General features: G+C 36.9%; 2 protein-coding genes, 1 long non-coding RNA gene and 1 pseudogene across 4 annotated transcripts in view; all 4 read right to left on the bottom strand.

Moving 5' to 3' along the window:
• Positions 1-15174: 15174 nt before the first annotated feature.
• On the bottom strand, positions 15175-19684 carry LOC121244501 (annotated as a pseudogene).
• A 347-nt stretch (positions 19685-20031) lies between these two features.
• On the bottom strand, positions 20032-33803 carry LOC121244507. Of its 2 annotated transcripts, none has more exons than XR_005936444.1 (3): positions 33105-33803; positions 24573-24590; positions 20032-20391 (listed from the first exon to the last, which is right to left on the bottom strand). It is a non-coding gene; the product is annotated as an uncharacterized LOC121244507 (long non-coding RNA). The 2 variants fall into 2 exon arrangements; XR_005936443.1 differs by having other exon boundaries at positions 33111-33803.
• Positions 33804-34470: 667 nt separating this feature from the next.
• LOC121246062 (COP9 signalosome complex subunit 1-like) lies at positions 34471-56150 on the bottom strand. Its single transcript, XM_041144044.1, has 8 exons — positions 56138-56150; positions 54601-54607; positions 41563-42066; positions 40608-40928; positions 35799-35915; positions 35606-35691; positions 35213-35447; positions 34471-34869 (listed from the first exon to the last, which is right to left on the bottom strand). The coding sequence occupies exons 3-8, from the start codon at positions 41968-41970 to the stop codon at positions 34693-34695; spliced, it is 1344 nt and encodes a 447-aa protein (XP_040999978.1). The 5' UTR covers positions 41971-42066; positions 54601-54607; positions 56138-56150; the 3' UTR covers positions 34471-34692.
• A 12539-nt stretch (positions 56151-68689) lies between these two features.
• LOC121246063 (COP9 signalosome complex subunit 1-like) overlaps positions 68690-72089 on the bottom strand; it is a 4724-nt gene continuing 1324 nt past the window's right edge. The window contains exons 2-6 of the mRNA XM_041144045.1: positions 71352-71672; positions 70332-70448; positions 70157-70242; positions 69764-69998; positions 68690-69085 (exon numbers count right to left, since the gene is read on the bottom strand). Coding sequence (XP_040999979.1) covers positions 68909-69085; positions 69764-69998; positions 70157-70242; positions 70332-70448; positions 71352-71672 — 936 coding nt within the window. The 3' untranslated portion in view covers positions 68690-68908. The remainder of the gene's footprint in view (positions 69086-69763; positions 69999-70156; positions 70243-70331; positions 70449-71351; positions 71673-72089) is intronic.

The raw sequence follows: 72089 nt of genomic DNA, 5'->3' as shown, positions 1-72089 counted from the left end.
GAAATAAGATCAATTTATTATCCAAACAAAACTTAAGTTTCATCAATGATTGATTTGAAATGAATTAATTTATCTTTAATCAAAGTGGATAAAGTGGCTATTTGTCATTCCACAATGAACAACAAAATCAGAATTGAAATCTATACAAAGTTGAAACATGTCATAGATTTATATAAATTAAAATAAACCTAATATAAAATTAAGAGAAGTGATAGGTCCATACAAGTTTGGTGGATAAACAAATTACTTACCTTGTAACTCTGCTTCTAAAATCTCATTTCACAGTTTGTTATTTATACGAAACACTGAATTCATATCATGGAAATAAGAAGGTGTTTCTAAATTTATACAAAATACTAAATACAGTTTGTTACTTTCTAAAAAAGCGCTTTGTGGTATTCTAATTGATGACAATCATACTATAGAAATAATCGAATAAATATTTGATTATACTAAGATGAATAGATAGTAATATTATTTAAAGTTCATAACATATTCGTTGATTTTCTATTTAAGGTATAACATAATAATTTTATCAAAAATCTGAAAAAATAAACAATGGAATTAAACAGACTCCATAATACTATAGGCTAATCATAAATTTAATGCTTAGTACTATACTTTGAAATATACTTTAAATTACTTGCGTATTTTCTGTAAAAAAATAGATCTATAGGCTAAATATTTATTTAATTAACAAAGCTCCAGTAAACTATATCATAGCGATTTTATGAACATACATCCATGCCAAACCTAATTTAAAAACACAAGTCACATTTAAAATCTAAGCACAACCCATGAAAATGACCCAGGGTTAAAACAAACGACCTGCCATGTGCACATAAAGGCACAAACGTAATTACTCAAAATGATTCTTCAAGAGGCTTCTGCGAAATTCTAAGTGCCGTGGGTTGAAGGGTATTTTTGTAATAACAAAAAGCATGTATGAACCTTTTAGGAAAGTTAAAAATCAAATAGGAAAATCCGAAACATAAGGCACAAAAAACTAAAAGAACCAAAACACCTTCATTGGAGAAGGGAAAGTCATGCGACAACGAGATTTAAAGCTCACTAGGGGAAAATGGGGATGTGATGGCAGAAGTAGGTGGCTGGTTGAGAATGGGCATAGGACGGCGGATTCCTAGTGGCTGAGTCGAGATTGATGGCGATAGCAGTTTTTGATACAAAAATATCAATTTTGTTCATCATTTGGTTGAGGAAACACAATGAAGAAAAGATAGGGAGGAATTGGCAGGGTCTTATGAAGAAGAAGACGTCTTTCGTGGTGGATTTGATTGGCTAGAGTCAAAGTCGGCAATTTTTGAGTTGCCGAGTGGTGTTTCGACTTCTCCTTGGTGTCTTCGATGATTGATTTTGGCAAGGTGAAATGGTGGAAAGGGAAACTATGGTGGCTTTGTGGAGTGATTTCTGGAATTTTTTTGTTTTGTGCAAGTCTCTGTTGGGTGGTTAGAAATTATGAGAATTTGCTGTCTTGGAGAACATGACACATTTGATTGTGTGTGCCACACGATCTACCATTGGTTTGCTAACTTGAAATTTGAATAGTCAGATTCTCTCTCTTTCCTTCTTTACCTAATTCTTCTTCTTTTTAATTTGAATCTTTTCATGGTAGGGTTTTATTTATTAATCGTTAATATTGTAAATGGGCATTTCCATCACAGCCCAGTGAAGGAACATTGGAGAAGGGACAAAATGAGTATGATTTCCTTTCTGATTCTGTTTATTTCTATACAAATCTTGGTGGTATTTTTTGTAATGTTGTGAGAAAAATCTGAGTGATATTTTTTGTAATGTTTTTTTGTACAAATCCGAGTGGGTATGATTTATTTACTGAATTTATAGAAACTTGAAGGCATTTTGTTAGGATTTGCGGAATGAATTAATTTTTTTTAGATTTGAACATATTTTTTAAGATTGTTTTAAGTTTGGTTTAATTTAATGTATGTGTATGATTTGAGATATACCCTTTATGTATCTCCAATCCTCTAAATGAATTTTTTTTTTCTTTAGATCTGAACGGGAAGAAAAATGGTCGAGAAGCCACTATTACTAGAAATGAGAGGCAAAAACGTAAAATCACAAAAAAACAACAGACAAAAAGGATAAACAAACAAAAAAGAGTGGTAGAATCGTAAAAGCCTTAACATAATATAAAAAAGGTAGGGATAAAATGGAAAAGAGAAATGCTAGTATGCCGTTTGAATTTATACCTCATATTGACCGTTCATGTATTTTATTTAATGATAACAAAATAACTTTTAGTATATTGGTATATTTTTTTAAATATTTAAATATGTTAAAAAAATATAAAGATAAAAAAAATAATAAACGGAAAAAAAAAAAAAGAAAGTACAGTTGCTTTATGCTTTGCCCATTTTCTATATTAACAGTAGAAATACTAGCTAGGGTGTTAGAGCCTAGAGGAACGGCCACCAACCACACAGGCCAATGCTTTTGAAGCTGCTGCATTAATAAAGACCACCGAGTCGCCAACCCCAACTGCGTTTACATTTAACGCACGCCCTGTGCTCTGCGATCTATTTCCTAACGCTATATTTCCTGTGTTTTATCTTTTATCTGCACACGCCACCGCTACCATCACTCAAAAAGACACCCTTTCCATGCACGTGTTCAACGAATTCACATACTGCAACGACAATATGTTCACGAACTAGTTAATAACAAGATAAGTCATGTTATAATTAAATATACATATTATAAAAATAAATTTTTAAATTGACATAATTTTATATAATATATTATATTTAATAAAAATAATTTTATAATTTAACATACCATATCATATTATATTAATTTAAAAATTTATTTTTATAAAATTCATTTGTATTCAAAGCAGTTCTCTAATAATAATAATAATAATAATAATAATAATATGAGATGTACATGAATTTTATTTCTATCACTTCAAATTATAAAGAAATGGTAAAATTATAAAAAATCATCATCCATAAATCTCTCCCTCACACACACACACGACACACCACATAGATCGAAGTTTATCTGCAGAATAGGTGGGTAAGTTTCAGTAGAGAAAAAAGATAAGCAATACTGTGTGTGGTAGCTTGACCCCTAAATTTCGTTTATTTTTACAATTCTTTTTAATCTATTTTATTTTATTTTATTTAATTATTATAATTTTTTAAATTTTTATATAAAATAAAATAAAAAATTTAATTTTTTTAAATTTTAAAATAAAAATAATATTAAAAAATATATTTTAATAATATTTTATTTTATTTTTAACTTTAATTTCTTTTAAAATAAATAAGGAGTAAATATAGATCTCTTTTTATAATCATTTATTGTTGGATATAAAGTTTCTGGTGAAAACGTAGACTATGTATCATAGATGAGGCTACAAACCCCGGGGGCTGGGAGGTGGTGGTCACACCCATTGCGTCATCCTTAACCAAACGACTGCCCAACCGCATCTGCAGAAGTTATCACTCTTGACTTCCATCATCAAAGGCTCCATCTCCCATCTCCCATTCTCTTTCCTCAATGAATTCGATTTCATTGGTCAGGGCCCTTTGTTACTCTTTTTTCTTTCTTTTTTAAAGGTAAATTTACAGTAAATATAAGAGTAAAGGGTAGACACTAGACACAATAATCTTATTTTTTGAAGAATAATCATACATTATTTATGGATAAAATTTTAGACATATTTATAAAGAATGAACAATCATATCTTGTTGAATTAGTTTTATGAGATGAGTTAGGCCCATGAATTTTTTCATGATATCAGAGCCTGCCATAAGATGAATGGAGACTCACACTACTTCCCAAGTGACAAAGACTAGAAAAAAATACTAGTCTGCACGTGAGAGAGAGTGTTAAGGAATAATCACACATTGTCTATGGACAAGGTATTGGGCATGTTTATAAAAAATGAACAATCATCTCTTGTTGAATCGGTTTTATGAAATGAGTTAGACCTGAAAGAATTGGGATAACTCTGATTTTACTTACCAAAGACGTATGTAATTTCATTCATATATATAAGTGAGGTGGTTACAAGAGATAAGAGAGATATCTATCTATGTGTTGGTTACAAGAGATACGATTTACAAGATATTTAAAATATAAACAGCAGTGATAAGATTATGCCAAGCCACAATGTCCGCAATCGTAAAACGTAACAGTAGCGTCTTCAATGTCTTTTGCTGCTGTCTTCAACGTCTTCTGCATTTTATTCGGTTTGACTATTATGATCTTTATCCTTATCATTCCCCCGCAAACTAGCAGAGAGATTGAACATTGAGAGTTTGTCCCTGAGAAAACAGAAACGATCAGTCGTATGCCCCTTAGTAAAGATATCTGCAAGTTGCAAAGAAGAGGGGACGTGCTATAAGATGGTGTCTCGGTTTGCCACATTTTCTCGAAAAAAGTGGTAATCCACTTCAATATGCTCAGATCTTGCATGGAAAATTGGATTGGAGGCAAGAGCTAAAGCACTGACATTGTCACACCAAACAATAGGAGCAGAGTCAAGTGAAAATTTCAGCTCACACAAGAGCATGCGCAGCCAATATACCTCAGCCATGACAAGAGCTAAGCACGGGTATTCCGCCTCCGTACTGGATTTGGAAACTACAGGTTGTTTCTTGGCTGACCAAGAGATGAGATTAGGAACCACATAAACACCATAGCCACACATTGATTGTCTATCGTCAGGGTCACCAGCCCAATCGGAATCACAATAAGCATTAATAGAAAAGGAACCCAGTTTGTAGAAGACACCATAATCAAGCGTATGCTTCAAATATCGTAGCACTTGTTTAGATACTGTCCAATGAGTAGAAGTGGGAGCTTGCATATGTTGACAGAGCTGATTCACTGAGTATGCAATGTCGAGGCATGTGAGACTGACACACTGCAAGGCACCTACCGTTTGCCTATATTCAGATGGATCCGGAAGAAGATCTCCATCAAATTTAGACAATTTGGAACCTGAAACACAAGGAGCTCGATATGGTCGGATACCAAGGAGTTTGACACGATTTAATAAATCAATGATATACCTTGTTTGGCGAAGATGCAAACCAGAAGAGTTGTGTGTAGCTTCAATACCCAGAAAATATGTCAACTAGCCAAGATCCTTCATAGCAAACTCAAGTTGCAAGTTAGAAATAAGGGATGTAATGAAGTGTCGATCATTGGAGGTGACAAGGATATCATCCACATAGACTAATAAAAATACATGAACTGAGTCTTGGTGATATGTGAATAATGATGGATCAACTTGTGAACTATGAAAACCAAGAGATAACAGAGCAGTGGATAAGCAATTAAACCAAGCCCGAGGAGCTTGCTTTAAGCCATAGAGAGATTTATGAAGCTTACATACAAACTGGGGGTGCACAGGATCCTCAAAACCTCTCAACTGTGCCATATAAACCTCTTCTTCTAAAATACCATGAAGAAAGGCGGTGGAAACATCTAGTTGCCGAATATCCCAGTTGAAAGAGACCGCAATCGGAAGAACCATACGAACAGTAGAAGGTTTGATAACAGGGTTGAACGTGTCATGAAAATCAATACCACTTCTCTGGAGATAACCAACAGCAACTAATCTTGCCTTGTGACGGTCATTGCTGCCATCGGGTCTATGCTTGAGCTTAAATACCCATTTGCAAGGAACCACATTTTTACCAAGAGGGCGAGGGCATAACGACCATGTTTCATTCTTCAACAACTCCTGAAATTCACTGTCCATTGCCGCATGCCACTCAGGTATAGAAGCTGCTTGAGCATAGTTACGAGGCTCAGATATGACCACACCTGCATGCAAAGCTTGAAGAGGGTGACGAGTAGAGTAGTGGAGTTGAAAGTCGGGAAAGCTACGGGGCTTAGAATGTCCAGTCTGTGATCTAGTAAGCATACAAGAAGAAGGAATAGAAGGAGGGAGTGGTCTGTCTTGGTTATCGGAAGGTGCGATTTCGTGGGAAGTAGGAGAAAAATTAGCCGAAGGTGTAGTGGAAGGTACGATTGCATGGGAAGCAGGGGAAAATTAGGTCGAAGGCGTAATGGAAGAGGGAGAGTCTACGGAAGACTCGGGTTGACCAATAGTGAGACCAGGTGCAGGTGAGGTGGTATCGGGAGAAATAAAAGGAAGGGGCGAAACTGGGTTAGAGGAAGAAACATGGGAAAAATTAAAAATATGAGAATGAGGGGATAAAAGCAAAGTATTCGAAGTACCTGAGGAGTCCAAGCAATTGTCAAAGCCAGTGAAAATGGATTGTTCACGAGCGGGAAAAATTTCTTCGTCAAAGATCACATTCCGAGAAATGTATACACGCCTAGAGGATGGATCAAAACACCGAAATCCTTTGTGATTAGAGCAATAACCTATGAAAATACAAGGCATGCTACGGTAAGATAATTTATCAAGTGTGTAAGGACGAAGGTAGGGGAAATATTGACAACCAAAAGAGCGAAAATAGGAGAAGTCAGGAGAACGTTGAAAAAGACGTTCATAGGGTGATGAATATTCAAGAACCTTGGTAGGTAATCGATTAATGATGAAGATTGAAGTTAGAAAAGCATCGACCCAAAATTACTTAGGTAAGCCAGATTGGGCGAGAAGAGTGAGACCCATCTCCATAATACGACGATGTTTCCTTTCGGCGAGACCATTTTGTTGGGACGTATGAGGACAAGAAAGGCGATGGAAAATTTTATTGGTAGTTAAAAATTGCTTAAAAATGGTAGAACAATATTCACCACCATTATCACTTTGAAATTGTTTAATGGTGTAATTAAATTATTTTTTGACTAAAAGCTTGAATTTAACGAACGTAGAATAAATATCAGATTTATTAGAAATGGGAAAAAGCCAACAAAAACGAGTATAGTCGTCAATAAAAATTACATAATACCGACAACCACTTAAAGATGGAGTGGAAGTAGTCCAAACATCGGAATGAATTATTTCTAAGGGAGTTGTTGACTCTCTTGAAGAATTTGAAAATGATAATTGTTTAGATTTGCCAAGTTGACAAGACACACAAATGGCCTATTTATTTATGGAATCATTAACTGGAAGAGAAAATTTAGAAATGACACGATGTAGAACTTTCGTAGAAGGATGTCTCAAACGACAATGCCAAGTGGAACTAGAAGCCTTGACGCCAATAGTCATGGTGAGAGCATAAAATTTGGAGGAAGAGAGTTGACGAAGGTTGATCGGGTACAATCCATTATCACTTGGCCCCGTCAGAAGCGTGTCCTCCCGTCAGGATGTCCTTCACAAAAAATTAGAACAAGTGAGCTCAAAGAGAACATTATTATCTTTGCAAAATTTATTAATAGATAGGAGATGAGTCGAAGCTTGAGGACAATAAGCAACGTTATTTAAGGTGAGAATAGAAGAAGGAGTTTGAATGGAAGCAGTGCCAGTGCGAGATATGATCAAACCTGTTTCGTTACCTACGCCCACGGAATCATCACCTTCATAAGGTTGAGAGGTTGCAAGATTAGCAAGATCGGAGGTCACATGAACGTTAGTACCGCTGTCAGCATACCATTGATGTTGATTAAGATAAGTGGTATTAGCCTCAACAACCATAGCAGCTAAATCAGTTGGAGGATGACGTCCCTGAAATGAGTAGTTCATTCGATTAAAACAGTCCAGTGCTTGATGTCCATCTCGTTTGCAAATCTGACATGGAGAACGAGAACGAGAGGCAGATGTAGCTGGTGATGTTGAGGATGGCAAGTGAGGTAATGGTTGCCGAAATTGGGAAGGAGCAGGACCCGATCCTTTTGACGTCCCGAAAAAATGAGACTTGTTGGTGTTACTGCGAGAACTTGATTTTGAACCAGGTTTATGTGAATAGAGAGCATAGGACCTCGCCTCTGGTTGAATAGTTTGACTATGAAATTTTTGCATAAGATCATAGTTTAGCAATTCTGCATGAAAGTCCGAGAATGGCATAGACTTCTCCTTAGCAAGAAGCATATATGTTGTCACAAAAGAGTGAAAAGAGGAATTGAGACTGTTGAGAACAGAAAGAATTAAATCAGAGTCATCAATCAATTTCCCAACGGCAGATAAATCATCAGCAAGAGATTTAACTTCATCCAAAAAATTTTGGCAAGGTATGGAGCCTTGCTGTAAGGATTGTAACTTTCTCTTGATAAGAGAAATACGAGATGTGAAGGGCGCAGTAAAACGTGCACCAAGGGCTTGCCAAGCAAGCCGAGAGGTCTCAAGACCATAAATGGTGGAAACCACCGCAGGCGATAGAGAAGAGACAATCCAGCCAAGTACCGTTTGGTCCTTATACTGCCAAACTACATAAGCAGAATTAAGAATACCTTGGGCCTTGTGTTCAGCGCCGGCAAATTGGGGAAGGCTGGGTTCGGAACCATCAACTATTCCCATGAGACCATAGCTTCGAAACAGAGGAAGTAATTGAACACTCCATGCAAGAAAATTAGTTTCATCAAGTTTGATGGAAATAACTTGAGCTAGAAGATGAAATACAGCGGAAGAGGAGGAAGGATCTATAGAGGTAGCCATAGGATCGACAGAAGTGTTAGCTATCAAAATGTCTGATACCATGAAAGAATTGGGATAACTCTGGTTTTACTTACCAGAGACGTATGTAATTTCATTCATATATATAAGTGAGGTGGTTACAAGAGATAAGAGAGATATCTATGTGTTGGTTACAGGAGATACGATTTACAAGAGATTTAAAATATAAACAACAGTGATAAGATTATGCCAAGCCGCAACGTCCGCAATCGTAAAACGTAACAGCAGCGTCTTCAATGTCTTCTGCTGCTGTCTTCAACGTCTTCTGCATTTTATTCGGTTTGACTATTATGATCCTTATCCTTATCAAGACCTATCAATTTCTTCACTATTAAATACTTTAATATTATATAAAAACAAACTTATAAAATGACATTGTTTAATATGATACATCAAATTATAAAATTATTTTTATCATAAAAGAGAATTAATGAATAACATAAAATTATGTCAATTTATAAATTTATTTTTATATAATATCTTTATATTTGTAGCGAGAATTGAAGTCAATCTAGGCCCCGTTTGGATATTGAGATTAGATAAGATGTTTTTATATGAAAATTAAAAATTGAATAAAATATTGTTAGAAATTTTTTTTAATATTATTATTATTTTAAAATTTATAAAATTAAATTATTTATTATATTTTACATAAAAGTTTTTTAAAAGTTATAATGATGACATATATGTTCTGTATCGGGGCCTCAATGGAGTAATTTTCTTTGGCCAAGTTAAATTAGGTATCATGATAAGGCTTTTATCGATTTAAATGATTTAGAATGCAATGAAACTCATTATTTTTCTCGTGATTGGCCAATGAAAATTTATAATTTTAGGGCTCGTTTGTTTTCAGAGATGAGATGAGATGAGTTGAGATTAAAGTTAAAAAGTTAAATAAAATATTGTTAAAATATATTTTTTAATATTATTTTTATTTTGAGATTTGAAAAAGTTGAATTGTTTATTTTATTTTGTATAAGAATTTAAAAAAATTATAATGATGAAGTAAGATGAGATGAGATGTTTCTTAAAAACAAACGAGGCCTAATTAGAGAAAATAATAAGAGAGTAGAACGATGCAGAAAAGAAAAATGTGTCTTTAAAAGACTCAAATAATAATGATTGCACGGCTGTATCGATGCGAGGGCCCCTATAGCTTGAAGGTTTTGCTTGGAAGGCTGCGTGGCCGGGACTAGTCTGCTTTGGTCCTGACTCACCTCGACAACATTTTTTACACAGACCTAAGATTCGGCTTTTCGGAAACATGTCCCCTATTCACTTTTTATTTGATCATATACTTTGTGAGGTGCTGTGCATGGATCGACCTTGTTGCAAAAAAGACCTCATGACATTTTCTTCTTCTAGTCCAAAGTAAAAAGTATCTGAAACTATATACTTAACTGAATTATAGTAGAAGACTTCCTTGAGGGAAACTTTTGAATCGAGTTCTCTGGAAATTTGGAGGAAGAACTAAAGAGTATGAGCCTTGCTAGTTACAAACAATTTGACATATCGAACCGTGTATCGACGTTGATATGATTTTTTATATTGAAAAAAAAAAATAAAACAAAGAAAATTTTGAGAGAAGAATATGAATAAGAATGTCATTTGTCTCACGAAAATCATTTTCGTCTTAATTCGTACCGTTTCATTAAACAAGATACCTTACATGTCAGTATCGGTGCGTGATTTGATACACGAACTCGCTTACAAGCAGGAGCGTGTGAGAGGGGGTAAAATGACTCCATTTCCCTGTAATCTACCATCAATCCCTAAACAATTCAAATAGGAGCATGTGAGAGTGCATTTGGATGTTGAAGTAAGTTGAGTTGAGTTGAGTTGATAAAATATTATTAGAATATTATTTATTATTATTATTGTTTTGGGATTTGAAAAAATTGAATTGTTTATTATATTTTGTGTTGAGATTTAAAAAAGTTATAATGATGAGTTGTGTTTCTAAACGAAGCCTGAGAGGGGGTGCGGTACCACGTCCTCTCACATACATTTTCCCAAATTTTCTGCAATCTATGGACGAGATAGATTTTGATGGTATCAAGTTATTGTTATATATCAAATATTTTAGTTATTTCACGTCAATCTAATCTTTCTTGAAATATAATGATCAAAATATCACATGATTTATATCAATAGATACTATCAATTTAAGGTAAAATGGAGTTACATTTATACAAACACATGATGAGGGTTGGGCTAACAAAATCCTGGATTTATCTATCCTTCACCTATAGAAACAAACACTTTAAACAAATAACGCTTCTTTTTTACTTTCTAGTTGGTAAGAAAAAAAATTCCTTTTTCTCAACAGAAATAACCAACACATATGCTTGATACAGGTAAAGTTGGACGGCATACATGAGAGTCCGAGACATAGCATCCACTATTTTCTTGTTTACGAGAAAGACAACACCAACACTAGTTTGACCACCAAGTTCAAACTAACTTAGAAAAAAATTGCACAATTGAGGTTAGTCTTATTTTAATTCCATTTAGCTCCCTCTTTCAAAAAACATTAATGCATTATGGATAACATAAAGTAGGTCAACACTAGCACAAGATAATTTAAGCACATGGAAGGCAATCCTACCAAGGAGAGTAATGCAGAATCATTAAATCATTGACGATAAATAACTACATGAAATTACAATGAATGGGGACAACAAACTGGACATGTAATTTCCCAGCAGCATGTATATTCTCAAATCTGCATGCCTTCCCATCCTTGAACTTCCCTCCATTAACTCATACTTTATCCTAATATGATCTTATCAGATAAGGGAACAAGAAAGAAAACTGCATTCATTTGATGCGTTGAGATGACACCTTGGTTTCGAGTAAGGATAAGTGAAAAAACAGTAGTTGTACACCTAGAGAGGGGGGGGGGGGGGGGGGGGGGGGGGGGTGGTGTGATAGTTCAATTTTTTTTCTCTGGTCTAATAAAAATATTGACAACCATACAATTAATCAAATATACACATCACACAAATAATCAAAGCATAGATTTGTTCACAAAGTGGAAACTCGTTTGAAGAACTTCTTCAAAATATAAAATCACTCTGAGTGTAGGTCACCACCACAAATCCACTATAGAAATATGAGTTCGTTACAACCAATTTAGAAATACTCACAAAATCTTTGTAGTAGCTAAAATTTGGCTTGCAACTCCACGAGTGACCTACTCGATCTCTACACGCATGTAATGCCAGAACTCCGACCTTTCTATAGCATCTCACAAGAACCTCTCTATCTCTGCAGCTCCGTAAACATTTCGACTAATGAACACATCCGCTCCAATGGACTCAACGGTGTTTTTATCTTGAGTATGATTTGGTGGAGGTATATTTTTCAAGAGATTCAACTTTGAATGTGGGAAAAGTTTCTCTCAAATGCTCTTAGAAAGGAGTTGTGTTTTTGCTATGATCTTGCACACCAAGGGAAGAACAAAAAGTTCCCTTTTATACTTACCAAAAAAAAGACGCTCAAACCTAAAGAAAAATTAGGTTTCCAGAACATTGGCTCGAGCGAACTTTCTGACTTAAATTTCGCTCGAGCAAAGTGTTGATCCGAGTCAAGCGAACTCTCTGACTTGAATGTAGCTCGAGTGAAGTGTCGAACCATGTCGAATGAAATCTCTAACTTGAATGTAGCTTGAGCAAACTGTTGAGCCATATCGAGCGAAGTCTCTGTCTTGATGTCGCTTGAGCGATGGGTCGAGCCATGTCGAGCGAACATCTGTTTGTGTTCTGCTCAAGCCGTGTCGACCCCCTTTTCACACTTCAACACAATTTTACAAAGGTTTTCACAAGAATATGCTAACAAACTTATTTTCCCCTTTGGCATTTCTGTGACAAAAATCTCTAACCTATACATTTGGACCTAATCCTGACACACCCCATACAAAATTCCCAAATATATAGGTACAATCATGAACAAGGAGATATTTCTGCACACTCGACAAACAGGTAAGCGTACCAAAATAAAAGTGCAAGAAATATTCACACGTGTAATCAACAATTGCTATCCAATTTAAAAGCAATAATTCAGGTACATAACAGACACAATTTTCATAAAAAATTCTTCATTAAGAAAATATGACATTGAGTTTCAATGAAGGACGCAATACAATAGTAATTTACAAATTGTGTTTCACAAAGCAAATTTTCTTTCACTAGTGCTCCCCCAAAAGCATATCATCACTCCCCTACATATGTGGTCCCCCTAACATATCTCCCCTACATAACACTCCTCATTTTTGTCACTAAATGCAAGGGACTCAATCACCACCATCTGACTGGCTGCTTTCATCCTCATTACGGAAGAGCTCCTCAATGTCGTTGAAGCTTTGTGTGACAGTCTGTTAGAAGCCATCAAGACGAGCATCAAGGCAGACCAAATAGTCCAAGACCATTTGTAGACAGGGCTCGGTCGATGGGGTCGCACCTGGAGATGCCGAGGTGGATGGTGCGGAGCTTGAAGGCTGAGAGCTCGGTTGAGATATTGGTGCCAGTGCCGGAGGATGCTCAATTTATAAAGGTTGAGGGATAAGGTGAGCATGACTGAGCTGAATGGTCTTACGACCAATGAGTGGAATCCTTGGCTCATGAGGAAGAAATGAGACAGAGTGAGCCAAGGCAATTCGGGTGATGAGACAGAAATGATAGTCCAGTCTAAACTTTGTTAGACCGGAATGTCTTAAGTATGACTCGGTAAAGATGACTCCCCAAATCAATGGAGACGTAATTGATCAGGGCATAAAGAAGAAGTGCCCAATCATATCCGAGATCACTATGATGTGCCGTCGGGTAGAGATTAGTCAGGACGATCCGACTAAGAAGAAGGTGGTTAGGTGGAAACTTAATTGTATGCAAGGGTATCCTACCATTCCAGGTACTTGGACTCCCAGTTAAGCATTCAGCAATGACTGTCATGCGAGGAGGAGTGTTCAAATACGGATAGATCGGGTCGGGTACCCGAGGGGCGTTTAACAAGTCAGCCAACATATCAGGGGTCACCAGAAAATAGATGGTTCGGAGACTCACTTCAAAGGAGCCATCGTAAAAAAATGGCATGGATATTAGAGTAAAACTTCTTGACCAACTCCAAAGGAGTGAGAAGACCAGTGGTTAAGGCAACCCATTGGCGAGTCTCAAAAATGCGGGGCACAATTGTTTCATCGAGCTCATGTAAAGAGACCTCACGCTCAACAATAAGGTTTCGAGTACTGAAATTTTGATCATAAAAATCCCGAACCCTCGTATTGTGGAAGTGTGCTTGGGCTGGGGTAGGATGAGAGTATCCTTACAAGGATGCACATGACTAGCCTTTTCTAACGGTCACTGTTCTGTCTACAGCCTAAAACCATGTCTCATTGTGTGCGTCCTCGTAAGGATACTCCCACCCCACCCCACCCTAGGATCTCCCTGCCCCAGCCCAAGCACACTTCCACAATACGAGGGCTTGGGATCTTTATGATTAGAATTTCAGTACCCGAAATCTTATTGTTAAGCGTGAGGTCTCTTTACACGAGCTCAATGAGACAATTGTGCCCCACATTTTTTAGACTCGCCAGTGGATTGCCTTAACCACTAGTCTTCTCACTCCTTCTTTGGAGTTGGTCAGAGAGTTTTACTCCAATATCCATGTCATTTCTGACGATGGCTCCTTTGATGTGAGTCTCCGGACCATCCATTTTCGGATGACCCTTGATATGTTGGCTGACTTGTTAAAAGCCCCTCGGGTACCCGATCCGGTCTATCTGTATCTGACCACTCCTCCTTGCATGTCAGTCATCACTGAATGCTTGACTGGGAGGCCAAGTACCTGGAATGGTAGGATACCCTTGCATACGGTTAACTTTCTACCTAACCACCTTCTTCAAATGAGTTTCCACTTCGTGAACAAATCTCTGCTTTGATTATTTGTGTGATGTGTATATTTGATTAATTGTATGGTTGTCAATATTTTTATTATACCAGAGAAAAAAATTGAACTACACCTATACACCCCCCTCTAGGTGTTGTGTTGGGTAGAACCGCTGCTTTTTCAACTGGTATCAGAGCGGGTTCACTCCGCTAGGATTTAGTTACTGAGTGTGATCCTACTGTAGTCGTTTAAATGGATAGCTCTCAATCTCTCACATCGCCACTATATTTTGATGGTAGTAACTATGCTTATTGGAAAGTTTAAATGAAAGCTTTCCTGAAGTCTATAGATGAACGAGTGTGGGCTTCCCTAACGAGAGGATGGAAACAACCAATTACAATCGTTGATGGAGTTGAAATTCCTAGAGATGTGGAAGAATACTCTATGGATGAAGTCAACGAGTGTAATTGGAATAGTAAAAGCCTGAATGCGATTTTCATGGCCGTGTCCCAGGAGGAGTTCAAGCGAATATGTTGACCACTAACTTTGAAGAACTTAAAATGAAAGATGATGAAACATTTGATTCCTTCAATGCTAAACTAAATGATGTTATCAATTCTCGATTTAATTTAGGGGACAAACTACCCCTTATAGAAGATTTTTTTTTTTTTTTTTTTGTTCATGAAGTGGAAACTCATTTAAAAAACTTCTTCAAAATATAAAACTACTCTGGGTGTAGGTCACCACCAAAAATCCACTATAGAAATATGAGTTCGTTACAACCAATTTAGAAACACTCACAAAACCTTTGTAGTAACTAAAACTTGGCTTGCAACTCCACGAGTGACCCACTTGATCTCTACACTCATGTAGTGCCAGAATTCTGACCTTTCTATAGCATCCCACGAGAACCTCTCGATCTCTGCAGCAACAGCAGTTTCGGAAACCTTCAGGCCAATGAACACATCCACTCCAATGGACTCAACGGTGTTTTTTATCTTGAGTGTGATTTGGTGGAAGTATATTTTCCAAGAGATTCAACTTTGAATGTGAGAAAAGTTTCTCTCAAATGTTCTTAGAAAGGGGTTGTGTTTTTGCTCTAATTTTGCACACCAAGGGAAGAACAAAAAGTTCCCTTTTATACTTACCAAAAAAGAGGCGCTCAAACCTAAGGAAAAATTAGGTTTCCAGAACATTGCTCGAGCGAAGTGTCGAGCGTAGTTAAACGAACTATCTGACTTGAATTTCGCTCGAGCAAAGTGTCGAGCAGAGTCAAGCGAACTCTTTGACTTGAATGTAGCTCAAACGAAGTGTCGAACCATGTCGAGCGAACTCTTTGACTTGGTTCGCTCGAGTGAAGTGTCGAACCATGTCGAGTGAAGTCTCTAACTTGAATGTAGCTCGAGCAAACTGTCGAGCCATGTTGAGTGAAGTCTCTGACTTGATGTCGCTCGAGCGATGGGTCGAGCCATGTCAAGCGAGCCTCTGTTTGTGTTCTGCTCAAGCCGTGTTGACCCTCTTTTCACTTTACACACTTCAACACTTGTTATAACACAATTTTACAAAGGTTTTCACAAGAATATGTCAACAAACTTATTTTTATATTAACAATAAGAAAGCAAGGATAAAGAATAGCTACATTATAATGAACGTACCGGTTGGTGTTAGTTGGATGCTGAAGATAGCATCCACAAGTTTTTGGTTGCAACAAGTATTCTCTCTCTCCCATGTGATTCAGGTTCCTTCTCATGAATGGTAGCTGTCCATCTCAAGGCACGAGCTAGGCGACCTACTTTATCAATAACTTTAGGGGAATCTCTAACCACAACTATTCCCTCTGGACGTAAAATTCGATCCATCTCTACCATCAAATCCACAAGGTTACACCTGAAATGAAGTCTCCGATCAATGAGCATAGTCACTTAGCATCAGTAACAGCTGGAGCAATCTATCGAATACTGTGGCCAAGTAGAGGTTACTTCAAATGATAGTTGTTGTTAGGAGCCTTTTATAATTTATTTACTTAAGCAAACTTCTTTTGTAGTGAATGCCTTTGTAACATATAAATTGTGCTTTTGATTATCCACTATCCAGAAAAACTCCTTCACATTACCCATTCCATAAAAACCTCCAAGGGGCCAGGGAAATCAAGAGACAACTAAGAACTATAAATGAGGGATGAAGTTTCAAAGGAGAAAAACCTGTTCTTGCCCGAACCCGAATCGTCTATAAGCGACTCAATGCCGGTTACATGAATAAGATCATAGGTCCTAGGATATGTTGAGAAAGGCTCACACCTGCTCAAACATTGTAACCAGCCACATTATATTCTATTTTACTTTGATAGGTAAAATAAAAACCACATCATATTCTATAGATAAGGTAAAGGGAATCCCAGCTGTTTAATGTGTACTTGCGCAAACATTGACAACAAAATGCTTGACTTTTTATTGATGCACACTACTAAAAAAATGCTTGACTGTATATCTATTTAATGACAGTCACTCCACAAGTAATATGAATGATTCATGTAATGGATCAACCTGTCTGATAGAGTCCTATAGGAATCTCTATTAAGAGACGAGCCAGACATACTAAAAAATCTCACCTATCATGGTAGACCCCAATAAGGCCTGTGTCATAAATTACCACCAAAGTAGGTGGTTTGTGAGCAGGAACCACATTCATTAGCCACATATGGTAAGACTTTAGGGCTGCTGCAAAGCCTCCGAAAAATGCATTCATGTCCATGATGTTGCGTATAGCTGAAGTTCCAAGCTTTAGGTTTAATGAGTTTTTGTAGTAAGCAACTCTTCTAGCCCACCGCCTTGTGTCAGCCTCAAACACATCCATGCCGTTTTTCACGAGGGTTGCTCTTGAAGGAATTTTTGTTAGCCTTTCTGGACACTTTGCAATTGTCCCAACAAGTTCTCCTTTTACAGAAGAGGTCCTACTTACACATTTTCTCAATTTGAAGTACCTGCAGAAAAATTGAGCTTAGTTTTCAGAACTCCACTAAATACTTTCCATACAGGTCCTGGCATGATCACAGCAGGTGTATGGCATGGCAGTACACCTTTGACTTCCTCCCTTCTCCCATAAAAAAAAAAGGCCCAGAAACAGGGAAATCATTCTAAAGGATAGTTACCATGCATAACTTGGGTCATCTGCTCCATCACACAATTCGAGGCCAAATTCATTTTGGTTGGGGAGACATGAACCACCCACTGGCTTTTTCCAGATAACAGTGTTTCAATCCACAGCAATGAGCTCATAGCACAATGCTCTAGCCACACCCTGCAGATCTGCCCATTCCTTGTCTTGATTAGGCCATTGTACAGGGGGGCCAGAGATAATCAGATATCCTCCTGGTCGAAGCAGCCTATCCACTTTGATGAAATATGTTGCATCTGCAAAGCCAGATTTCGATATGATAAAAACAAGTAGCAGGATGTAGCACTGGTGTAATATAGGAAAGGCCACATTTGACAAAGAACTCACTATAAGCAGTAAAGGGGACTAAACATCGAGAACAATGAACCAAGTCAAATAAGAATGCAGCAGGAAATGGGAGTCTGCGAGTTCCAAGCATGGCAACAAAAGCTGGGAATCCCTCTCTCCAGTGCAAATTGTATTTGGGATTTATGTGAATCTCTCGGTGCAAACGACATAGTTAAAATGTCTTCAGCTAGCAGATATCCCCCAAAACTGGCCACCTGCAAGAGGATTATATCTACGACATCAAGAAGAATAAATTTTAGTAAGGTCTCAGAGAAGTACAGTGATACAGCTCCTACCCTACAACCCATATCGAGAGCTGTTCTTAGAATGCCACCACTTATAGGTATGTACTGTCCAAGCTTTTCAATATACTGTACTGCACCATCTGGGAACATCGTGCCTCCACCAGGGAAAATGAAGTATGGACCTTCCCTCTTCATCCATCACTGATGACCTTTCCTATCCACAATTTTGTTGTGAGGCATGTTGCTGTGCCATATCTGCACATCAATATTACACTTGATAATTATAAGAGTTTTGCTACTTTCAAGCCAGTGTGGAAACACATTACCTGCTGTGGAACTTATTACAGTTATAAAAAAGACAATACGCGAATGCTTTTTTATGTTAGCTGATGTGGCAGGTTTCCACATGAGTGATATTTTTGGTGTGTCAAGAGCTAGCAAATAGATTTTTTCTTAGAATAGATGGGTAGATAACTAATCCATTTCTGATAAATCATGGCATCGTATATCAGTTTCTCTGCATCTGAAACAACATGGAACAGATTCTAATATTGGTTTGTAGAAGACTACACCATGCAAATCCTTTCATGTGTGTTGGATTTTAAAGAGAAAAAAAAACACAAGTTTACTTCACATCAAAGGCTGATTACTTCGTGACTTGCGAGCAATCTTCGTCTGGGTACTTTTTCCTTCACTGGCCTCTAATTTCGCAGCTCATTAACAAGCTAGCTTTACGGGCATGGTAAATCATACCCGCTAAAATCTACACATCCAAAATTGGAGCATTATCGGCTAAGCTTCCATTCATTTTCAGAAATAATAATAAGCTAAGAAACGTATAATTTTACAACCAAAGGCTTTTTCCTTTCTCTTCTATTTCAACTTTCTCAAGAACCAAATAGTGTGAATGAAGCGATTACCTTGTGCAAGCTCTCGGGCCACTGCACCGGAATCTTGTACCCATCGGGCGGTGGAATCAGACAAAGCGGCGTCTCGTCGGGCAGCGGGCAATGCCGCTCCCTGTAGAAATTCATTTCCCGGCTCAACTGGCTATTTCGCCGGGGATCCTCGCAGGGCATGTGGTCCGCGGACTCAGCCGAGCAGGCCTCAATGGTGGCAGACTGTGCCCCGAGCTCCAACACCGCCACGAGGCGATGACACTGACGTGGATCGGCGGTGGAGACGAGGAGCGCCTGGCGACCGGAAGCAGTGAGAGAGTCACCGAGGGGAGTGAAGACGAGGAGGAAGAAGAGTAAGACAAAGCCGAAGCAGGCCGCAGAAACAGGTCCAAGAGCCGCCATTGCCGTGGCAATCGCCTCGACGTGGGAAAATTCAGGTGAGCCGTATCTTTTCTTGAATCGGATGAGATGGGCATATCTGGGTTCTCAGTTTTTTGCTAATTTTGGGTGTATTTATGGTTGAACAGAGGATCAGGCAGTGAGAAACTCCAAGTATTTCTTTTTTGAATATAAAAAGAGAATAATGCGCTGAGCTCTATTTTTTTTTTAGTTCTTTTTTTTATATAGATTTTTTTTAACAATTTAAATATTTAGAAAAAATAAAGAAATTTATAATATTATTAAAAAATACTTCCTTAATCACATATTTTTTATTTTACTTTGTGATTAAAGAAGTATTTTTTAATAATTTTTTTACTTTCTAATTAAGGAAGTGTTTTTAATGATGTTATAAATTTATTTTATTTTTTAAAAATATTTAAAAGTGTTAAAAAAATCTATATAAAAAAAGCTTAAAAAAAACACATGAAAACACATGCTAGAGCTTCAGCGGGAGCTGTAGCATTGTCCATAAAAAGATGGAGCAAAGGAGAACAGAGAACGGCCGGACTACAGAATCTCTGTCGTGTGGAAAGCTTTTTTGGATTAAAAAAAAAAATACAGAAAGAGAGAGAGTGGACTGACTGTTATTCGTAGACGACGCAAATAAATTGGTTGCGTGATAGATGGAGTCGAGTTAAATTTGAAGACGGGTATTCGATTTCAATTAACATGTTTGCTCGTTCGAAATTGGTTTGAACAAGGATACCTCGAATAAAACTTGATTATCCTCGTTCGATCTTGGTTCGTTAACTATTAATGTTCTCACAAACTTCACTAAGAAGCTACATGTAGCCTGCAACTGCTGTCCAAGGGATGAATAGTGCATCGGGTAGTGCACCTACTGTGATCATAACAAAAGAAACAAAGAGTAATGGTGGGTGCATGACACAACAACTATTTGATAAAGTTTGCTAGGAATGTAGTGGACAAAAGTACTCATTTTTGTATAGTGAACATAACTGGTCTCCTTTGGTTCTTTTCTATTTTTGGTATTTATGTACATGTTCTATATAAGAAACTTTTTATTATGCTGATAAGGAATGAGAAAAGTGTTTCTTCTCTTCACCATTGTTGTCTTGTCTAGAGTATTCCTCTCCTCAACTCATCAATCTGTTTTTTTATCCCATCAACATATTTATCAAGCATTTTTCATTTATTTAACATGGTATTAGAGCGGGATCACTTGTGATTTCTACTATTGATTTTTTCTGTTTCTGCCAATTCAACCTTCTTGCAGTTGCAACTCACTATCCTGTCATCAAAATGATTGATGAAGGATCTTCTGTTAACACCTCTCACAACTCCTTTCCATCTGAAAATCCCAACAACCCCTTTTCTTGCACCACAATGATAATGCCAACATTGTGGTGGTCACCCCACACTTAACAGGACCTAATTACCTTTCATGGAACTATTCATTCACACTAGCCATCTCTATTAAGAACAAACTTGGATTCCTTGATGGAACCATCGAAACACCTAGTATCATAGACCCTCTCTACATACCTTGGTTGAGGTGTAACAACCTCATCCTCTCATGGATTCTAAACTCCATTTCTAAGGAGATTGCATCTAATGTTCTGTACATTAGTTTTGCCAAAACAGTATGGGATAAACTTAAGGCACGATTTGCACAACCAGACAATGTAAGGATTTACCAACTTCAACAACAACTTGCCTCCATCACACAGGTTCTCAATCTGTAAGTGATTACTTTACTCAACTCAATGCTCCTTGGGAAGAACTGCACAATTATAGACCCCTTCCTCATTGTTCTTATGAGCTGTGCACTTGCAACACTGTAAAATCCCTTGCTAAGGCTCAACAAACAGGTTGTATTTTTAAATTTCTAATGGGATTGAATGACATCTTTGATAGCATCAGAGGACAGATTATTTTGATGACTCCTATGCCATCTTTGGATAGGATCTTTTCATTGGTTTTGTAGGAAGAAAGCCAGAGGGAAACTCATGCCCTCTTGCTACCTAACCATGAAACCTCAACCTTGGTTGCATTCCAATCTCAGGCTAAGAAGAGAGACAAGGCTGAGGTAACATGTTACCACTGTGGTAAGAGTGGACACAACATCTGGGCAAGCTGGACACTCTGCAAACCAAGTTACATCACAAAATCATGAGAAGGCACCCATGGAAGGATCACAGTTGCCCATTACTAAAGCTTAGATTCAACAGCTACTTACACTTGTCAATGCTAAGACATCTTAGCTCAATGTTGGTAACCTTCTATCACCTAACCAAGACAAATATGCAGATACCACAACTAGTGCCCCTCATTCCTCTAACATGGCAGGTACAAATTTACACCCATCTATTGCTTATTCCTTGCCGGATTCTTCCATTTTATCTGTAGTTCACCATGAACACTTTACATCTCTTTTAAACCACCACTCAACCAACTCACAAACTGTACCTTGGATTCTTGATACTAGAGCTACAAACCACATGGTTTGTTATACATCAGTGCTCACTTCCATCATTTGTGAGACCCAATCCTTTGTTCAATTACCTAACAAAACTCAAGTCAAGATGACTCACATTGGGACTTGAAGCTATCTGATTCCTTAACTCTTAATAATGTACTCTGTGTACCCTCCTTCACCTTCAACTTAATCTTTGTTAGCAAACTCACTCACAACACCTCACTTTGCCTTGTTTTTCTAAGCAAACTTTACTTTATACATGCCCTCTCTTCATGGATGATGATCGGACTCGCTAGGGTACACAATGGCCTTTACTTCCTCATTTCCAATCCACCTAGCTGCAATACAGTCAGTGGTTCACTTCCTTCCAGTCACACTGTCAAGCAACCAATTTCTAGTCACGTCTTTCAAGCAAATAACTAGCATGAATTTGATCTTTGATCTTTGGCACTTTAGATTAGGACACACTTTTCAATATAGAATGAATGTAATTCAATCTTGTTCTCCCAATGTGAAAAAGGATAAAGATATGCAATGCACTATTTGCTATTTGGCTAAACAGAAAAGAAAATATTTCAATTTGAGTACCTCTTGCACCTTAGCTCCTTTTGAACTAGTCCATTGTGACATTTGGGGCCCATACTCACGAGCTTCAATCTAGGGTCATCATTATTTATTGACTATAGTTGATAACCACTTTCGGGTCACTTGGGTTTATTTAATGAAATTAAAATCTGAAATAAGTACCATTTTGCAGAAATTTGTTCACATGATTAACACTCAATTTAGTGCCAAAATAAAACAAATCAGACCTGACAATGGATTGGAATTCAACATGTCCATTTTCAACAATTCTAAAGGAATTTTGCACTAAAAGACATGTGTCTCTACCCCTCAACAGAATGGGGTGGTTGAGAGAAAGCATCAACACCTCCTATGTGTGGCTAGGGCCCTCATCTTTCAAGCTTCCCTGCCTCTTCAATTCTGGGGAGATGCTGTCAAGTCTTTTTCTCAACAGTCCCATCATACACACATCTAAGGGTATTTGGATGCCTTTGTTTTGCCTCTACCCTCAAGCATAGTAGAACCAAATTGAGTCTTAGAGCCAAGATATGCATCTTTCTTAGCTACAAAGCTGGCGTTAAGGGAAGCTTAACGCCAAGTCGGAGTCGGAGCCTTGGATCCGACAAGTCGGAGTCGGATCGGAGTCGGATTCTCTACATGTCGGAGTCGGAGTCGGAGGTCGGATTCGACCTCCGACAAAGTCGGAGTCGGAGTCGGAGGTTGGGCCCTCCGACTCCGAAACTGTCGGTGCTCAGCCCTACTCCAGGGTATCAAATTCAGGGGGAGTCATCACACTCTAAAGATAAAAGACTAGTTTGTAAGTTGCATAAGTCCTTTTATGGACTTAAGCAAGCCTCTCGCCATTGGTATTCAAAATTCTCCTCTTCCTTGATCTCAATTGGTTTCCAACAGTCCAAGTCAGATTATTCCTTGTAAACAAGGAATGATAAATTAGGTTTTGTGGCTTTGTTAGTTTATTTGATGACATAATTATTGGAAACTCTAACATGGCTAGTTGTTGTTAACAATATAAAGGCACACCTCCATTCTCAATTTAAGATAAAGGATCTTGGCAACCTAAAATACTTTTTAGGATTGGAAATTGCCAGATCATCTTCGAGTATTCACTTGTGTCAAAGGAAATATAGCTTGGAAATCCTTGAAGATGCTGGTTTGCTTGGATGCAAACTAGCCAACACTCTAATAGAAATGAATCACAAGTTGTCACATTCATCTTCAGACTTCTTAACTGATGCAACATGTCATAGGAGACTAATTGGGAGGTTAATTTATTTAACCATAACTTGACTAGATATTACATATGTTGTTAGCATTCTTAGCCAGTTCATGGACAAGCCATTCATATTCACATGGTTGCAGCTCATAGGGTCCTAAGGAATGTGAAGGGTTTCATAGGACAATGTGTTCTCCTCTCCTCATAGTCAACTGTGCACATAAAGGCCTTCAGTGACTCTGACTGGGCAGCTTGCCCAGAAACTAGAAGGTCCATAACAGGTTTTTACACCTTCATTGGAGACTCCTTAATCAGTTGGAAGTCCAATAAATAGGCCACCATTTCTCGATCTTCTGTGGAGGTAGAGTATAGGGCCTTGGCCCATACCAGTTGTGAAATTGTGTGGATAATCTCTCTGCTCAAGGACTTTAACATAGACCATCCCAAGCCATCATTCTTGTATTGCGACAACCAATCAACAATCCACTTGACCAAGAATCCAGTTTTCCATGAAGGGACTAAATACATAGAATTGGATTGCCACTTTGTCAAGGAAAAATGTATTGTCTAAAGGTTCTTACACCTGTACACATAGCCTTCAAATTTCAACTGGTAGACATCTTCACCAAGGCCCTCCCTGCTGCCACCTTCTATTTTCTACTATCCAAGATGGGCACCTTAAACACCCATGCCCATCTCGAGGGGGAGTCACAAACTTCACTAAGAAATTTGTAGCCTCCAGCTGCTGTCCAAAGGATGAATAGTACATCAGGTAGTGCACCTTGTGGTGGTGTACCTGCTGTGATCAAAACAGAAGAAACAAAGAGTAATGGTGGGCGCATGACACAACAACTGTTTGATAAAGCTAGCTAGGAATGTAGTGGACAAAAGTATTCATTTATGTATAGTGAATATAATTGGTCTCCTTTGGTCCTTTTCTATTTTTGGCATTTGAGCTTTATGTACGTGTTCTATATAAGAAACTTTTTATTTTGCTAATAAGAAATGAGAAAAGTGATTATTCTCTTCACCATTGTTGTCTTGTCTCGAGTATTCCTTTCAACCTATCAATCTGTCTTTTTATCCCTTCAACATATTTATCAAGTCTTTTTTCATTTCTTCAACATATTGTTAAAATTCGACTTGAGCTCGATTAAAAATAAACAAACGACTAGAGCTTGAGTAGCTCGAGCTTGAATTTGGATTTTTATTTTAAAATTTCTGAATCTTATCTTTTTTATTTATAATTTTGTTTTTGAATTTTACAAAAAAAATTCAAACCATTTAACTATTCAACTAAATAATTTTGATTCAAAATTCTTATGCTATAAATTTTTTTATAAAAATAACTTTTAGTTATAAATTAAAAGAATGATACACAAGATAAATGTAATAAACTAAACTATTTAATACATATAGATAATATAATAAATCAATAGTTGTAGTTGTATGATATATTATTATACAAATTATCCTATACACATTTTGGGAACATAACATATATATATATATTAAATAAGGTAAACTATAAATAAATTAATAATATATAATTAAGTATATAAAATATAACTAACGTGTAATATATAACACACACACATACATATATATCTAAAACATATTACGAGCTTCAAACAAACTCAAACGAGTCAAGTTGAGCTTATACGAGTTTTGTTCATGAGTTTAAACCGGGTCGAGCCAAGTTTATACGAGTTTTGCTTGTTTTATATTCAAACCTATATTAGTGTTTATGAACATCTCATTTATTAAATGAACCGAATATATGTGAACTGAGCTCGAGCTGTTCAGGAGCTGCTTTGTTCATTTGCAGCCCTACGCACACAATGTAAATCGGAAATTGGCATAAAGTGTGTAGTCCAGCAACTGGCTAGTCAACAGTTTCTACACTATTAAATTTTTAATATCATAGAATTTCATCTCAAATCTTGTGATTCATATTAAGATTCCTTACAATTTTTTAAAACTTAAAATTTTTTATAATTCTAAATAAGATAAACATAATACTTAGACTTTACTATATTTAATGTTGATGATGGATCCATAGAAAAATTATACTCAATGCCCTCTACCACACACCACACACCACACATAATTTTTTTTTATTTTTTTCTCTTACTAAATATGTGATATATAGATTATGAGTAGAAGAACTTCATTATTTTAAGAAGAATAAAACTAAAAAAAATTTAAAAAAATAAAAAATGTGGTATGTGGGGATAATGAGTAGCAAAACTCTTAAATTAGAAAATTCTAAGAAATCTCAATTCTACCAACTTGGGAGTATAATTTTTCTAAAGATTGGGTGGAGCAAACATTCACATACGAGGGAGAGACTTATGGGTGGAATTTGATTTAAATTATAAATGATTTTATTTATTCTCAGATTGAAGGGTTTCACGGCTAGAAAACAAAGAATTTGCTTGAATGGTCGAAGTTTTGGACTAACTTCATAAATATTCATGAATACATCGATCACAATTGTATAATTTGACTTAAAATTAACTTATTTGATAAATGAAGACGAATGAAGCTCAAATAAAAATTTATATAAGTTTGTTGAACGAATCAAGTTTTATTATTATTATTATTATTATTATTTATTATTATTATTTTTATTTCGTTTTTATAAAAAAATATGGTTTCATATTTAATATTTTTCTATAATATTATTTTAATATTAACACCGATAATTTTTTATTTTTAAAAAAATGACAATACGTTAATTTTGTTGATTACCTTCAATTATGGTGGATAAATACCTTATGTATAAAGAAAAAGTTCCAAGATTAAGTTCATATAAAATAACTGACACTAGGTTTGGATGGTGATATAAGAATTTTTGGTTTTAGATGAAAGTTTACTAATTATTTTTTAATATTATTATTGTGTTGAAATTTCAAAAAATTGAATTGTTTATTATATTTTGTGTGAGAATTTGAAAAAGTTGGAATGATGAGATGAGATGAAATGAGAATTTTGTGTCTCATCCTATTTGCCAAACCTACCAGAAAGACCTACATGATCTTTAGAGAAAGGAACAATATATATTTAGAGAGTTGAAAAAGAGATGAAAAACTTATCATATGTCCCATGGCGCCATAGTTAGTTAAACTGTCAGGTCACGCATTATCTTTTCTTTAAACATGGTTAATACTAAAAGGATAAAAATTGTTGAAATGTAAAATATTATCCCCAATGTTTGAGTAAGGCTATAACAGATGACTCCACACATCAAGCCAAAGATCACGCAACAAAGAATTAGCCAGAAATCAAGCTTGACGTCAACAATGCATTCTTGCATGGACAGTTGACTGAAGATGTCTACATGTCTCAACCTCCAGGGTTCAAAGATTCTTCAAAGCCTAATCATGTTTGCAGGTTACGTAAGGCGATTTACAGGCTTAAACAAGCCCCACGAGCCTGGTTCTCGACTCTTAAGCAAACAATTATGGATATTGGGTTTGAAAACTCAAAGGCTGATTCATTCCTGTTCATTTATAAATCCAACTCTGTTACATGTTTTTTGTTGGTTTATGTGGATGACTTGGTGATAACAGGAAGTGATAATCAGTTTGTTGACTTAGTCATTGAGAAACTTGCAGCATGTTTTTCATTAAAAGATATGGGTCAGCTGCATTTTTTTTTTGGCATGGAGGTTATTCCCACACAAACTGGCTTGTTCCTTTCTCAACATAAATACATTCGTGACATTCTTACAATGAGTACTATGCTTGGTGCCAAGGATGTTTTTACACCACTGTCCACGACCACTGTCCTCAAGCTTCTTGATGGAACTTCTTCAGTTGACAACACAGAATTTAGAAGGGTCCTAGGTGCTCTTCAGTACCTCTCCCTTACACGTTCCAATATATCTTTTGCAGTGAATAAACTCTCCCAATTTATTCACAAACCCACTGCCACTCACTGGACTGCCGTGAAGAGACTTCTACGTTACTTGAAACACATCATCTTTCATGGCATTCACATTCGGAAAAGCTCCAGTTCACAACTAACCACATACACTGATGCCGATTGGGCTGTCAATTTTGATGATCGATCTTCAACTTCGGCATACATCAGTTTTATTGGACCAAATCCAATATCTTGGAGCTCAAAAAAATAAAGGGCTATTGCGAGATCATCCACCGAGGCCGAATATAGAGCTTTTGCTAATGCGGCTTCTGGAACTATTTGGCTTATGGCACTATTCACAGAACTTGGGTTCAATATTTCCTCCTCTCCAAAGCTGCTCTGTGACAATTTGGGAGCCACACAACTAAGTCTCAATCCTGTCCAGCACTCTCGAATGAAGCATATCCAGATCGATCTTCACTTTGTTCAAGATATGGTTCAAAAAGGCACACTTCAAGTTCACCATGTTAATTCTCAAGATCAACTTGCTGATCTTCTCACAAAATCTTTGTCAAGGCAACGTACGGAACTACTTCGAAACAAGATTGGCCTTGCTGATGGCAGCTCCATCTTGCGGGGGCGTATAACAGATGACTCCACACATCAAGCCAAAGATTACGCAATAGAGAATTAGCCAGAAATCAAGCTTCTAACAGTCACCAAATCACAAAAATTCATTTATGTAGCTCTTACCTTTTCTTCCTGTAATTTCCTAAAATAGATTTGTATAGGCTGTATATAAATACTTTGGGCGAAACATTGTATGTAAGTGGTTGAGTTGCATAGTTGATTATCCTTTGAATAAAATTCAATTTGCAAGATTTGCAAACATTCAAATTCTATCAAAGGCCACCAGGAGAAAAACCATTATAAACCCAATTAACAACAAGGAGACCATCTGTATCACCAATAAGATCAGAGATACTAGTATCGTTTGTTTTCACAAATAATCCCATCTTATCTAATTATTACAACTTTCTCAACTCCCACACTAAATACAATAAATAATTCAACTTGTTCAAATCCCAAAATAAAAATAATATTCTAATAATATTTAATTCAATCTTCATCTTTCATTTCATTTCATCTCATCTTATCTCATCTCATCTGTATAAACAAACGAAGTCTGTTGATAGTGCAAAGTTAAATCAATCTCAAAGTTGACAATTTTGCAAAAGTATTAGTATCCCTACCCAGAAAGCAAGAAAAACTAGCAATGATAGAAAATTTATTAGAATGTAAAACATCACCATAACTAGCTGGCCCGAAATTACATTTTCAAGCACTATCAATATTAAGCTTGAAGTACCCAAATGAGGCGAAAACTATTTAACAAGGATAGATCTTTCAGTCCGGACAATGAGTCTAAGATATGTAACGAGTTGAGCACATCAGTATTGACATTATACATAGGAGCTTTAGGCTTCAAAAAGGGATTAAGCTCACACATCCACCTTTCAATCTTATCAATAATAGTAATGACAGTAGTATAAAAACCCTCAGGTCTTACTTTATTACGTGCTAGCTATAACTCCCACTAGAGAAGTGATGGTAACAAGTGAGCGAGCAATGTAAATTGATCAGAACCCTTGAAAAAAGATCACTAATAAATAACATTGCTCTTCTAACAGCTAGAGCCCAAAAGAGTATGACCAAAGATAGAAGAGAAGTACAACCATTTTTTTTTTCCAGAGAGCAGTTCGAAAAAATATGATTTGCATTTTCCATAGCAGAATAAGAAGATCATTTAGAGGCCAGAGGAACCTCACATTATTGAACTTTATCATCGAGGGGGATTCCATTATGCCAAAGCTTCCAATCAAAAATTGAAATCTTGGTAGGGAGGATATGATTCCAAACAAAACTCATGGCCGTGTTGTTTAGGAGGTGGTCCCGAAAAAGGTTCCAAGCAAATTTAGAAGAGAACTTATCATCACGAGAATGTTTCCAAACTCTAATATCAGAGCCAAGCTTAAGAGAGACATGGTAGTGGTTAACCTCTTGAATAAGAGAGAGGTCGCCCAAAGTACAGAGCATAGGAGTATTTCAACCAATGGAAGAACAAACATCTCTTAATTGAAGACAGAAATTTGAAGCCTTTTTTGGGCTAAAGAATCAGTTTCAGTCCAGTTATTATACTAGAAGTCTAAAGCACCCTACCTAATTTCCTGTTGACTGTTCTAATGAATGATAGGGAGATAATGACATATAACTTTTTAAGACTTGGAATAATAAGTCTTAGCCATAATAGTGTCAAGTGAGGGAGCAGTTGTCATGTATTTATGGTGGAGAAAGGAGGCCCAAGGAGAAGCGGAAGTGAGAAAACGCCAAGTTAACTTACAATGAAGGGCTTGAGGATATCATGTAAGTTTCTAATTCCTAGGTCACCTTCATGGATAGGATGGACAATATGATGCCAAGAGATCCAACTTCTTTTAATATGACCTCATACTCACTCCCAAAGAAAGTAGCAAACACTTTATGAATGGATTCAATGACTCTTTCTGGGTGAATTGAGAACATAGAGAGTATGAATAAGAATGAAGATAATGACAGATTTTATCAAAGTGAGCTTTCCTCCCGTGGATAATAAACAATCTTTCCACCCATATTTTTTTTTCCTGATTTTGTTCAAAGTAAAGTCAAAAGTTGAGATGAAGAGCTTACTATAGGAGAGGGGGCCGCCAAGATAAACAATGGGAAACTTACCCTTGTTGAAACCCATGGTAGCTCTAATAATGTTCTTTTTGGTGCTAGGATCATTCTTATGCAAAAGAAACACACTTTTAGAATGACTGATTTTTTGTCCCGAGATATTCTCATAATGAGTGATGAAGGTCATAAGGGCCTAAAGACTTTTCTTAGAGCCATTGGTAACAACCAAGAGATCATTTGTATAAAGGATGTGAGTAATAGGGTTGCACCCACAAGGTACAACGTAAGGAGTGATATGACCATTAACCATAAGCTGATGGAGACTTCTACTTAAAAGGTTATTCACTTAGAATAAAAATGAAATGGGATAAATGATCTTCTTGTCTAAGACCTCCACTAACGGTGAAGTAGCCCACATGGTACCATTAAGGCAGATGGAAAAGGAAGACTCCGAAAAACAAGCCTAAAGAAGAGAGACCACACTCACACTAAAGCCAAAGGTGGACAGAACACGAGAAAGATAGGCCTAATTGACTTTATCATACGCTTTGGCTATGTCAACTTTAAGCCTAACATTATTAGCACGAAATTTCTTAGCTATGCTATGAGTAAATTTTTGAGCTAAAATGATACTATCAGATATAATCATACCTTCAGCAAAAGTACCTTGATTCCTGGAGATAAACTTAGGCATAATAGTAGCGAGACAAGAAAGATTCAAACACTTTGTGCTAAGGATGATTTACACATATATGTTATTTTATCTATCAATTTTAGGAAATAAAATGATGAAAGTGTGCTTGTAAGAGGGGAAAAATACTCCCTTGGAAAGATTCGACCACAACCTCAAGAAGATCCTTACAAATAATAGAGTAACAATAAATGTAGAAAGAAGAGGAGAAACCATCAGGGTCGAGAGTAAAGTCCATATGAATGCTCCAAGCCACATGTTTAACTTCTTCAATAGTGGGAGTTTTAAGCAGTAAAACATTCTCCTCGTTAGTCACAAGATTGTAAATATGCCTAAGCAATGGGGTAGCCTCATGAAGAGGTTCAGCTGTCAATTGACTACAAAAGACATCTACAACAGCAGCATGAATGATATGATGATCAAAATTAGACGTACCATCAAGGAGTGCGAGAGAAGCAATGTTAGCTTTCCTCCTTTTATGGACAACCATCTGATGGAAGAATTTAGAATTTCTGTCACCTTCGAACAACCAGTGAATTCTAGATTTTTGTTTTAGAAAATCTCTTCTTGAAGAAGCTTGTCATCATAATCATTTCTAACTTTTGGAGAGTAAAAAGATCATAACTAAGATTGAGTTATTGTAAAGTAATTTTAGCAGCTTGAATATTGTCTCTCAATAAGCAAGTGTTGTAAAAGATCTTGAAAATTGAAAAGTTCCAGTCTTTCAAAGCTCTTTTAAGACGTGTCATTTTGGAAACCATTTTATGCATTCCAGGATTGGCTAACAAGAGCATGGTCAAGGCTTTTCCCAAGTGTATATACCTTCCCGACGATAAGACCAAGTGAATTTAGAACCTAAAAAAGGGAGATCATAAGGATTTAATAATGTTGGACCCCCTATTTTCTCGTCATTCGATTTAATAATATTGAAATCACCTATAACAACCCAAGGCAAGTTAGAGGGTCTCAAATAAGAAAGAGAATCCCATAAATATTTCCTAAGGATGAGATTACATTTAGCATAAACAACAAAAACAATAGTAGTAATACCATTTCAATCAACAAAGAAAGTGAAATGATGTTCCCAAGATAAAAGAACTGATATGTGTAAATCATCCTTAGCACAAATCCAAACTTTACCACCATTATCTTCATTAGAAAGGATTTAGGTTAAACCCAAGGTTCTTCCAATGCTAGGGCTTTAGAAATAGGAATCATAGGTTCTAAGAGTGCAATTAAAGGCATCTTATAACACTTACTAAATGTTTTACGTTATGCATGGTACCTTTGTTTGCAACACCACCAACGTTCCAAATCATAAAAGAATTCGTCAACATATGATTTGAGTTTTGGTGTTAGGAACTACACTAGATACACATATAACCCTTTTACCTTTGTTCTTGACAATACTTGTCGCAATTTCAGAATTTGAGTGGGTTGCTTTCGATGAATGTTTTTCTTCCTCTACTAAAGCTATGGAAGAGTCAAGATTCAGATCATTAGCAAGCATAGAGAAAGAATTTAAAATTGAGACTTGATCTGACATAGGATCTTTATTTATGGGATCAAATCAATAAATCTGATTCTTATTTGTCTCAACATGATTGTGGACTTCGAAAAGAGTCACTAGGTAAAGAGGTATTCTCATGAGAAGCAACAACATTTTTATCAGGGTTCTCAGGAACCCATTTTTCTCGGCAACAACAACAGCCTATTTGGTGCCACCTAAATTAGATTTAGGGTTCTGGCTGACATCTTTCTACAATCAAACAAAACACACCCTTGAGTTTTCAGTGACTACAATAGCTAGGATACCTTTCATACTCGATTTTTCGCTAAAATCCGTCATTCCCAACACCTATCCATGTGGCATCTTCCTTAGAAACAGAGAGGTCCATTTCAATATAAACCTTCGCAACTGAGGGATGTGTGTGAATGAGTGGGGAGATCTACAACTAAAAACTTATCAAGAGGATTAACAATGGCTTTCAGGCAAGATTTCATGTAGAAACTCAAAGGAAGTAAAGGTAATCTTACTCGTACATGAGCAATAGGTGATTCTTCCATGGGGCTGAAATCCCTTGATCATTTAAATAATATGAACATGGCCCCTCCATTGAGTGCGTATCTCTTGTTCAGGCCTTTGCTAGATCATTTTCAGATTGAAGCTTTATCAATATGTGTCGAGAATCAATCAAGCCAACAATAGGAGGATGCAAGAGGCTCCATTTGCTCATGATATGATTTCAGATTGAACTCATTTGTGGCCTCCTCCCTTTGGGAAATTTTGCAACCAATGCATATTGTAAAGGAGCCCCAGATAGTTGGACATCTAGAGGTGTGAAAAAATCGCCGACTTGCCATGTTTGATTTGGGTTTATTTCATAGTCAAGTTGATATATGAGATTGGGATTGAAGAAAGCTCTACCCTGTCCGAATTTCTCACAATGGTAGCGTAAATTTTGGAGAGTTGCAACTGTTTCCTTGAGTTTTTTAGACTTAGCCAAATTAGGGTTAGAGGAAGTAGAGATTTCCATTAGCATAAGAAGTAAGCGAAATAATAGCAGAGAACAAATAAGAGTTCAGAAGATTTGAAACAGTAAAGGAGAAGAAGGATCTTCTCGCGGTGATGATTAGGGTTTTGAGACGGGAGGGGAAAGAGAAAACTCAATCGGCTGGCTAGCCTATAAAGAAACCCGCCATTTGTGTTAAAAAAAAAAAAAGCAAATCTTTCATGGTTTATCATCAATATAATACTTGTCAATCTAACACATGCATACACACCTAACTAACCTAAACGTTATAATCTTAACATAATTAACTAAAGAATAAATATAGATAGAAGCCATTATTGGAAGTATCCATTTTGCACAGATGATGTGGTATCATCTAGACCACACATCTCCCCAAATGAGTGTTGGGAACAATCAATTAGAAGCAGCCATGCAGTGAGTACAAAATGTACACTGCTACAATAGCTTCTCTTTAACATTACTCATAGCTTAGTAATAAGATGAGTTCAACTAGTATTTAAATAAAAATAAAACGAACAGAACCTTCTCTGTTTTTAATAAAATGAACAAAACATGAACATCCAATACTCGCTTGATAATAATCTTATTTTTAACTTTTTCATGGTCTCTTTGTCTAAGATTGTATCCTACGGCGCAAAATTCAATGTTGATGGGTTAGTATTTTAACACTAATCAAAATAACTTCTAAACATAAATACAAATTTTGGTAGATACAAGAGATAATACCAGAAAGTAGGCTTTTGGATCCTCAATGGTTTCAGGTTTAGTTTGCACGTTGAATCAGGATAATCACATTTACAGCAGGAAACATCCCAATCAAAAGCAGAGAAAAAGAAACCAAGCTAAAATGGAGAATTGACAGCAACCAATGAGATAAATCCGGCCATATACAGAACAGTAATCATTTATATTTGGTAATTGTTGCATAAAATTTTGTATCCTTGAATGCTGAATATGGATGCAACCACCCCCATCTTGTTTGAGTCTTTCGAAACCCACCTCGCCATTCTGAAGGACCAAGCACAATTGCATATCAATACCAAAAGGAGAAAAGGCTCGGTCATACCCACTGTCCCTGCTGAAATTGATATTCAAAGTTTCCTTGATGCCCTAAGATTGTATTCATGCTTAATAAGATTTGCTCTCAGCAGCATTGACCGAACATCGCGATCAAATTCACTGCCTGTCTGTAAAACTCGCTGGAAAGTTGCATTTCTTTGATCTGCATGACGTGCATACAGAATTTTGTTGTGCGAGTCAATTCGAGCCTGCAAAACAACCATATGTTTGATTAGTAAAGCATTCATTACCTTATATTTAGAAGGGTTGTGTTTTGAATTAGTTTCTGATATGTTTGATAACTAAAGGATTAAAAAGATTGATATTTATTAGGGTTGAATCTAAATCGGTTTCACTACATCCGGACTGAACTCTCTAAATAGATAATTCTACTCGGTCAGCTGACATTGGTTTTATATAAATTATATGTATATTGTACTTATTGTGAGAACAGGTAAGCTGGGTCACCACAGATACAAATTTCAATTTTCAGACCTTTGCCGTTAGTTACAACCAACAACTAGAATTCCTGCACAACAATGCAAACCAAACCTGTATTTGGTTGTCTGTAATCAATGCTTCAAGTTCTTTCTCTAGCCCTGCAATGCTTGTTTTGAAGGCATTAGCCATCATTCGCAAATCAACTGAGACAAATGGGTGCGTATACTGAATGAGAGCTTTGTTACGGATTTGATCATACAATGACTCAACATGGTCATGCAAATGGATGTCAAGCAATAGATTTGCTTTGAGATTTCCAAGGTAATCCAGGCACGATGCATAATGGCTGCAATAACAAGGGAAATGATTCTGTTAAATGAGGGCCCCTGAAAAAAAATACACAAGTAATGGGGACGGGCCAAGATAGGTTGGGTTGATAATTATATACTCTTTGTTCTAATATTTTCTACATTTTCTCTAATATGGCTAAAAGTATTAAGATACCTTGAGTAGAAATCATTGATAAGCTCCCTTACTTCAGGTACTAACTCTAAGAAATTCCGGAAGTTATCATTGTCTATGACTTTGTGCTGCGAGATGAAAGCTTTTATCAGAAGCAGCTCTCAAGCTTTCATTATGATGTTAGTGAGAAACAGAGAAAAACAAATGAAGAAAAAAGACGAAACTGAATAAATACCTTCAACTCTGTCCTGTCAAAACTTGCAAGTGCACAAAGTCCGCCATATGTTGCAACATCTTGTGGTGCAATGACTTCGTTGTAGTGACTTCCCAATTCAGGACCTGCTTCCAAGAACTGTAAACATACGATGATATAAATGTCCCAGTGATGAAAAATACTAGAAGAAGTTTCATTGCAAGTATCCTTTACAAAGATAATATGTGACCTCAATCACTTTGAACACATATTTTACAAGTTATAAAAAACAAAGTGATAGAAAGTGCAAAGGAACAAACCATTTCATAAAAAATGATAGAGCAATTGAATTCAAACTATAGAAGGAATGAAAATTTCCTTACTTTTTTCTTTCATCCATTTTTCCCATTTGCACGAATAGAATCCAGACCTACCCCAATCCACATTGCATTTTTTTAACCATATGAGCCAAAACAGGGCCATTTAGAGAAGGAATGAACGCCCATCATCTAGAGCAACAAGTTAATTGAAAATTCTGACTTAGACTAGGTAACCATAAAATAGAAGTAGTCTATTCTATCATCCAGTTTTCTCACCTATTGAACAAGGAGAAAGAAAACACGGGAAAAATATCAACAAAAGCCAGTTTCATGCACTAAAATTTTTTACAGCTTTTATAGGGTGTAGAACATTCATACAGACAGGAAAACTGTTAAGTTTTTTGTTTGATAAGTTAAATAGGAAAACTATAAGTGCTGCTTGATTTTAACATAGAGTATGGATGATATAAAGCCCAAATCATTTTCCCCCATCTTCTGTTCTCAAAGGCTTCATATATGGATTGTCCCCCATCTTTTATAGGATATTTCTCTTCACCTAACCCCTTTACCTTTTTTTTGATAATAAGAGATTTTATTACCAACAATAGGCACAACCCAAGTACACAGGAAGTATACAAAGGAAATACCTACTACACTCTAGAAGCAGGAAAAAGGCTAATACAGATTCAGTACATTATCATGATTCCTTACAAAAATCCTAGCCCACAAACACAAAGTAGAAAAAAAAAATTCTGAAGTTCTCTGAAAGAACACTATTCTTCAAAACATCTCCCATTCCTTTCCAACCAAAGACACCACATTAAACACAAAGGAATCATATTCCATCTGGTAGCTACACATTTCCTTCCCTCAAAACCTCTCCTACATGCAAGAAGATCCACAACTTCCTTTGGCATCACCCAACATATACCTGTCCAACTCAAAACCTCATTCCATAAAGACTTTGCCATCTCACAATGAAGAAAGAGATGACTTATAGATTCACCATCCTTCTTGCACATGACACACCAATCAGCAATACACATACCACGTTTTCTAAGGTTATCAGTGGTAAAAACTTTCCCTAGAGCAACCACCCAATTGAAAAACACCACCTTAGCAGGAACCTTCGCTCTCCAAATGGTTTTCCAAGGGAAAGCACAACCAGAATGACAAGTCATCACCTTATAAAAAGAAATAACTGAAAACCTGGAATTTCCAGCATGGTCCCACAGTAACTGTCCTCTCTTCTCTGCATCACTTTTGAATTATAAAATCTTCCCAAAAAATCAGAAACATCATTCACTTCCCAGTCATTTACCTCTCTAATAAAATCAACATTCCAGAGAATATTATTATCAGTATTTTGGAAAAAATCTGCCACAGCAGCATTTTGATCCCTTGCAATCCTAAAAAGAGAGGGAAAATCAGAATTGAGAGCTGATTCCCCACACCAAATATCATGCCAAAAGAGAATCCTCTTCCCTTCCCCCACCTTAAATTTAATATGTTTCGAAAACTCCCCCCAACCTTTCCTAATGAACTTCCATAAGCTCACCCCATACGCTCCTCTAACTTCACTAGAACACCAATCCCCCCACCCACTCCCATATTTAACAGCAACAACATTCTTCCATAAAACATCTCTACAATATATCTCCAAAGCCATTTCCCAAGAAGTACTTTGTTAAACATCCTCAAATTTCTCACCCCCAATCCTCCACAAGAAATTGGTTGACAGACCTTGTTCCAACTAACCAAATAAAACTTTTTCTCCTCTCCTATACCTCATTAGATGTTGTGATAAATTTTCTCAATTCTTTTTGCAACCCTACTGGCAAAGGGAAAAATGAACGAAAATACATGGGAAGATTAGACATCGTACTCTTTATCAAAGTAATCTGTCCCCATTTAGACAAGTATAGTTTTTTCCATCCAGCCAACCTTCTCTTGATCTTCCCAATCACCCCATCCCATATCGAAACAGATTTATGAGAGGCACGCAACGGAAGACCAAGATACTTCAGCGGCAACAAAGAAATCTTACACTCCAAAATATTAGCCAAATATGAAATATTGGCTACTGCACCCATTGGAACAATTTCAGACTTGTTAAGATTAATCCTTAGACCCGAGATAACTTCAAAACATAACAACAATGCTCTCAAAGATCGAAGATGTTCTAGATTAGGCTCACCGAAAATTAAAGTGTCATCGGCAAAAAAAAGATGAGATAATTTAATGCTATTCCAAAATCCTGCTTTCCCACCTCAAAACCCGACAAGAACCTTCCTTCTACCGCCACTTCAATCATTCTACTCAACAAATCCATAACAAGAACAAAAAGAAAGGGAGATACTGGATCTCCTTGTCTCAAACCACGTGAGCTATTAAAAAATCCAACCGGGGTACATTCACCAAAATAGAAAATCTCGCCGTCGAAATGCAATGCTTGATCCACATACACCATTTCTCTCCAAAACCATACCTCCCAAGTACAAGAGGAAATCCCAACAAACATGGTCATATGCCTTTTCCATGTCCAATTTGATCAAAATTCCAAATTCATTTAGTTTGATTATGCTATCCACAAATTCATTAGCAACTAAGACCGAATCAAGAATTTGTCTCCCCCTTACAAAAGCACTTTGAGATTTCGAAATAATTTTTCCCAACACCACACTCATACGATTAGCTAACACCGTAGAAATGATCTTATATACCCCATTCACCAAACTAATAAGCCAAAAATCCCACATCTCCACAGCCCCTACCTTCTTGGGAATAAGAGCTTTAAATGTAGCATTGAAGCTTTTCTCAAATTTCATAAATGTATAAAATTCAAGAAAAACCTTCATAATATCATCCCGCACTATTTCCCAACAAGCTTGAAAGAAAGCCATTGAGAAACCATCCGGTCCCGGAGCCTTATCCCTTGCCATTCCTCTAACCACATCAAGAACTTCATCCTCTTCAAAAGCTCTCTCTAACCAATCTGCACTAATCTTGTCAATGGAGTAAAAAAACAGTCCATCAAGCTTTGGTCTCCACGAGTATTCTTCCCTAAACAGCTTCTCATAAAAATTCACAATATGATCTTTAATGACCTCTTGATCTGAAAGGATGTTATCACCATCATGCATAGTCTCAATCGCATCATTTCTTCGATGATAGTTCCCCATGCGATGAAAAAGTTTCGAACACTTGTCACCTTCCTTTAGCCAAAGGACCCGAGATTTTTGCCTCCATGAGCTTTCCTCCATTAAAGTAATCTTTTCTAATTCATCCACCACTGCTTTTTTCCTCTTCAAATCCTCACCGGATATGTCCCCCCATCAGCTCCTTTCCTCCAAACTCTGCAACTGTTGCATCAAAAGTTTCCTTTTATTTTCCGTATTCCCAAACTCCTCCACATTCCACTTCTTCAAATATTGTTTTAAAGCTTTAAGTTTACTAGCCATCACAAAGCTCAGGGTACCAGAAAAAGAGTACGAAGACCACCTCGACCTCATCCTATCCACAAAGCCTTCATTCTCCAACCACATAGTCTCAAATTTAAAGTACCTATGCCCTCTCATAATGCCTCCACATTCCAACATTATAGGATAATGGTCAGAACATATTCTCAGTAACCTTTTATGGCTCAAATAAGGAAAAAGAACTTCCCAAGAAGCCGAAACCAGAAATCTGTCCAGCCTAGACCATTCTCTTCCATTGGACCACGTAAAATCCTCACCAACCATCAGTAAATCGATGAAATCCAGCTCAAAAATCAGATCTGAAAAAGTATTCATGACCTGAGAAAGATAATTATCCCCCACTCGCTCTCTAGGATACCTTGTAATGTTGAAATCTCCACCAAAGCACCAAGGAACATCCCAACAGCAGCTAACCCCCGCCATTTCCTCCCATAACATCCTCCTAACATTATACACATTAGGACTGTAAACCCCCCCAAAAGCCCATTCAAATCCATTATCCACACTCTTGAATCGACAGGCCAACATAAATTCTCCCACATAATAATCTATCATCTCCACAACCCTCCTATCCCACATAACAATAATACCACCCGAAGCCCCTTTCGAAACTAAATCAACCCATCCCACACTATGACAACTCCATAAACTGTTAATGATTGATTGATTAACCATTTTCAGCTTAGTTTCTTGGATCATTAATCAAACTCCATAAGCTGTTAATGATTGATTAACCATTAACCAAACCCCCTTACCTTAGATCAACACGATATTTCTCAAGTACAGATTGTGAAAGCGATTGTCATCATCATCAAATCTGCTAAGTCTGAAGTTCAGACTGCTTTTTTCAAAATTGTTTTAACCGTGAGTTCCAAAAAATCAATTAAAGCATGATAGCAGCAACAATTATAATTGAAGTTTCAAGCCAAGGGTTATGGATAAAAATACAGCAAGGTTATCAATATCAGCAAGCTCTTTATTAGAGCTCAAAGCTTCAAGAAAAATAAGTACCATTGAAAGTCAATAGCAAAACAGTAAATGAGCGAACAAACCTTACGAGCAGCGAGCTTGTATTTTTTAGCCTCTAAGTGAGCCAATCCTGCAGCACAACGTAGTTTTGAGGCTGTGATTGGGTCAAGGGCCTCTGATGATTGTTCGGCTTTACTCACATAGCTTGTCACGTGAGTGAATTGACCCATCTCAATGCTGACCAGAATTGCACTCATACACATATGGATGATATGTTTTGATGTAGTGCAATAATCACGAGTCCGTACATAACTCTTAAAAGCATCCCCAAGTGCACCATGAGCATAATAAAAATCTCCAAAATCATTGTATCCCATTCTTATGCTTTCTTTGATCAAATTTGTCTGCACAGAAAGTAAATGGAGGAATGCATATCAGGAAAAGGAATACAATGGAACAATAGAAGAAATGATCGGAAAGCAGATCTTACATGATGATGTTTGAAAATAACAGGAAGACTAGTCCATGGGTATCAACATCTCATATAGAGAGAATGTAAACGTTAGCAACGAAGGGTTACCAAAAACTACCATGAAGAGACATTAATATCCACAGATTTTGCAACATGAAATACTCCATCTGGACCCCATTGTCCAATGTGTATCTAACGATATTTACTTAATATTTATAAATAATTAATTCGTTTGGAATCAAAACTTAACTATGGGTAATTTGGGTGTCTGCAACATCTACTTTGGGGTGAAATCTGGATTAGTTCATAGAGGCACTGCCTCTCTTTCCTTATATCATCTAGACGTCTGCAATGTCAAGATCCAAAATCAATCTAAGCTAAATTAGCCAACTTGTTTCTATAAACCTTGAGCTTTTTCCAGAAAACAATAAAAATTCCCTATATAAAAAGAATACTAATTTTTACCAACACTAATTCAAACTCAGCACATCCAAACAAAAACAAGTACACGCATGAACAAAAATAAGTATGTACCGAAAGATACACACAAAGAAACGGAATTATACCCTATACGCATTGAGCTCGTTCTCGAGTTTCTCCTTCTTCTGTTCGGCCCTGCGGTCAACCATATCACACCAAACGGAATCCATCATATAGTCAGGCCTCATCTTGCCGTCAATCTTCTGCACCACTTCTCTAAAGATTTGGGTATTCTCGCCCTTCTTGATCTCGTCGTAGGCCATTCGGAGAGCCTCCAGCCGCATTCCCGGGTTGCCCTCGCAGTGGTCCGCGATGAAGAGGAGGCGCATGATCTTGGTGCGCCCCTGGTAGAGGCTTGCGTAGGCTTCCACGTCGAGCTGCTCGCCGCTACTTATAATTGGCCTTTTGCTACGGCTCGGCTCGTCGACGCCGATGTCGCCGTTGGAGTGGATCTCGTCGATCAGTGGGCGAGACGGTGATTCCTCGGGTTCCATGTCGGGGTGTGGAGACCAGAATCGAGGAATTAGGGTTAGGGTTTTCTGGAAATGGGGAGGAATTGCTGAGATTTTAGCAGAGCTCCCTCTCTCTCTGTTACTCGGAGAGCGACACAACGTTCTTTAAAGTCATGGCAAAGATCCTTGCTATAATACTGAATATATAAATACTGAATATTTTTATTTCTAGCTTTTAGCCATGTCTTAATAATTAAGGTTCACACTCGGGAAAAAAAAAAAAAAAAATTAGATTTGGTTTGAATAGTGAATTGAATTGAGTTGAGTTGAGTTGAGTTGAGTTGAGATGAGTTAAAATAAAAGTTGAAAGTTGAATAAAATATTATTATAATATTATCTTTTAATATTATTACTATTTTGAGATTTGAAAAAGTTAAATTGTTTATTATATTTTGTATAGAAATTTAAGAAGAGTAATGTTACATATAGTGGTAGAGTACGCAAATGCCGTGCAGTCATTTTGAAAAATAATGAGGTCTACTATTAAAAAATTAATTTTATTTTCATGTGGGTCTTGTATTTATTCATTTTTTTAAAGTGATTATGCAGCGCTTGCGTACTCACGACTGCAACTATCATTTCTCATTTAAGAAAGTTGTAATAATTAAATGAGACGAGTTGGAAAGGCTTTTGTATCCAAACCAGGCCTTAAGTTTCAAAAATTACATCCAATTTAATTAATCTTATGCCCTGTTTAGATGTTGAGTTAAGTTGAGATGAGTTGAATTCTTTATGAATAGTAATAAGTTGAGATGAGTTGAGTTCTTTATGAATAGTAATAAGTTGATATGATCGAGTAAGTTTTGTGGGACCCACCTAAGATGAGTTTAGATGTATTTATGAGAAGTTGAAAAAGGTTATGAGTCCTACGTGTAAAGAGATATTGAGTTAAAAAAGATTGTGGGTCCCATGTGTAAAGCGGTTTTAAATTAAGATGAGTTTAATGATTTGAGAGTTAAGTGTCTGAATGTTTAATTCAAGTTAAAATTAAATTAAACTGAATTGATCTTAATTCAGCTCAAATTCTAAACGGGGCTTAATAATCGAGCTATGAACTTACCTTCCATTTGAGTTTCTAAAAGCTAGCGATTGGAAACTATTTCCTTTGGCTCTATATACCTAATGAAGTCCCGTTGAGTGGTTAGAGAAGTTTTTTTTTGTTTAATTTTTTCTTCTTCTTCTAGTACTACAACCATAATTACCACAGTTCCTACTCCAACTTCTTTCATTATGAATTTCAATAAGTTAGTTATATGGCTCCCAGATTCATGATCTATGTATTTTAGATCCAAATTCGAATCCAATATTCTTAAGCATATATAGATCTTGCATAATATTGGCCATCTTCTCAAACACTAGCAGTACTTTGCAAAAGACAAATGAGTGACGATTTACCGTTGCAGCTTTAATTTACAAATTAGATCGAGTAGTGGATCTATATTTCACTACTAGGTACTTAAAATGAAATTGTTGGAGGTCATCTTGTATCATAGGAGAAGATACTGGACTGCATATAATATTGAGTAACTTGGAAATAAGGAAAGATACTTTAAATTGGGAGTAAACTTTAATTTATAATGAACGCGAGGTGTGGATGCTCTTAATATTTAATAACTTTGTAAAAAAGGTAAAAATAAACATAATATGTAAAACAGGTAAACAATAAACATACTTTGAAATATAACTTTTATTGAAAATAGCAAGATTACGTACAATCTCAAGTTTTTTTTGAATATATCATTTGAGATTTCAACTTGGGTTGAAACAGATAGGAATACATGAAGAAATTAAGGGAGGAGTTTCTCTATAATTTTCTTTCTTTATAGTTCACTCATGGTTAATGATGTTTTTTGCCATGCCTTCTTTGTTCATTAATTCTTCCTTTTATAGGGTTGGGAATGCTCTCAGGATTCCTCCACATGTGATTTTTCATTTTTCTTTATCAATTTTTTTTTAACTCAGAATAAGAGTGCTCTAAAGATTCTTGTAGTTATCCTTTTGTCTTTTTCTTTGTCGAATTATTTTCCTTTTGACTTGGCAGCATCGAAACTTTCTTGTCTTGTAGCAATTATCTCTGGCACTTAAAACTTCTACAAACTTAAGGTGAATTTGATCATGGGACGATGCACTATTCATGAATAGTGTTTCAGATTTTATGAACTGACACTATACATGGAATAGTAAATTTGCAATCTTTAGTGGAGAAGATAAAATATCTCAAGTCTAGATAAAGAGCCCAACCCATCAAAGGGCCCCCACCAGAAGAAAACAGAAGGAGAGGAAGGAAGAAAGAGAGAAGGAAGGAGGGGACAAAAGGCTAAAGAAAGAAAAGAGTGTCAGGAGGAAAAGTGGAAATGTACCCTAAAGGAGAGAATATGTGATATAAAGGAAGGGAAGAGCATATGATAAATGGGTCTTCTTCTTCGACTTCAACTTCTTCAGTTTCTTCAACCTCATTACAGAGACTCTTGTGACGAGATTTAAATCAGAGGATGAGAGATCATGAGAAACTGTAAAACTATCATATTATAGTGGATTCTCCATTTCTTAAACCCTTGTGGATATAGGTATTACACCGAATCACGTAAATCTGTGTCCCCATATCTTGATTTTCTCTGCATTTATTTTCTGCTCACCCCCATGGATGAACGAACAAACACCGTATAGCCGCACCATACCACCGTCGAGGGCTCCACACTACACTGAACGACTCCCAAATAGTCTCAGCAGGTCGGAAATGACTCTTTCTCTTATTCTGGCTTGTTGCGCTATTTTTAGGCTTTATCGTTGAGCTTTCTTATTTAATTTGTGCATGTGGCATGTTTCATCGTGTCATGTTATAAGAAAACCACCCATTTAGTACTTGTTTAGCTTTGTTTTTCAAGTTTTGTTCTGTACTGCTTGATGCAGAGAAGCTCAAAGCTATATAATAGCTGGGAGATGGGCTTTAGAACTAACGCAACATGGGTGCTGGAGTAATGTTCTAGTAGAAGGCAATGCAATAGGGGTGGGCAGTAGGGCCCCGCCTTGTATTTCCCCCACCCTGCACTTATATATTTTATTATATAAATATATATTTATACAATACATATTTATAAATATTTATTATATATAAATACAGTAATATGTATTAAATAGGACTTTTATTTAATATTTTGTGTAAGTTGTAGTGTAGTAGGGTGCCTTTTATAGATTGTCAAGGCAATATAAGAATCCCACATTATGCAAGTGTGAGACTTGTATTGTGAAGGCAATCTATAAAAAGGTTACTCTACTACACTACAACTTACACAAAATATGCACTAGCAAATTTAAAAACTACATAATTTTTAAATTATAGCCATATTTATAAATTTAAATTTACAATTTGGGTCCAAAAATGTATTTTTGATAATTTTTGGATCCAGAAATAATTTTTAAGCCTAGTGTACTGTAGTCAATTATTGAAGTAGGCAGGGAGTGGGGCGGATTGGGAGTCCACCCTGCCCCCTGAGATGCGGGGGCGGGGAGTGGGTAGCATCCCTACAGTGCAACACTTGTAAATTGTAATGGAGCTCATTCTGTAAATGGATTTGCTGGCAAACAGGAGTATTGAGACGACAATTTAATACATTTGGTGGATTATGGGTACTTCAGTATATTTTTATATGTTTGGTGCATTAGCAATTGGCGCATTCTGGCTCTTCTTTACATTCATGAAATATGTATCCACCTTTCCAAAGGACTTTTTCCCGTGTGTGTATGTTTCCTGCACAGGGTGAGGGGTGTAACCAACCGCATTTTTTTAATAGGTAATCAAGAAGTTTTATTCATAAAAAGAAAAAGCATAGCCCAAGTACACATAAATATACATGAGAAGTATATAACTAGAGGTTACAATCGGAAGAAGAAAATCATGGACATTTAGTCCATTAAAATCAAGAACAAGTTGTTAAAAAAAGAACTTTAAGCTCATACATTGTCCTATCGCAATCTTCAAAGCTTCTATCATTTCTCTCTAGCCAAATGCACCAACACATACATATAGGAGGCATTGCCACTTGTGGATTACCTTGGAGGCCTCTCCTGCTTGCTAGAAAATCTACTAGCTATGTGGTATGACCCAATAATCTAATTCCCGGAAAAAATTCATCTCGCAAGGTCCTGGCTACCTCACAATGTGAGTAAATGCAGATGATCTACTGATTTTTCATTCTTCTTACACATGCAGCACCAGTCCAACACAAGTACCTGACGTTTCCTCAAATTTTCTGTAGTAAGAATCTTGCCCAAGAGGCTATCCAAACAAAAGAAAAAAAATTGCTTTTAAAGGAGCTTTCGTCTTCGCTATACTCCTCCATGGAAAAGTAGTCATTCCTTGGCTGGTGAGAACTTGATAAAATAATCTGATTGAGAATCTACCTTTCTTGGAAGGGCTCCAGATGATCTTGTCTAAGGTACCCTCAGTCACTCATATGGAAGACAGAAAAGTAAAGAACTTGGGGATAACCTTCAACTCCCAATCTAGTGGTACCTTAATGAAATCTACATTCCATTGAGGGGAGTCACGAAAGACGACCAATAGATAAGCTACAATTGCATTCTTTACTCGTACAAGCTCAAAAATGGTAGGGAATGTGTCTTTGAGGTTTTGTTCACCACACCATTTGTTGTACCAAAATCTAACACGAGATCTATCACCCACCATAATACATGCAGATTTTAGGAATATCTTCCAGCCTTTTCTTATGTTTTTCAACAAACCCAACCCATATGACCCATGTACCTCATTCAAGTACCATCCTCCCCAGGCATCCTCAAATAGGGCACCCCTTTCTTGTTGGTATCACCACAACCATTTATCCAAAAGAGCTTAGTTGAACTTCATCAAGTTATGGATTCCAAACCCACCACCAGATATTGGTGTGCAAACAAATGACTAATTCACCAAATGAAAGTCGAGCTCGTCCTCCATCCCACTCCACAAGAAATCTCATTGTAACTTCTCAATATAGTTGGCAATCTTTGTTGGGGGTGGGAACAAGAACAAAAAATAGGTGGAAAGATAGGAAATGGTACTTTTAATTAGAGAAAATCAACCCCCTTTAGACAAGTATAACCACTTCCAAAAGGCCAATCTATGCTCCACTTTTGCAATGAAGACATTCCAAACCCTCTCTGATTTGAAGGAAGCACCAATTGACAAGCCAAGATATTTCATGGGTAGAAAAGTTGTCTTACATCCCATGAGACGAGCTAGATACACCACATTGCAGGCAGCCCCCACTGGCACAAATTCAAATTTTGAGAGATTCACTCTCAAATCCGAGACAACTTCAAAGCAAAGGAGGAGAGCCCTCACAGATTCAATATGTCCAAGATTTGCTCCATAGAAGATGAGAGTATTATCGGCAAAAGGAAAGTGAGAAATATCAATAGAACCATAATCACTGTTCCCTATTGAGAAGCCATAGAGAAAACCAACTTCCACAAGGTCTGAAATCATCTTGCTGAGAGCTTCCATGACAAAAATTAAAAGTAGTGGAAAGAACGGATCCCCATATCTCAAACCATTAGAAGAGTTGAGGAAACGTAGATAAAGTAGGAAATTCCAGTTGACATGAATATAATTTTTCTTTATGTATATTTTGCAAAGTAACCCAAGTTTATTAAATTTGAGTTGTCTGTCCAAAACTTCAATTGCAATTCATACTGAATCAAGAATTTTTCTACCTTTGACAAAAGCATTTTGGAGATTCGAAATTAACTTCTCCATAACAGTACTCAAACAATTCACTAAAACTTTAAAAATCATTTTGTACACCCCCATTCAAAAGACTAATGGGGTGGTAGTCTGTAACATCCGTAGACCCCATCTTTTAAGAAATGAGGGCTAAGAAAGTAGCGTTAAGGCTTTTTTTCAAACCTATAATTAGCATGAAACTCTTGAAAGACCCTTACAAGATCATCCTTGATCACTTCCCAACAAACTTGGAAGAAACCCATGGTAAAAGAAGCCTTGTCACTAGCCATGCCATGGATCACTTTGCACATTTCATCTTCTTCGAAGGGCCGCTCAAGCCACCTTGAACCTTATTGGTCTAATAATTCAAAAGATAATCCATCTACTTTTGGTCTCCATGCATACTGTTATGAGAGGTGGTGCTCATAATACTGTACAAGGTGGATCTTATCTGAGGAAACTACCCCGTCTATGATCAATGTCTCAATTGCATTGTTCCTCCTATGTGAACTAGCCACCCTATAAAGAACGTCGTGCACTTGTATCATTCCTTAAGCCATAGTGCCCTTATTTTTTGTCTCCAAGAGATCTCTTCCATCAATGTTGCCCTTTCGAGTTCTGTGACTACCTGCCTCTTGTGAGTTCTCTCAGATTTAGTTAGAGTTCTTCCCTTCTAGCCCTCCAGAAACTATAACTCTAAGAGAGAACGCATCTGTTAGGCCACATCTCCAAAAACTTGTTCATTCCATCACTTTGAATAATTTTTTTTAGCTTTCTTGCTATTAGGAAGCTTGGGGAGCCTTGAATACAGTAAGACGACCACCCTTATTTGATCATGTCTACAAAATCATTAGATTTAAGCCATATATTCTCAAATTTAAAATACCTTTTGTTCCCTAGGATGCCTCCACATTCTAAGATGATAAGACAATGATTAGAGCATAACTGGGTAGTCTTTTTTGAATTACATCCGAAAAATGTAACTCCTAATCTAGAGTTATAAAAAACTTATTAGTCCTCGACCAATATTGGAGTTCATAGTTGTTGGACCATGTGAACGTACCTCCAATTAATTGAAAATTCATAAGATCATGTTCGAAAATGAAGTCAGAATAATCCCTCATAGAGGGGTTAATGTGGAGCACACATGATCTTTCGTTCGAAAAGCAAGTGACATTGAAGTCACTCTCTATACAACTTGGTAGCATCCACCAACTAAAAATCCTCGCCAACTGTTACCACAGTAAACTTCTTTCCAAATCAACATTAGGGCCACATACTCTTGCAAATGCCAACAATAAGTTGTCGTCTATGTTCTTAAATGAGCAAGCCACAATAAATTCTCCCACACATTCATCCAACCTCTCCACCACCTTTTATCATACATAACAAGAACACCCTTGAATGCCCCTCTAGATGGCAAGTACAACTAGCAAACATGTTGACATCTCTATAGACTTCAAACTAGTTCTCTTGTAATAAGTTCTTGCTTAGGCTCTTGTAAACAAATAATATCACCTTTTCATTGACTAAGTAAGTTTCTAATTTGGAGCCTCTTGTTACTTTGATTAAGCCCCCTTACATTTCATGATATACTTGGTTTAAAAAAGAGACCATCTTTGCCCTTCCCTTGAGATGCCACCGGTTAGAGCTCTTCCCCTACATCATCTTTCATTTCCCTAGTAAGCCGCTTTAGTTCTCTCTCTCTTTTTTAAGCCGAGTTGGTAGATAAATCAGAGCTGGAGTGTGAATATACATCCTCTATAATCGTGAGTAAAGTCATAAATTTATCTTTGAACCCTTTGCATGTAATCCCTACACAATGCTTGATCTCCAGAGCCTTTTGAATACCCAATCTGACATACAAGGGATAGAACAAGTTTAGAGGAATAAGTTCTTCCCCTTCATTTGGTGTATTTAAATTTTAGTTTTTTAACTTATTTTTTATACTATTTTAGATTTTTCAATGAATTTTTTACATTATTTTGTTTTTTTTTAAATATTTTTAAACAGGGGCGAGCCAATCTAAATTTTAGATTAGGTCGTGTGCCCAAAGTCAAACTCTGACTCCAATTGGAGTCGAAGTCGGAGGTCGAAGGTGGGCATTTCGACTTCGTCGGAGTCAGAGCCCACCCCAAGTCGGGAATGACACCTTCACAATAGGAGTACCAAATGACAGCCCAAAGATCTCCGGTGTACATTTCTATGTCACCCCACAATGCATGGACCCATCTGATGGCTCAAAGGTCTGCGTTGTTATCGCAATCTAAGCCAACTCTTTAGATTCCAACACTGGTATCGAAGGGATAGTGACGGATACTAGGCCAGATGTTGCTAGCGCAAGGGTCTGTGACACCATTGGCCGGTGTTGTTCGCTTTTCGGTGTTGCTCTCACGATTGTGGATGAGGAGCTCCTTTCAAATGAAGAGAACCCGACTTGTTTAAGGATCCATTTCTTACTGGTTGGGCCTTTAGAAAGCATCCGACCAGTTCCCATTTTCGATTTACCTTTAATGGGCTAGATGGGCCTCGACCTTATGCTAACGAACCCTCTATCTAAATTCTCTAGACCAATACTGCATTGATCCAAGCCCAGACCCTCAACCACTTTACATGTAAGATCTTCCGCTGCCTTTTTCAAAAGTCACAAGTCTTCTTTATTTTGCTGCTCTTCCTTTTTTGTTCTTATTACTTTGCTACAGCACTGATGGGTGGCCCATACCACGTGACACCACAACCAGTTTCCCTGTGCCACCCATCACTACCTCTACATATGACTTGGGTTGCTTCCCCTTTCCTTTATCACTACCTTTACCACCCTGGCCGGATGTGAAGGCACAATCCGCATGGATAGTGCATGCTTTATCTCCAGAGAGAAGCTCTTCCACCCCTTCCTTCTAATCCTTTTGAGATCACTAAGAGACCTTTATGCCAATAGCCACCGTAATCTACAAGATCTAAGTAACGCCAAGAAGCATTAACACGCCAATAAGCAAAACGTGTCTTATTACCTTCGCGATATGTCTTGCAGAAGTCTTCCTTCCCTCCAATCAAGAACATTACTCCATCGTGTTTGCAAACCAGCATGCACTGGTATAACTTAACATCATCTCCTTTGGAGCACTGGCATTGGCTTAGCCAAATGCCAGTGGAGCTATAAATTTAGCTAATATCATCAACATTTGGGCCATATTGGATTAGTCAAATTAAAGTCATCCACCATATGAGCTATAGTAAACCAATCACACAAGCCAAATATGACTTGCACTGTAGCTAAGTCATATGTATTTTTTATTATTTCCTAGAAACCCTACTTCATTCTTTTCTTTCCCACGGCTTGTGAGTGTTCTCTCCCTCATTCTGTGTTTTTTCTCTCCAAATTGTCGTCGTTGCCATAAACAAATCAGTCCAAGACAAGTCCCTATCGCTAGCTCCTCTCTATCACCAGCTCTTCCCTGGCACTGCTCACACTAAAGCCTCTTCTCAAACCGAAAACTGTACATTCTCAATCCAAAAGGCCCTTCTCACAGGTGAGTTTTCTCTTCCTCTCTTTCTCTTAATGTTTCATATTCTTGGGTGAAATTCGTACAATTTTCCCCGATTGAAATTCGTGAGTGAAATTTGGTTGAGTTTGATGGCAATATTGGGTGAAATTTGTTGGCAGTATTTGACTTTGATGGTTAACATGTCATCGTGTTGAAGTAAGTTGGTTGGTGGGAATTAAATAAGGGTCGTGGTCCATGACTGAAACAGAGTAATGGCTATGCGCTTTAAAAAAGGGGAAAGGTATTAGTATGTTGATTCTCGAGTATGTTGATTCTCGTATAAGCTGAAGTAGGGGCTTGGATGGTTGCGATATTCATGTTCTTAGGGTTGTTCAAGGAGCAAGAAAAAAATGAAGGAATGAAAAGAAGAAAGACAAAGGGACTTCAAGTAAGGTGTTTACAACTAGTTACCATCACTAGTAATTCAAAATCAAGGCATATGCTCTGGTTAATCAAAACAAAGTAAATTTGCCAAAGGAAGATTGATCTCTGTGATGGTAGAAAGATCTATCTTTTTTTTTTAAAAAAAAAAAAAAGTAAAAAGGAACGTAAGACATATTCATTGCTACGTGTGATTGTGAGTTATCTTCCCAAGCAAATAACATAAGTGAACAACAAAGGATTTAGCTAGCATCACATATTATTTTAAGTTCTGAAAACTATGTAACTTGTCTTTGTAAATGTGATTTATGAAAACCATATTCACTATTATAGTATGTTTGCTACTTATCCAAGAAAAAACTATGTCCCTGTCTTTGTAAATGTGATAATGTGGACTGACCATGTGAGAATCATTAGTTTACTGCTGGAAGCATTAGTCTTTTGCTTAAAGTATGGAAAATCAACATTTGTTTGCAGTTAGACATTGTTTGCTCCATTTGTTAAACATCAAAAGGAGTTCATAAGGATTTAGGTATTGAAAACAATTTGTTTGCTCCAAATATTCAGTTCTGCACTTGACTCATATGAATTTTCTACTTTGCTGGTTTAGATGAATAAGCATGTGAACTTTGATCTATATAATGAAGAAACTTTGTTCCAAATATTCAGTTATGCCTACAACAATTATATGTAGGCTGTGGGCAGCAATATGTATAATATAATTGCATTATGGTTTTCATCTCTAATCTATATAATCTCTCTCTTATTCGTGACATGGCACTATTAACAAGGAAAGATTGTTCTGTTGTACATTATAATTGCTGCTTGTTGTGGAGGCATCATCAACCTTCTTGCAGATCTTGATTTCCATTCTTTCCATGTCTAACTGCTGTTATGGAACACTTTTTTTAATCATTTAGTGGCTGAGTAGCAACAAATGATGATTTTGTGTCAGATTTTGAAAAATATGTGTTTGAAAAATTATTTTAGCCTTGGATTCTTTTAGTCTCACATATTCTTTGGATTCTTTGATGGGTACGTGTATGTGTGCATGTGCGTGCGTGCGCATGCGTGCGTGCGTGTGTGTTTGGACAGTTTGGGCAGCAACCATATGCTCCTATATATTTTGTGATAATATGTGAGCAGCAACTATGTTGGCTGCAACTATATGGCTACTGTGGTTTGTGATAATTTTAGGCAACAACTATATTGTTGGATTATGAAAATAAAAATGAATGTAGCACAATTTGTTGCTCAACAAAAATTAATAAGATTTTATTATTATAAAGAGTACAATAGCTAATCCAATATGGAGTTCAAGTTTTAAGTGATTGGCCAAAAGTAAAAAATTTAAGATTGCATTTTTCCCCCTTTAAAATTAAAACAAAAGCCTTTGTTTCTAACAGTAAATATTTTAAGAAGCCCATCCATGTTAAACTAGGTAAAAGATAAACTACTAAGGACACCGATTTCGGCAAAAGTCATTGGAACAAATCACCTGCTGTCAACCTCAAACACATCCATCCCAATTTTCACGAGGGTGGCTCTTGAAGGAATTTTTGTTAGCCTTTCTAGCCACTTTGCAACTGTCCCAACAACATGTTCTCCTTTGACAAAAGAGGTTCTACCTACCTCACAACCCATATTGAGAGCAATCCTTAGAATGCCACCACTTATAGGGATGTATTATCCAACCTTTTCAATATATTGTACTGCACCATCTGGGAACATCGTGACTCCACCAGGGAAATTGAAGTATAGACCTTCCCTCTTCATCCATCCCTAATGAACTTTTCTATCCACAATTTTGTTGTGTGTCATGTTGCTTTTCCATATTTGCACATTAATATTAATATTACACTCGATAATTATAAGAGTTCTGCTACTTACAAGCTAGTGTGAAAATGCATCACTTACTGTGGAACTCATTATAGTTATACCAAAGGCAATATGTGAATGCTTTTTATGCTAGCTAATGTGGTAGGTTTCCACATAACTAATCCATTTATGATAAATCATGGCATCGTATATCATTTCTTTGCATTTGAAACATGGAACATATTCTAATATTGGTTTGTTGAACACTACGCCATGCAAATCCTCTTCAGTGTGTTGGATTTTAGAGAGAGAAAAAACACAAGTTTACTTCACATTAAAGGCTGATTACTTCGTGACTTGCAAGCAATCTTCTTCTGGCTACTCTCTTCCTTCACTGCCCTCTAATATCGTAGCTCAATAACAAGCTAGTTTCTAGGGTTTGAGTGGGTGACAGTGGGGCTCTGTGTGAATAAAGGTCAAAATCTTGAAGTTGGAAGTGTTCAGTTCAGTTTTTAAGTTGAGTTCCCTAGTGGGATTGAGTTGGGTAATAACTTGTAGTGGGTTGGGATTAGTCTTAATCTATCTGGAGTTGGCCTCTTGCCTTAATGCCAGTTACTTAATAGTGGTGAGTCTGGCTTTAGCCCATTTCCTTTATGCTTTTACTATTCAGTGTATTGGTCTTTGGCCAACAAGTTTGTTAGAAGGTGTTAGTATATGTAGTGGTGTTGTCTCTCTTGTAGCACATGCCAAATCTTAACCAAATAGTTATTTTCTTCTCTCTTATCTCTTTGTTTTCTCTGGGGTTTAGTCCCCTCAAAGTGAATTGGTCATTGAGTATTTTTAGCAAACAACTGGGGTGTGTTACAATTTCGGTATTAGAGAGACATTGATCTCTGTGTACAGATTTATACAAGCCATGGCTGAAGGAACAAGACTAAATCAATTACAGGATGGGCTCACTGACCTAAAAAATTAAAATATTCACAATATCAAAATTCAGAGATAGAGATGCTAGCGGTGAAAAGGCAGAATGACTCCATAGTGTAGCAACTTGCAGTCTTGACATTGGAGCTGCAGAAAAATAACCAGAATAGTACCCAGGGAGAATCTTCTATAGGCGGTCCAAGAGGTGAAGAAGGTAATAACCTGTAGTCTTTAGGAGAGATCCAGGCCAGAATAGTGCGCCTCGAGTACCCCACCTTCCATGGAGAGGACCATGCCAGCTGTATCTACAATGTAAATATGTTTTTAACATTTCATCACACACTTCCCCAGCACTGTGCTTGGCTAGCATCCTTCAACATGGAAGGAAGAGCCTTGTTGTGGTTTCAGGACCTGGAGGAGTCAGGTCAACTTATTGATTGGGACTCATTCATCAAGGCATTACTTCTTAGATTGGGACCTAATGCTTATGTTGATCGTACGGAGTCTCTCACGAGGTTGAGACAGAAAGATTCAATGGAGGATTACAATACGAAGTTTGAAACCCTATCTAATAGACTGAGGGGCCTATATGATACCTACAATCTTAGTTGTTTCCTAAGTGGGTTGAAGGAGGAGGTGAGGTTGGTCGTAAGAATGTTCAATCCAACCAGCTTAATAGATGCTTACAGCCTAGCCAAGTTAGAAGAAGAAAATGTCACCATGTCCAAAAAAATTTCCAGATCCAGTAACTTTTATTCATTAGACCTAGGAATACTAAAAAATCCAAACCCTAACCCTGAAGATCCAAACAGATCCACAATAAAAAAGCCCTTACCAGTCTAGAAAATAAACCAACAACAGATAAAGGAAATAAGTGCCAAAACCTCAAGTCCTACCTCTCAGAAGAGGTCCTGATGGAGGAGGATAGAGAAGAAGTTGTGGAAGATGTGAGGGAGGAGGGTGGAACTAAAGTGGTAGAATTGGCCAATGACACAGAAAACCAAGAGATTTCTTTACATGCCTTGACAAGTTTCCAAAATTCCAGAACCATGAGGCTGAAGGGAAATTAGGGGCCCAATGACTAACCATGGTAGTTGCCATTGGTTGTACCCATAATTTCTTGGACCCTGTGGTGGTAGAAAGGGCCCAACTATCACTAGATTACATTGAGAAAGTTAGGGTGAGGGTAGCAAATGGGGAATTATTACCTAGTGAAGGGAGGTGTAAGAGGGTTAAGGTGAAGATCCAAGGGTCATGATTACTGTGGATGTGCATTTGCTAATGTTAGCTGGTTGAGAAATGGTGCTCGACATACAGTGGTTGAGGGAGCTAGGGCCTCTTATGGAACTTTGAGAGACTAAGTATGTAGTTTAACCTCGGGGAGAAACCGGTGAAGCTTCAAGGATTGGCTACTACCCAACTATTAGAAGAAGCCCCCCTGAATACCCTTAATTATTTGGTAACTAGAGGAATTCTATTGCAAGTCAAAGAAGCTAAAATAGAAGGGACACCTGTACAGGAAGGGAGAACACCAACAAAAACTCAGACGCTGATTTTTCAGTTTGCATGTGTTGGGGAACCAAAAGGGCTACCTCCCTTTAAATCACATGACCATGCTATCCATCTAATTCCTGAAACAAAACCAATTTCCATTTGGCCCTATTGATACCCTATTACAAAAAGTATGAAATTGAGGGGATAGTTTAGGAGTTGTTGAAATTGGGGGTTATCCAACCCAATCAAAGCCACTACTCCTCACCTGTTCTACTAGTGAGAAAGACAGATGAGTCTTAGAGACTTTGTGTAGACTATAAGGGGTTAAATAGTGTTACTATTAAGGACAAGTTCTCCATACCTGTGGTGGAAGAACTTATGGATGATGGTGTTATAATTTTTTCAAAATTGGATATGAGGTCGGGGTACCACTGGATCTGGATAAACCATCTGATGTACCTAAGACAGCTTTTAGGACACATGAAGGGCACTACGAATTTCTAATGATGCCCTTTGGCTTAACCAATGTCCCATTTACCTTACAAAGCCTCATGAATGAGGTATTTCACTCTTATTTGAGAAAATTCATACTTGTATTTTTTTTTTTTATGATATTTTGGTTTATAGTAAAATAGAAACGAAGCATGTGGAGCACTTAAAAATGACATTGGAGATATTGAGGCAACACCAGCTTTATGCTAAACAGTCTAAATGTCACTTTGGATGCAAAAATTTCATACTTGGGCCACTTGATCTTGGGCTAACTAGATATCATCAAAAATTCATCAAGGGGTATAAAGGGATTGTTGTCCCATTGACCATAATGCTTAAAAATGATAATTTTCGTTGGAGTGAGGAATCCAAAATGGTCTTCCATAAGCTCAAGGAAGTTGTTATACAGCCCTTGTGTTAGCCTTAACAGATTTCACAAAACCTTTCACAATAGAGTGTGATACCTTGGGTACATCTATGGGAGCATTTCTTATGCAACTAGAGAGGCCGCAGTTAAGCACTAAAACGAAGGTCCTTGCTATTGTCTACTTATGAAAACAACTTTTTGCTCGTGTTTGCATTATAGAATTGAAGCCCTATTTGCTAGGGCATGCCTTTGTGGTGAAGACAGATCAACAAAATCTTAGATTTTTGTTCGATTAGAAAGTGGGGACACCCATGCAACAAAGGTGGATCACCAAGCTACTGGGGTACGATTTTCTAGTGGAATATAAAAAATATGCTGAAAATAAGGTTTCTGATGTCCTATCAAGGAAGGAGATAGAAGAGGAGGAGGGTACATTAATGTTGATGACTTTTCCATCCATGGCTTGGGTAGAAGAGCTAAAAATAGCTTGTACCACAAATGAGCATATGCAGTCTCTGACAAAATAGTTCTAAGAAGAGAAACTAAGCCTAGACTACACCATGAGACAAAGGCTGCTTCTGTACAAGAGCAGGTTATACATCCCACAACAAGAGAAATTTAAAAAGAAACTTCTAGAGCTGACTCACAATAGTCCATGAGGGGGCCATTCAGGATATAATAAATCACTACAAATGGTTAGAAGGGATTTCTACTAGCTTGGTCTTAAGAGTGATGCAAAAATATTTTTTCAAGAGTGTGATGTGTGCTTGAAGATGAAGCTAGAAAATACTCATTCTAGTGGGCTACTTCAACCTCTTCCCATACCATCCAAACCATGGGCTCACATCTGCATGAATTTTGTGGAGGGGCTGCCTAACTCACAAGGTTTCAATAGCATGTGGGTAGTGGTGGATAGATTCACCAAATATAGCCACCTTACTCCTTTAAAACATCCCTATACAACCACGAGTGCGTTTGAGTTGTTCCTTAGAGATATCCTTAAACTGCAAGGCCTGCCACTATCCATAGTATCAAATCGTGACAGGACATTTAGGTTTCATTTGAATGTTCAAATGAGATGAGATGAGAAATCTGTGAATATTAGTGAAATGATTTTGGTTAAGATATTTTATTGGGTTTGCGAAATGAGAGAGAAAAATTTAAATAAAAATACTATAAAGTTAAAATATTGTTAAAATATAATTTTTTAATAAAATTTCTGTTTTGTGTTTGCAAAGGTTGAATAGTTTTTTGTATTTTTTTGGCAATTTGGGAAAGTTGTAATGATTAGGTAATATTTAGATGAAAAATTTGAAGATTTGAAATATAGAAGTGTTTGTGTTTGGGTAATGTTTGTAAAGGAAATGAGATGAGATGAGATGAAATATCTATCCAAATGAGGCCTTACAAGCCATTTCTAGAAGGAACTATTCTCACTATAGGGGGTGCATTTGAAGCTCAGCACAACCTACCGTCCTCAAACGGATGGCCAAACAGAGGCTGTCAACAAAATCTTAGAGAATTTCCTTAGGTGCTTCTTGAGTGACAAGTCTAAAGACTGGTCGAGGTGGGTAGCCCTAGCGAAGTGGTGGTACAATTCCACTTCCCAAACCTCCACAAAACTAACTCCCTTTGAAGCCCTTTACGAGTATCGACCACCATGGCTCCTAGGCTATGTACCCAAGACTACTAAACTAGAGGAAGTTGAATAAACCCTAAGATCTAAAGACCATAAATTCTCAATTGTTACTTCAAAATTTACAGAGCCCAGGGCAGAATGAAAATGTATGCAAACCTCAAATGAAAGGAGCAAGTGTTTGAAAAAGGAGAGTGGGTATACCTTCGCCTACAGCCCTATAGGCAGTGCTTGGTTAGCCATCGTCGTGACTTCAAATTATCTCCCAGGTACTTTGGACCCTTCCAGGTTGAACAAAGGGTAGGAACAATAGCCTACACGTTGGATCGGCCTCCAACCTCCCGCGTCCACCCCACGATCCAAGTTTCTCAGTTGAAAAGGAAGTTGGGCTCCAGGTTTACAACCATCCCTAACCTCCTACCAATAGATGACCAAGGAATCCTAAGACTAGAGCCAAAGGAGGTCCTTAGATGAAGGATGGTGAATGCAGGGAACAGAACCAAGATTGAACTTTTGGTGTGTTGGCAAGGTTGGGGAGTGGAAGAAATGACTTGGGAAGGGTATTCACAATTGAAGGAGTCCTTCCCACTCCTTGTGGGCAAGGTGTTCTAATGGGGGAGGGACTATTACACGCTGATTTGGGCATCTAGGTTTGGCTGGGTGACGATACGGCTCTGTGTGAAGGAAGGTTGAGATGCTGAAGTCAAAAGTGTTCAATTAGAATTCTAAGTTGAGTTCGATGCAGTCAAAGGTAGATTGAGTCCCTTGTGGGCTTTGGTTGGGTAATAGCTTATATTGGGTTCGGCTTAGTCCTAAGCTATACTGGAGCTGGCATATGGACTTAATGTTAGTTATTTAACCGTTGTGAGTCGAATTTTAGACCATTTCCTTTATTTCCTTTATGCTTTTACTGTTCAGTGTATTGGCCTTGGCCTACAAGTTTGTTAGAAGGTGTCAGTATATGTAGTGACATTGTCTCTTCTGTAATGCATGTCAAATATTAATCAAACATTTATTTTCTTCTCTCATATCTCTCTCTTTTCTCTAGAGTTTTACTCCCCTCGAAGTGAGTAGGTCACCGAGTATTTTTAGCAAATAGTTGGGGTGTGTTATAGCTGAGCAGGCTTCAATGGTAGCAGATTGGGCCCCAAGCTCCAACAGCACCACAAGGTGATGACGCTGACGTGGATCGGCGACGGAGATGAGGAGCACTTGGCGTCCGAAAGCAACGGGGGAGTCATCGAGGGGAGTGAAGATGAGGAGGAAGAAGAGTATAAGACAAAGTCGAAGAAGGTCGCGGGAACAAGGTCCAAGAGCCGCCATTGTTGTGGGAATTGCCTCGATGTGGGAAAATTCAAACGAGCCGTATCTTTTCTTGCATCAGATGAGATGGGCATTTATGGATTCTTAGTTATTTTTTATTTTTTGAAGAAAACTATGCACTTCTTATTAAATAGGAATATTACAAGACTGTTCTTTCAACACTAGACTATGAATAGACTGATGAACCTCTTCTATCCAACAATGAAAACCCTATTTTGCTACAGCCATCTGTGCAAGACAATGAGCCACTTCATTACATTCTTTGTGAACAAATTTAGTAGACCACTCCTTTTTGGATCTAAGAACCACTTTGATATCTTCCACTATCTGTTTATAATGAGCCATGTTAGTCCCATCTCGGTGTATTGCATTTATCACTAAGAGTGCATCCCTTTCAAACAATACTTTTGAGAAACCCAGCTCTAAACACAATTCGACAGCCTTCCAAAGAGCCAAACATTCAGCTACATCAGGTTGACATACTCCAGTTTGTTGCTCACACACTAATGCCATAACCTTTCCTCTGCTATCTCCAATTATAACCCCAATACCTATCTTATTCTCCTTACACTTCATAGTTGCATTGGAATTAGCTTTATATACACCTTCTGTTGGTATAAGCCATCACTGCCCCCTCTCAGAACTACTTCCATCCATTTGTTTCAGTAACTGAGCCTCTTTAGCTTCTTTGATATCCTCCAAAGAACTCAATGCAGCCCCCATCACTCTATTAGGACTTAAGAATGAATCTTCAAACAAGAATCTATTTCTTCTAAACCAAATACCTTTCGTAATTGCAATTGTCTCCTCCAGTTGTTCCATCTTGCACTGAACAAATTTCTCCAAAGCTCCATGAAATCTTCTCCATGATTGGCCATCTTGTGGACTAAACTTCCTCTCTCTGCCCATACATTTCTTGCAGCTGGACATGTCCATAATGTATGCATCATAGTTTCTACTTCCCTCGTGCAAATACTACAGTATGGTGAATCAATTACCTTTCGACTATATAGATTTGATCTTGTGGGTAGTATATTATTTCCAGCTTTCTACAAAAAGAACTTCACTGCAGGAGACACATTGAAGTTCCATAGATTCTTCCAGAGTTCTTCCAATTCCTGGTTCCTAGAAGTTTTCCCTCGTTCTCTCTCTCTTCTTCTTCTTCTTCTTCATGCTTTGAGCCAAATGGTTTGCACTCTTCACACTAAAAGCTCCATCTTTAGTGCAATTCCAAATCAATCTATCCTCCCCTTCCCAATTTACTCAATGGCAATGAGCAAATAAGTTGAGCATCCTCAAGGTTGAAAACTGCAGCAATTATCTTCTGATTCCATGTCTTTGTTTCTTGTGCAATCAGCTTGTCCACATGTGCATCAGGATTCATAATCTTAACTGGAGATTGGATAGCAAGTGAAGATGGTCTTGGAACCCATTTTTCACCCTATATTTTTATCCTGTTTCCATTCCCAACTCTCCAGATCAAACCTTCTTTCAGCAATCCAAGTGCATTCCATATACTTCTCGAGATCAATGATGATTGTTGTCCCAACCTAGATTCCATTATGTGAGCATATCTAAAATATTTTGCCTTATACACTCTAGCTACCAGTGTGCTAGGCTTATGTAAAAACCTCCAGCACTGTTTTGCAAGCGATGTCATGTTAAAATCTTCAATATTTCTAAACCCAAGGCCTCCACTTTGTTTTGAGGACCCCAATTTACTCCAACTACTCCAATGAATGCCTTTTTCCTTCTGCTTTGTACCCCACCAAAATCTTGCTATCAAAGTTGTTACCTCTCTACACAACTTTCTTGGTAGTTTTGTATGTTGGGATAGTGTGCAATACTGCTTTAATGAGCACTTCCTTTCCTACTTATGATAAAAAAAATTATTATTTCAACTCTGAATTTTACTCTAAATTCTTTCCTTAATCCCTCTAAAAGTGTTGTATTTTGATTTTCCAACATTGCAGGGAGGCCCAAATACTTTTCATAAGTTCCACAAACCACCCCACCAAACTCTTCCCTTACCCACCTCTTGAAACTTTCTGTTGTGTTAGGACTAAAGAAAATGGAAGTTTTTTGCCCATTTAGAGCTTGACTAGAGGATCTTTCCTATAGCTGTCAAATGGACTGAATTTTTCGCCAATCAGAATTATTTGCTCTACAAAATATGACAGTCATCTACAAACAATAACTGATTAACTTGAGGCCCTCCTCTTGCCATTGCCACCCCTTTAATCTCCCTTCTACTTTCTGCTAGCTATAATAGAGAACTCAGTCCTTCTGCACAGAGAATAAATAAATAAGGAGATAGTGGGTCTCCTTGTCGGAGTCCTCTATGTGGATAGAATCTTTCACTAGGCTTACTATTTACCAAAACTAAATAAGAAACTGATCTAACACATCTCATAATCACATTAATCCACTTCTCATGAAAATCCATCTTCACCATCATAGCTTCCAAATAACACCACTCAATCCTATCATATGCTTTGGACATATCTAGCTTCAAAGCCATACTTCCCATAGCTCCCTTTTGTCTTGATTTCATGGTATGCAAAACCTCATAAGCTACCATAATGTTATATGTAATTAATCTCTCTGGTATAAAAGCACTTTGGGTATTTGATATAATCTCAAGCAAAACTTTCTTCAGCCTATTTGCTAATACTTTGAAAATAATTTTATACAACACATTATATAAGCTTATAGGCCTATACTCATTAACAGACAAAGGAGTATTTACTTTTGGAATCAAAACTATGTATGTGTAATTCAAATTAGCATGCGCAGAAGTGTTATTACAAAACTCAATTACAGCCTTGCAAACCTCAGTGCCCACAATGCTCCAATGATCTTGTAAGAAGCTAGCACCAAACCCATCTGGACTAGGAGATTTTAGGGGAGACATCTGCTTCAAAGCTATTTCCACTTCAACTATAGAAATTTCCTTGTAGAGCTCTTCATTTATTTTATTTGTAACCTTTATGTGGACTGCTTGAAGACAATCCTCCATATCTACAATTATTGGATTGTTAGAAGTGAAAATAGCTTCAAAGTGTTTAAGGAAAGCCCTTCCTATCTCATTTGGATATGTCAATTCTCTCCCATTTGTATTGAGATGAACTTGATCAAGTTTCTCCTTCTTCTCTGGTTTGTACAAGCATGAAAATATTTTGTATTGCAATCCCCCAACTGATACCAGTGTCTTTTTGCCCTTTGTGTCCACTTCCAATTTTCTTGTTCTAACATAACATTAATTTCTTTCCTTAATCTATTAATTTCATCCCAGTTTCTTACATCCTTAGTTTCTTCTAAATTCTTAAGCACTTTAGTTTGCTTTACCAGATCTTGATTCCTGCTTCTATATCTTGCCTTACTCCATTTTGTTAGCCCTTCTCGACACCTATTCAAACCAAACACCACTACACTTATAGCATCAAGATCCTATGATATCCCATGCCACATATTTCCAACAATCTATCCACAATCATCCTCTAGTGCCCAGCTCACCTTATATTTAAATTTTTTCTGCCTTAAGCATAATTTATCAACTAATGTACTAAATTGAAAAATTATTGGCTTATGGTCAAAAGTTCTTGTTACCAATCCCTCCACTCTCACTTCACCATACATTTCAGACCAATGGACATTCGCTACCACCCTATCAAGTCTTTCCTTAGTAAAAGATGCATCCGTATGATTATTACTTCAAGTAAAATTTTCCCCTGTCCAACCTACATCTAATAAGTGACTTTGAGATAAAGCTTCCCTAAAAGCCTCCATCTGAGCTTTTGCTCTTTGACACCTCCCCTGTTTCTATCTTGTGACGCAATCTCATTAAAATCACCAAGAACACACCAACCACACTTTGCTACTAGCTTGAAGGAAACAAGTAACTCCCACGACTCCCATCTCTTACTAGTTTCTGGGTGTCCATAGAACCTCGTAAGCAGCCACTTTGAATTCACACTCCCTTCACTCACCCTTGCATTTATATGCCTTTGGAAAAAGTTTCAAATTTCTAATTGAACTTCCTGTTGCCATAACATCACTAACCAGCCACTCTTTCTAATTGGCGTTGCAACCAGTTAGGGGCATAAGACAAAACACAAAATTCTCATCTCATCTCATCATTACACATTTTTCAAATCCTCATACAAAATATAATAAACAATTCAACTTTTTCAAATCTCAAAACAATAATAATATTAAAACATAATATTTTAAACTTTCAAACAAAACATAAAATTCTCATCTCACCACCCAAACATGAGTTGGCATAAAAAAGAAAACATTGGGACACTTCTCCTTCACTAACCTGCAAAGATCCTGAACTGCAGAGAGAAATGCAGAGGAGAACAGAATGGCTGAACTGCAGAATCTCTATTGTGTGGAAAAAAAAAATTTGGACTAAAAAAACAGAGAGAGAGAGAGGATTGTTGTTCTTAGACAAAGCAATGGAAATGAAAGTTGGCATAAAGTTTGCAATCTGCAACTTGCTAGTTGGCACTTTCTACACTATTCAATTATTAATATCATAGATTTCATGTCTAAAAAGATTTAAAATGAAATTATTTTCTAAATCAAATTTTAAGTATCCTCTCTATTAAGATTTTGGAGAAATTTTTTAAATATTCATTATAATTTAGAATAAGATAAGAATAATACTTGGGCTCTAATATATTTATTGTTGGATCCATATTGTTCACAAGCAGTATTATTGAAGTAGAGCTTATCAAAACTAAGCCAATTAGCCTTGGTGGTAGAGAAAATAAGTTGGTTTGGAGTTGCACAAACAATGAGGTGTTTTCAGTAAATAACGCTTATCATTTACATAGGAAAATACTGACCAGAAATGAAGGAAGTCCCTCATCAGGAAGACTACAAGCTGAGGTTAGGAAAACCATATGGAAACCTCAGGTCCCTAATGCTTTGAGAATGTTTATTTGGGGAGCATGTCGTGAAGCACTACCGATCCTCTCCAACTTGCAGACGAGGAAAGTGGTGGAGGAAATTATGCCTTGTTTGTAAGACTGACACAGAAGCACCAGGCCATGTTTTATGGGGCTGTGAAGCTGCAAAAGATGTTTAGGGCTAAAGATGCGAAAAAATACAAAAGATGTCCTTCCACAGTATGACTTTTCTAGGCATATGGGGCCAGCTAGTTAAAAATTTGCAGTAAGATGAACTTGAGGAAGCTACTATGATTGCATGACTTATCTGGACTAGAAGGAATGAACTCATACATGGGAAATGTTTAGTCATCCAAACTCAATCTTCAGTAGAGCCAGAGAGGAATTGCAGACTTATAAGAGCACAAAAGGAACTCAATTACCAAATTCAGACAGTAGCTCTGCTAGTATTACTTCATGGTTGAGACCTCCTGAAGGAAGTTACAAACTTAATTGGGATGCAACTATAGATGATGGAGAGGGAAAAATTGATATTGGTGCTATCTTAAGAGACTGTAAAGGCCTGGTTATTGGGACACTCAGAGCTAGAAGAAGTTTAAAAGCCAACTCCTTTACTGCTGAAGCCTATGCCATGATGTTAGCTGCTATATTCTATAGAGAAATGGGTGTTACTAAATTTTCTCTTGAGAGAGACGCTTTGTAGATGGTGAACAATCTGAAGAAGCCAAAATCAGAATGGAGTCAAGGAGGTTTGTTGATTAAAGATGCAAGATATGTGCTGAGATTGGAATGTTTTCCATACCAAGAGAGAAGCTAACATGGCAGCTCAGAAACTAGCTAAAGATGCTCTTAATCTTATTAAAGACTTGTATGACTTAGAAGAGATCCCTAGTTGTATTCGTTCAATTGCACTCAGTGAGATGTTGTAAGCCTTTTTTATGAGCAATAAAGTATCTCTCTATAAAAAAGAAGTATTTATTGTAATAATATATATATATATATATATGTTGTATCTATCTCTCCTTATCGTAAAAGATATGATAAAAAAGTTGTAAGATCTAGGGTGTAATTTTTCTAAAGATCTAGTGGAGCAAACATTCACATGCCAAAGAGAGATTTTTGGGTGGAATTTATTTATTTATTTATTTTTTTGAGAATCAAATGATACTTCATTCATTATGAAGAAACAAAACGTAACACAGTACATGAATACATACACACTTAATAAATACATTAAGCCCGTAGGCAACTTTCAACTTCTACTTCCAAGCTAGCTTGAATAAAATCTGGAGGATGAAACCACCATTGAAGCGTATTCTCTACCACCCTTGCATGCCTGGCCAGTTTATGTGCCATCTCATTTTCTTGTCGTCCAACATTTAAAACATCAAAAGATTGGAAATAAAATAACAATAACTAAATCTCCCTAATAATAGGGCTCAAACTACACTCTTAAACAGTTGTTGATTGAATGGATTCAATTACAATAAGTGATTCTCCTTCCAAGATCAAGTCCTGACTAAAAATTGCTCCATTAAAGTTTAACTTCAGCTACCCACTTGGTGGAGGTTTCCAACACAACAAAGTTTGAAACTGCACCACTTTCATGCATTGCCGAGCCAACAAAAAGCAGTCAACATAGGAAAAGCAACTTTTCACAACATCACAAACTGTACCTTCTAATTTCTGAAAAACCTTTAAATTTCTAAATTTCCAAATTTTTCAATAAACAATAGCAAAACAAGAAATAGCACTTGAATCGTCAAGATCCATAATTGCCCCAACCAAACTGTCAAACCGAGAGTAAGTTTGTAGGAGATGTAAGTGTTTTTCAAAATATTTCCGCCACACACTTGAACTGCTAGGGAATTTGCAAATTATATGATAAACATCTTCAAAAGATACATGGCATAAATCACACACAGCAGAGTCTATTATTCGACGATAATGCAACTAACTTTTTGTGGGTAAGCCATTATTACATAATTTCCACAATTTTTTTTTTTAAACTTTATTAGGAAGATTCAAATGCCAATTATTCTTCCAAAAAACAGTATTCAAGCCTACATGAGAACTGCTTTCAGCAATAGTAGCACTCCTCAACTGAAGCACTAAATGATAGGTTGACCTCACACTGAACTGGTCATTTCGCATACATCCCCACACCATTTTATCAACAGTCCAATGAGGGAATAATGGAATTTTAAGAATATCCATAGATTCAAAAGGAAGAAATACCTAATGTGTTAGATCTGTTTTCCATCTACCCTGCAATGAAGAGTCCATTAAACCACTAACACATGCATCAGCGTCTATGCCATTACAAGCAGTGATAATTCTCTTGTTTGGATAGCTCGGCAACCAATTATTCCTCCAAATCTTCACATGTTCGCCACTTGTAATGCGCCATAGATGACCAGCCTGAATAACAAATCTAAACTAAAAAATACTATGCCACACATAAGAAGGATTAGAGGCAATAGCAGATGATAAAAAATCATTATGTGAAAAGTATTTTGCCTTGAAAACCAGGTAAAACAGAGAGTTATTATGAATTTGCAAACGCCATCCTTGTTTTGCTAAAAGATCCAAATTAAATGCTTACAAGTCTCAGAAACCCATCCCACCAAAAAATTTGAAACTATATAAGTGTTTCCAGCTAATCTAATGAATCTTCCTCTTTTGCTCTCTTTGTCCCCACAAAAAAGGAGCAATTAGTCCCTCCAAATCACTACACAAGCCTTTTGGAATTTTGAAGCAACTCATTGCATATGTGAGGATGGCTTGAACCACTGCTTTGATCAAGATTTCATGACCTGCCTGTGACAGAAGCTTTTCTTTCCAGCCTTGTAACTTTGCCTATACCTTATCTTTAACTTCCCAAAAAGTATTTAGTTTTGATTTGCCCACAAACGAGGGAAGTCCAATGTATCTGTCATGAGTTTGAATAGAATCAACTCCCCAAAGTTCCTTAAAGACATTCCTTACTCCCACATCCACATTCCAACTAAACAGTAACTATGTTTTCTCCGTATTTAATAATTGCCTTGATGCAGCCCCATAAAGAGTCAAAATATTCTGCAAGTGCACATTTTAAGTTATATGTCTCTTATTTAGAAGTAGTTAAATCAAATTGCTACGATTTGATTTATTCACAAATTTAAGGGTTTAACGACAAGGCAAGAATGAATTCACATGAATGGTTAAGGTTTAAGACCAGCTTCTAATATATTTATGAATACTTTGATCACAATTATATAACTTGACTTAAAATTAACTCATTTAATAATATCACGCTCTAATAAGAATTTAGATAAGGTTGTTGATCGAATCAAATTCTTATAATTTCCTATTTATAAAAAAAGTACGACAATTTATTAATTTTATAATATTACTTTAATATTAACACCGATAACACCGAGAACATCTTGGAATAAAAGGAAAAAATACGAGAAAATGTTATTAATGGGATAAGTTATTATGAAAATAAAGTCCATATAGGTATGCCTGTGTGTGCGTATGTATATATATTATATATATATATACACAAACATTATATGTATGTATGTATATTTATGTGAAGTATGAACTCAAAATTGTTATGTTGAAGTTTGTGAACAAAGTCATGAAATATAATAGAAACCCACTATTGTGCTAAAAAAAAAAGTCTTTTATGGTTTATCATCAATAATGTTTGTCGATCCAATCTTTTAGACACACACACACCTAACTAACCTTAACCTTATAATCTTTACATAACTAACTAATTATTAGAAACTAATGATTTGACCATTAAATATAACTTAGTAATTGAATAAAATAAAATGAACAAAACTCCTTTTACTTTTTTTAATAAAATGAACGGAACTAGAACATCCAATGCTCGCATGATTTTAATTTTTTCCTCGACTTTTTCAAGACCCATTTGTCTAAGATTGTATCCAATGTTGATGGGTTTGTAGATACAGAAATAATACCAGTAAGCTTTTGGATCCTCAATGGTTTCAGGTTTAGTTTGCACGTTGAATCAGGATTATCACATTTACAGCTGGAAACATCCCAATCAAAGGCAGAGAAAAAGAAACCACGCGAAAATGAAGAATTGACAGCAACCAATGAGATAAATCCGGCCATATACAGAACACTAATCATTTATATTTGGTAATTGTTGCATAAAATTTTGTATCCTTGAATGCTGAACACCCACTTTGCCATTCTAAAGGACCAAGCACAATTGCATATCAATACCAAAAGGAGAAAAGGCTTGGTCATACCCACTGTCCCCGCTGAAATTGATATTCAAAGTTTCCTTGATGCCCTAAGATTGTATTCATGCTTAATAAGATTTGCTCTCAGCAGCATTGACCGAACATCCCGATCAAATTCACTGCCTGTCTGTAAAACTCGCTGGAAAGTTGCATTTCTTTGATCTGCATGACGTGCATACAAAATTTTATTGTGTGAGTCAATTCGAGCCTGCAAAATAATGATATGTTTGATTAGTAAAGCATTAGATAACTGATGTCTAGCAGGGTTGCGTTTTGAATTGGTTTCTGATATGTTTGATAACTAAAGGATTCAAAAGATTGATATTTATTAGGGTTGAATCTGAATCGATTTCACAAAATCGGGACAGGAACTCTTTAAATAGTCTAAGAGCTCGTTTGGTTTCTTGACTGCACTTAGCTTAGCTGAGTTCGGTTTAGATTTAAACCCCTTTTAATATCTAAACACCCAACTCTTAAATCAATAAACTCAGCTCAACTCAAAACCTCTTTACATGTGGGACCCACAACCTTTTTCAACTCAACATCTTTTTACACGTGGAACCCACGACCTTTTTCAACTTCCCATAAATACATATAAACTCATCTTAACATCCAAACACATCTAAACTCATCTTAGGTGAGCCTCAGATAACTCACTCCACCATCTTTACTTATTACTATTCATATAGAATTCAACTCAACTTAACATCCAAATGTACGCTAATTCTACTCAATCAGCTGACATTGGCTTTATATAAATCACAAGTATACTGTACTTATTGCAAGAACAGGTAAAGCTGCATCACCACAGACAAATTTCAATTTTTAGACCTTTGCCGTTAGTAAAGACCAACATAGAATTCATGGACAACAATCCAAACCAAACCTGTATTTGGTTCTCTGTAATCAATGTTTCAAGTTCTTTCTCTAGCCCTGCAATGCTTGTTTTGAAGGCATTAGCCATCATTCGCAAATCAACTGAGACAAATGGGTGTGTGTACTGGATGAGGGCTTTGTTACGGATTTGATCATACAATGACTCAACATGGTCATGCAAATGGATGTCAAGCAACAGATTTGCTTTGAGATTTCCAAGGTAATCCAGGCACGATGCATAATGGCTGAAATAACAAGGGAAATGATTCTGTTAAATGAGGCCCCCTGAAAAAAATACACAAAGTAATGGGGACCGTCCAAGATAGGTTGGGTTGATACTTATATACTCTTTGTTCTAATCTTTTCTACTTTGGGTCTAATATGGCTAAAAGTATTACGATACCTCGAGTAGAAATCATTGATAAGCTCCCTTACTTCAGGTACTAACTCTAAGAAATTCCGGAAGTTGTCATTGTCTATAACTTTGTGCTGCGAGATGAAAGCAGAAGCAGCTCTCAAGCTTTCATTATGATGTTAGTGAGAAACAAAGAAAAAAAAAAAAGAAACTGGATAAATACCTTCAACTCCGTTCTGTCAAAACTTGCAAGTGCACTAAGTCCGCCATATGTTGCAACATCTTGTGGTGCAATGACTTCGTTGTAGTGACTTGCCAATTCAGGACCTGCTTCCAAGAACTGTAAACAAATGATGATATAAATGTCCCAGTGAAGATAAATACTGGAAGAAGTTTCATTGTAAGTATCCTTTACAAAGATAATATGTGACCTCAATCATTTTGAACACATTTTTCAAGTTACAAAAAACAATATGATAGAAAGTGCAAAGGAACAAACCATTTCATCTAAAATGACAGAGCAATTGAGTTCAAACTAAAGAAGGAATGACAATTTTCTCTTACTTTTTTATATCATTGAATTTTCCCATTGGCATGATTAGAATCCAGACCTACCCCAATCCACTTTGCATTTATTTTTACCATATGAGCTAAAACAGGGCCATATAGAGAACGAATGAATGCCCATCATCTAAACCAACGAGTTAATAGAAAATTCTGAACAGGGCCAAATTTCATGCACTAAAAAATTCCACAATTTTTATTGGGTATAGAACATTCATACAGGTAGGAAAACTATAAGTGCAGCTTGATTTTAACAGACTATTGATGATGCAAAGCCCAAATCATTTTCCCCATAACTCTGTTATATACATATTTTGTTCTCAAAAGCTTCATATATGGATTGTCCACCATCTTTTATAGGATATTTCTCTTCACCAAACCCCCTAGCTTAGATCGACACGATAGTTCTCAAGCACAGATTGTGAAAGTCATTGTCACCATCATCAAATCTGCCAAGTCTGAAGTTCAGACTGCTTTTTTAAAAAAAAAATTAACCGAGAGTTCCAAGAAATCAATCAAAGCATGATACCAGCAACAATTATCATTGAATTTTTCAAGCCAAGGTTACAGATAAAAATACAGCGAGGCTATCAATATCAGCAAGCTCTTTATTAAAGCTCAAAGCTTCAAGAATAATAAGTACGAAAGTCAATAGCAAGACAGTAAATGAGCCAACAACCTTACGAGCAGCGAGCTTGTATTTTTTAGCCTCTAAATGAGCCAATCCTGCAGCACAATGTAGTTTTGAGGCTGTGATTGGGTCAAGGGCCTCTGACGATTGTTCTGCTTTACTCACATAGCTTGTCACGTGAGTGAATTGACCCATCTCAATGCTGACCAGAATTGCACTCATACACATATGGATGATATGTTTTGATGTAGTACAATAATCACGAGTTCGTACATAACTTTTAAAAGCATCCCCAAGTGCACCGTGAGCATAATAAAAATCTCCAAAATCATTGTATCCCATTCTTATGCTTTCTTTGATCAAATTTGTCTGCACAGAAATTAAATGGAGGAATGAAGATCAGGAAAAAGGAATACCATGGGTACCAACCTCCCATATAGAGAGAATGTGAACTTTAGCAATGAAGGGTTACCAAAAGCTACCACGAAGAGTCATTAATATCCATAGATTTCCCAACATGAAATACTACATCTGGACCTCATTGTCCAATGTGCATCTAACGATATTTACTTAATATTTGAAAAGAACTGACTCATTTTGAATCAGAACTTAACCATTTACAAAATATCGGTAATTTGGTTATCTAACTGTCTGCACCATCTACTTTGGGTTGAAATTTGGATTAGTTCACAGAAGCACTGCCTGTCTTTTCTTATATTATCTAGGCATCTTCAATGTCAATATCCAAAATCAATCTAAGCTGAATTAGTCAACTTGGTTTTTCAA

The sequence above is a fragment of the Juglans microcarpa x Juglans regia genome, chromosome 1S (assembly GCF_004785595.1).
Source record: "Juglans microcarpa x Juglans regia isolate MS1-56 chromosome 1S, Jm3101_v1.0, whole genome shotgun sequence".
Classification (NCBI taxonomy): domain Eukaryota; kingdom Viridiplantae; phylum Streptophyta; class Magnoliopsida; order Fagales; family Juglandaceae; genus Juglans; species Juglans microcarpa x Juglans regia.
Note: the sequence above shows the minus strand (reverse complement) of the source record. Positions and strands in the feature narration are given on the sequence as shown.

Coding starts and splice junctions, on each gene's coding strand:
- LOC121246062 (XM_041144044.1), bottom strand. CDS start 41,970: ATGGAACCCGAGGAATCACCGTCTCGCCCACTGATCGACGAGATCCAC. Junction 35,916..40,607: donor ACAAGCTCGCTGCTCGTAAG/GTTTGTTCGCTC, acceptor GTATGTTTACAG/TTCTTGGAAGCAGGTCCTGA. Junction 34,870..35,212: donor TTACAGACAACCAAATACAG/GTTTGGTTTGCA, acceptor GTTGTTTTGCAG/GCTCGAATTGACTCGCACAA.